Genomic DNA, 57,952 nt, shown 5'->3' on the forward strand with positions numbered 1-57,952 from the left:
CGGGGAGGGGCCCGACAGCCACAGATCACAGCCGGCCACCCTGCTCTCACTCACTGACCCTGCCTCAGGGTGTTCACCATGTCGACGGGTCCCAGGTTGTGGTGGTCCACCCTTGAGGGGGCTCACTCTGTGCGACGGAGAGCCCAGAACACTAGGGTGAGCACAATTTTACGTTAAGAGAATTTGTACGTTTAATGCATTTAATAAGTACAGTTTGTGCTAAATCCTCCCAAAAGTTTAGCACACAGCAACACACACCATCGCTGCGCTTCAGGAGTTTGCAAGTACTCTGCACACAGCTTGTGTGCAATAAATACCATGGAGTCACTGTATTGTACTCTCCCACATGCTTAGTTGAGTGTCCTGTAAATATAAAGTGCTCAGTAAATACTATTGACAACGTCACGGCGGCTCTGCACTGGATGGGCTCCCAGTGTCACACGGGCAGAACATTTTTGTGGCCTTGCCCTCGGGGCAGGAGGGACTCACAGTATCCGGCGGGTCCAACATTGCGGTGGCCCTTCCCTCGTGTCACCCAGGCACAACGTCAGAGTCACGGCGGCTCTGCTCTGAACGGGCTCACGGCTTCGGACCGCTCCACAGTTGTGACAGCCTCATCCTCGGTAACGGCGGGTGGGGAGGGGGCCGACGGCCACGGATCACGGCCGGACACCCTGCTCTCAGCAACCCTGCCCTCACCGTGTCTGACAGGTCCCGGGTTGGGGTGGTACACCCTTAAGGGGGGCTCACTGTGTCGACAGAGCCCAGAACACTAGACTGAGCACGATTTTACATTAGGAGCATTTAATAAGCGCAGTTGTGTGTTAAATCTTTGGGAGGATTCAGCACAAACACACACCGTCACACTGCGCTTCAGAAGTTTACAAGTACTCTGCACATAGCATGTGTGCAATAAATACCATGGATTCCTTGTATTGTACTCTCCCACATGCTTAGTTCAGTGTCCTGTGAATATAAAGTGCTCAGTAAATACTATTGACAACGTCACGGCGGCTCTGCTCTGGATAGGCTCCCAGTGTCACATGGGCAGAACATTTTTGTGGTCCTGCCCTCGTGGAGGGGGTGGGGGGGACAACACACGACTCACAGTATCCGGCGGGTCCAACGTTACAGTGGCCCTGTCCTCAGGCAGCTCCCGGACACGTCACGGCGGCTCTGCCCTGGACAGGCTCACGGCTTCAGACCGCTCCACAGTTGGGGCAGCCTTGCCCTTGGTAGCGGCGGCTGGGGAGGGGGCTGACAGCCACAGATCACGGCTTGCCACCCTGCCCTCAGGGGACTCGGTATGTCCGACGGGTCCCAGGTTGTGGTGGTCCACCCTTAAGGGGGCTCGCCGTGTGCGACGGAGAGCCCGGAGCAATAGAGGGAGCACAATTTTCCATAAAGGGCATCTAATAAGTGTATCTGTGGGCTAAACTTTTGGGAGGATTCAGCACAAACAACACACACCATCACTGAGCTTCAGGAGTTTACAAGTACTCTGCACACAGCATGTGTGCAATAAATACCATGGATTCATTGTATTGTATTCTTCCACATGCTTAGTTCACTGCACTGCAAAATATTAAAGTGCTCAATGAATACCAATGAATCATTTGAAGGGACACAAGTGTTATAAATTTTTTTGTACAGCATTTTTTAAGTGCTTACTATTTGCCAGCCACTGTATTAAGTGTTGGGATAGGTTGGATACAATCCCTGTCACACACGGGGCTCATGGCGTTAACCCCAGTTTTAGAGGTGACAGAACTGAGGCAGAGAGCGGCGGAGTGCTTACCAAGTGATGCGGTAAACACGTGGCAGATCTGGGATTAGAACACGGGTCCAGGTTCTATCCACTAGATTACACTACTTCTCTGTTGTCGGTAATGCCTTACGACTAGTTGGAAAAGAAAAAATTAAGAAAAATAGAGCCGGAAACAGACCCCACCCCATGCCCCGAGGAAGCAACCCGTCCTCTGCCCAAACACACGGGCTCCTCACCCACAACCCTGCAGGGGTGGGACCCCCAAGCCCGGCCTCACAGCCACGGCAGAGGCAGCCCCTGTGCGCCCTCAACCGATACATACTGGGCATCGGGCACCACTTCGAGCTCTTGGCTTTGTTTACGGTACCTGTTAATAATAATAATGATGGCATTTGTTAAGCACTATGTGCCAAGCACCGTTTTAATTGCTGGGAGGGATACAAGCTCATCGGGTTGTCCCAGATGGTGCTCACAGTCTTAATCCCCATTTTCCTGATGAGGTAACTGAGGCACAGAAAAGTTAAGTGACTTGCCCAAAGTCACACAGCCGACAAGCGGCCGAGCCAGGATTAGAACCCATGACCTCTGACTCCCAAGCCCGGGCTCTTCCCACTGAGCCCAGCTGCTTCTTGTGTTAAGTGTTTCCTGCTTTTTCAAGCACTGTAAGCCTAAGGATAGATGCAAGTTAATTGGACTGTGTCCGACCTGATTATCTTGTATCTACCCCAGGGTTTAGAACAGTGCTTGTCATAGACTATTATTATTAGATCACATCCCACCTGGGACTCCCCCATCTTAATCCCCATTTTACAGATGAGGTAGCTGAGGGCCAGAGCAGTGAAAGTGACTCACCTAAGGTCACAGAGCAAATGAGGGGCAGGCTTGGGATGGGAATGTAGGTCCTTCCAAATCCCAGGCCCGTGCTCTATCCAGTAGGCCACGCCGCTTCTCCCGGATGGAGAAGACAGCGTCCCAGCCCTCTTACTAGCAGGAGAGGGGCTGACGGACAACATCCAAACATACACAGGTGTAGACAGACAGACAGACGGTGAACATGCAGCACCCGACACTCAGCCCACAAGCCCCATGCGTCCGTCAGTAAAGCGTCTTCTGTCCCAGCCATTCGGTACCCTCGACCCCATGTTCGACAGTCACCCCAAAATCGGGCCTGGCTTTCCCCAAGACCCTCTGAACCCAAAGCCTCCCCCCGACCCCCACCGGTAGGCCCCTCCCTGCTCAGACCCTCCCCCAGCCCCAAACCCACCAGCCCCCCACCTCCCTTCCCCAGTTTCCCCACCCCGAGCGACGCGCAACATATTCACATCATCGGTCACGTCGTAACCCCTCAGGTCCCCCCGACATCCCTCCCTCGCCCCCAGCGTGTATACCCGAGGCATTTCTGAAACCCTGGAATTGATCCCTCCCCCACCCCCTTCTCTGTCCCCCCGGCCCAACCCTAACAACCCTCCCCCTCCCCCTTCATCATCATCATCAATACGATAGGCAATAGCAATTCCAGTCCCACACCCACCCTTAAAAAAAAGAGGGTATAGCTGCAACAGCCAGAGTCCCCTCCTTACCTGGACCCACGGCGGGCCACGCTCTGTCTCCTATCCTCTTGCAAACTGAGGCGGGCCTGGCTGGGGAGGCTTATTAAAGGTCAGGGAAGGCGCCTGCAACGCCTCACCTTGATTAGAAACACCTGGGTTGATTAGGGCTGGGGGCGGGGCCGCCCTGCAACACCGAGAATAGCTCCGCTCAGCTCTCTTCTTCAACTCTTGAGACGAGCAGAGGGCTCTGCTCCAGGCAGCTCTCTGTGGAGGGGGGTTTGATCCGTCAGTTAATCAATCAGTCATTCGAACCGATTTATCGAGCTCTCACTGCGTGCGGACTGCTGGACTAAGCGCTTGGGGAAGTAGGATGTAAGAGAGTTGGTAGACACCTTCCCTGTGCACGACAAGCTTAGAGGCTAAAGGTGGAGAGAGACAATATTCATTCAATCCTATTTATTGAGCGCTTATTGAGTGCAGAGCCCTGTACTTGGGAAAATGTGATACAGCGATAAAGACAGACAATCCTTGCCCATAATGAGCTCACAGTCTAATTAAGCCATCAGTGGTATTTATTTTTGTGCTTACTGGTTGCAGAGAGCTCTACTATACTAAGTGTTGGAAAGAGTTCAATACAACCACTTGAGAAGCAGCGTGAGAAGCAGCCTGGAAAAGTGGATAGAGCGTGGGCCCGGGAGTCAGAAGATCATGGATTCTAGTCCTTGGGGAAGTCACTTTACTTCTCTGTGCCTCAGTTACCTCATCTGTAAAATGGGGATTGAGACCGTGAGCCCCACAAGGGATAGGGACAGTGTTCAACCCTATTTGCTTCTACCCCCATGCTTAGTACAGTGCCTGGCACGTAGTGAGTGCTTCAAAAACACCATAATAATTAACAGAGTTGGTAGGCATGTCCCCTATCCATTATAAGCTCCCAGTAAAGAGGGGGAAACAGATTTTACTATAAATTGTGGGTATATGTATACATATAATATGTATAAAAGGACTGTGGGTTTGAAGGTGAAGGGAATTAAAGTTATGCTAATCCCAAAAACAAGGGTGAGGCAGAACAGGGTGGGAGAAGAGGAAATGAGGTTTGGGTCAGGGAAGGCCTCTTGGAGAAGGCTGTCAAGCACTCGATCATCTTGCTCCCTCCCAACTCACCTCGCTACTCTCCTACTACAACCAAGCCCGCACACCTCGCTCCCCTAATACTAACCATCTCAACTGTATCTCGACCTCGTCTATCTTGCTGCCGCCCATTGCCCCACTTCCTCCCTCTGGCCCGGAATGCCCTCCCTCCTCAAATCTGACAGACAATAACTCTATCCTCCTTCAAAGACTTATTGAAGGCACATCTCCTTCAAGAGGCCTTCCCTAAGCTCTTCTTTCCTCTTTTCCCACTCCTTTCTGCATCACCCTTACTCCCTTTACTCGTCCCCCCTCGCAACCCCACCACACTAATGTCCATATCTGTCATTTATTTCTACTGATGATTTTTTCATCTCAAGAGATTCACTTGAATGGTCACATCAAGTACACGGAGGAAACAAGCCCATGAGAAGCCTGGGCTGCAGGCTGTGTTGAGGGAAGGGAACTGACCACCATCGCTCCACCCTCCAGGAAGCACTCACGCAAACCACCGGAAATTTAAACTCTGAATCCAAGTGTGGGGTGATCTGCAGAGGGCCTCAGGTGATAAACTCTGCTCTGTTCACACAAAGGCCGCCTGCCCAACTGACCGGTGTCTTCCTCTAAAATATATCCTCCTGCATGACTGCTGACCATGATGGCGATGCCTGCCTCCTCCTAGAAGCAGTCCAGGTGGACAACAGAGCTCCTAGTCCGGGTGTTGGCACAGGTCACAATATGGAGACAGCAGAGGTAAAGGGTTATAGCCCAGACCTGCCACCTCCTCCGCCATGCAGCTATTTTCCAGGTTTGGGTGGACCCATCCTCCTCTTGAGACAGCCTAATAGTTCTTCGGTCAAAAGGTTTCACTCCCAGCGGCCCAGCCCCACCCACCCCAAGTGAGATGAGGGTGGGAGCCCCGGCCGGAGATGAAACTCACACCAGCCTACTGCAGGGGCCCAGTTCCATGGGAGAAGGCTGATGTGCAAACTACTGCGGCCTGTCCGGGGGTTGCTGCGGGTAAAAGCCAATGCCTCTTTAACAGGTGACACACGAGTCGGTTTCTTTTTCTCACACTTTTTATTAAAGTAAGGCTGGTAATGGAACATATTTTATTGAAAGCATAAACATAAAAGTCCCTTTATTTCATCAATCGTACATAGAGGTGGATCTGGTCAGTAAAGTCTAGACCGGGGCTCAATTCGTCCGTCAACTAGCCCGAGCCCCGTTCCGTCACATGGTGAAGTGTCTCGTGTAGTCGTATTCTATGGTCGGAATGACGGCTTGGACGAACTTCAAGAAAATGAGAAGGTACCTGGAGGCTCTGGGTTACGGAAGAACAACGAGGTTACCGCAGCCCCCTCCCAATACCGTCACTGAGCAGGAGTCCCTGAGAGCCTCGTTGCCCTGGGGGCAGTCAGCAACTCACTCCCACTCGGTGCCTTCGGCTTCCAATCTTCCCCATCAATGGGGTTCCTGTTCCTTTCCTTTCCCTTCCCTCCCCTAAACTCCTCTCTGCTCTCTGGACCCAAGCAAGCCTCAGCCATCAGAAATTCTGTGACTCCCCCAAGGGGGGCAGAGCAGAGCCACCCCTGAGCCAGCCACCCTAAGGCCCAGCGCCGTGTGGGAACGGCGAGTCGCAGTGCCGCTTGCCCACAACCACGGCCTCCAAATGGCTTGGGAGCAGGGTGCCGACGCCCATCCGCTTGCTCTCCGGTCCCATCTCACCCGGCGAATTGTGTTTTAGAGCAGTGGCACAGGGATCTGGCTCCACCCCCAGAGATGCAAGAGAGGAGGGGGGAAAATCTGCTCCACTGGGAGATCCCAGACAAGGTAATGCCTGGTGGAGAAAGCCCCATAGTCAAGTGGGTGATGGCCTCACCCTCGGAAGGGAGTGCTGGGCCCCACCAAGAGGGAGTGAGAAGACACTTTGTGGGAGAGGCTCTTGAACCCAACTCACAGGTGACACCGAGCTTCCCAACCCTCCCACCCGAAGGGACCCAAGGCGACAACCATCTTTGGGCTACATCCCCTCCGGCATCCCCAACACCGGCCAAACCCCGCTGGGCTCGGGGAGCCGAGAGCCCAGGTTGAGGTCCTAGAAGGGTGCCAGGCGGCAAGATGTCGTCCAAGCAGACCCAAGGGCAGCCCCCCAGATCGTCTGGAAAGGACCCTGTCCCGGAACCCAGGTCTTCACAGCACTCGCCGAGAAACTGCACCAGAGACATCATCAAGAGCCCAGGGCACGGCCATAAGGATACATGTGAACCCCCAGCTCTCCTCCACCCTCGGCGACGGTCTCGATGATTTTCTTCATTACCTCGGCATGTCTGCAGAGACCACCAGAGTGATCCTAATTAGCCCACACCCGTCACCCGAGACACAGCTCCCATGCTATCTCCAGCGACCCGACACTTGAGATAGTGGAAGCCCAAAGGAACGAAGAATGAAGTGGGTTCTTGGAATGTGCTCGGAGCAACTGCTTGTAGCTTGCGGCCTGATGCCAGTAAGTTCTCATCAGGCAAGCTGCCCGGGCTTGTGGCCGGGACTGAGAGGCAGGGACAACCGGAGAAACAGCTCTGTTGGAAGATCGGGAAGCCCCCCTGGGCCCGGGTATGAATTTGGTCTCACCAACGCCTGTGCCCCCACAGTCAGAACAGGCTAGACCTGAACCCACAGCATGCAGAGGATTCTCTGTCCAGGACTCAGCAGTAGCAGCAGGAGGATCTGGGTTGGGAGGAGGAAGTGGGGCCAGATGGTCAGGCACACTCTTGGGGCCGAACAGATTTGTTCCTCCGGACCCTGCCTCTGCCTCCCTTCCTCATTCTGGTCCCCACCCTCAAAATGAAGAGTTGTCGCCTATATTTGGGCATGTCTACGATTTCTTTTAAAAACCAGGCTCAGCCAGTAAAGGAAAGGCATTCTTTGCTGCTCAGTCCATGAATGACTTATGTGCCCCAAGAAAAGAGCATTGAGGTGGCAAGGAAGTCAGTCTTTCTGGGCCACTAGAAAGTCAGAGAAAAACACCATTCATTTAAAAAAAAAAACAAAAAGCAACAGAAACTCTTCCTCTCTCCCGCCTTCCCTCTTCCTCAACCTCCCTCACTCCCCCAACCCCTCCCCAGTCGTTCCACAGACCGTAAAGAATAAACCAAGAGCAATGAGACCGACCTGCAGGGGTGCACTGAGCACATAGGAGGTGGTGGAAGATGGGGGTGGTTTTCAATGGTCACGGTTTTCTTCACATGGTCTTGACTGATGTCTTCATACATGTGTTCTACAGTGAGTGGCTGCCGTTGCTGAAGCAGAAAGCAAGTTTTGGTCTCAACCTTTGGCCACACACACTGCAAGCCTGTTGCCTCTCCAAATCCTGGGCCCGGAAAGATCCCTCTCAGCTTTAAACCCAGGAGCTCGAGCTTCGAGCCTCTTCTAACCCCTAAACACTGGGGGAGTTTAAGGATGCTCACGGGCACACCTGCACAACGGATGGTGTCAGTCATCGCCTTCCGGTCACTAAGGGAAAAAACTAGGTTTTGAGAGATATTTTCCTCCTCCAGCATAAAAACTTCATCTCATGGTCAATGACCACACCCATCCCCCGCCCCCAGGCCCTCAAATAACCCCCTGGCTGAGAAACTAGGATGAGGTCTTGTGAGCCTCTCTTTAACCACCAGAAGCAAAGATACCACAGAGCTGCAACTTCCACTTGGGGCACAGCCCTGAGTCCCACTGCTGAACACCTGAGCCTTGGGGGCTGACAGGTCACCCTCTCTTTGCTCCCTCCCTCCCTCCTCCCCACCCACTCCCCAAAACTTCCAAGAGCTCTGTATGACGAGGAAGACGGCCAAAGGATGGAAGGAAAGGAAGGAGGGAGTGATGAGAGTTGGGTCATTTGGTAATCGCCTTAAACCTATGGGCTGTGCATTTGAAATCAGGGCTGCTTCCTCCTCCTCCTCCTCCTCCCCAGCCCAGCCCTTCTTCCGGCCAGATTTTGCTGTGGGCGACTCAGATTCATTCCCAATCATTCCAGCTCCTTGGAGCTTTACCTCATCGTAGCCAAAAAGCCAGAGTCGAGGCGTCTGGTAGTATTTGTCGTACGTGATGTATAGGTCATAGGTCCTGGTCTGCAAAATTGCATCTTCATTCCCAACATCAGTTTTCGTCTTGCTAGCATCTACCATTTTTCTCGTGTCCAGAGTAGCCTAAACGGAATGTCGGAAAACAGAAGTGAAAGACAGCAAAACCAAAGTTTAGAAGTCAGTCTTCCATCCTCACTGATTCATCATCCTCCGAGCCCCCAAGCATTAGGGTGGAAAGAGCGTGGGACTGGGAGACAGGAGACTCGGTTTTTAGTCCCAGCTCCACCACTTGTCCGTTGCGGGACTTTGGGCCAGTCACTGAACCTCTCTGTGCTTCAGTTCCATCATCTGTAAAATGGGGACAAAAATACCTGCTTTCCCTCCCTCAGACTGAGAGCCTCACATGGGACAGGGATTGTGCTAGATCTAACTATCTTGTATTAACCCCAGCCCTTAGAGTACCTTAGTAGGCACTTAATGCTATCATTAGTATAATATCTCTATGTCTCATAGAATAAGTCAAGAATGAAAATGTTTGTGGAAGATATTAAGTATAAACACACACACGGCATCCAAATGACCTAATGAAAAGTCAATTCACTAACCTCGTCGGTCTCCAACAGCCCACTCTCTTCATATTCTGTTATAAAAGGTGGGACATGATGTGACATGAGTGAATCAGATTTGAGACACGCCTAGTTCAGATCGTCATCCTAAAAATGCATTCATGCCTTCCTCCCAGTCCCCCCCCCCGGCCCCCGACCTCAATCCTGGACCCAGAATGGATGCAATTCAGGGTGGGAGGGTTGGGGGTGGAGGAGGCAACCGACTTCAGTTTGGTCACCAACATGCCCAACCTGGTCAGGTGGAAAGCCCATACGATCTCACCTTCCTTTCCTGGAGTGCTGGAGGCAGCCGGGAGGGGATGGACGGCAGGGGTGGAGAATGGTGTTTGGGGCGCGGAGAGAAATGCCCAGTTCAGTGGGTCTTGAAGCCCTGCCCCTGACCATAGCTCCCCACAGGATAAGCCCAAGCTGCCTGGGGCCTAGAGGAGTGATTAGACCCCCGCTTCCTCCAAAACTGTCTGAAGCCCCTTGACCGTCCCCCCGGTCACAGCTATTTCACCCCAGGTCCTCGGCCCCGCCTAGATGGGACTCGGCCCCTGGGACAGTGCCTCCAGGAGCCCTGGACCTGGCTAGTGAGGGGGTGTGGGGTGGGAGCCCCACAGCCCAGGGGCACCCCTCACCCCCAGGGGAGCCTCAAAAGAAGGCAGCGGGCTCGTTGGCGGTTGCCGGCTCTCCCGTATTCCGTACTGAACCCGCTGTGGAAAGCGCCCATGGCTGGACCCTGCTGGAAGTGGGGAGGTGGGGAGGGGAACCCTAAGGCTCCCTGAAAGACACTTCCAGGCTGCACCCCACAACAACCGACTGGGAGGCCGTGGCTTTCACCACCCGTGATGAGCACCAATACCCGCCCAGGGAGGATGGCAAATGAGCAGTGTCTCTTCCTGGTCCCCAGCCTGGATTCCCTCAACCTCTCCCACCGGCAGGCAATCTCTGCCTGGAGAGACAGGTGGTGGCGGTGGGCGGTGGAGGCAGCGGTGAGCTCTCCGCTCCGCGCTAGGAAGGCCAGTGCTCATCCTTGCCTTTGGAAGAAGGAGCTCTACTTTCTGGGCCTGTGTTATCCTCTGCACTCCTTGCCCTCCAGATTCAGCCTACCCATGAAGAAGAACAAAATTTATAGAACACCTTCCAGACCGTCAGTCTGTCTAACTGTAGGCACGGTCAGTGCTGCCGGAGCCCCCTACTCGCTTTCACCAGGTGAGGCAGATGGGCGGCCGTAACAGCAAGCGCATCCTTGGGCTGTTTAGGGCACCGCCCCACCCCGCCACCGCCCCCAATTTCCAGAAGCCCCAGGGGGACGGTCCAGCCATGCCAGGGTTAGTTTTCCCACATCCACCCACCTAGAGAGCATCCTAAGATGACGGCCACAACTGAAGGCCTCGGGAACGGGACTGGCAGAGAGCCCGAGGAGGCTCTGGAACTGGGGAAACTTTTGGAACTGGAACGAGAACTCCTATACCCGGAGGCCCAGGAGCATGAGTACCCATGGCACCCCGCCCCCAAAAACGATGCCACGTTTCAGGGTTGGGACAGCCCCGCTCTATTTGGCAGGAAACTAGGTGAGATAGGCGTGCCCCGGTCCCCTTTGTCAGCTTCAACCACAGCTAGCCAGGCAGGATCCACCCTGGGGCCTACAGCCCCGGCACTCACCTTCCATATCTGCCGCTTCTCCCTCCTCCTCCTCCTCCTCTTCCTCTTCTTCCTCGTCCTCATGTGATCCCGAGCGACCTTGCAGCCTTACACTGTCCTGTGAATCAGAAGCCAGGGAGAGAATGGTGCCGGGGGAAACGGATGCTGCCAGAGCCCAAGGAAGTCCCAAGACCTTGAGCAAATGAAGCCATCGCTGGGTCAAGAGCCATGGCCCGCCCAGCCCAGGACGGAGCCTTCCACTGGAGAAAAGGGGCATTCTAGGCCATCGCCCTGCACCTTTGGCCCTCTCTATGCCCACTCATACCACTAAAATCATTTACTCCCGCTCTTCTTCCTCCCTCCCTCCCTTGCATCTTCAGCCTCTCACTCTCCTAAAGAAGCTTCTCCTCTGCCTTCTCCCAGGTGCCCACCTCCCCCAGGCTACCAAAGCCCTTCCTCCGCCCCATGGGCCCCTCTGCCTCCAGCCCCATCTCGATGCTCCCATTCCTGTTCCGACTCCTAGATCAAGCCATCCACTGGACTGCCTTCACTTCCCTGCCACCATCTCTCTTCTCGACTCTCTACCACCTGGCTCTCGATCAATTTTTTCCCCAACTGAAGTGGTGCCTTCCAAGGTCCCCAGGGACTCCTCAGAGGCAAGTTCATGGGGCTCAATGCCATCCACCAATCCATCTCTTCATCCCCATCCTCCTTCCTGCTGCAGTGGACCCCGTGTCCTACACCCTCCTCTGTCTCCTCCAAACAGCCAGAAGTACTCAGTTTGGGCTACACAATACCAACCGGGTCTCCTCCTCCTTCTCTGACCAATCCTTCTCGGTTCTGTCCGCTGACTCTTCCTCTATCTCGCACCCTCTTACCTTGGGTGTCCCCCAAGGTGCTTTTCCAAGTGCCCCTACCCTTCTCGCTCACAGCTCATCTATTGGGGAGCTTATCGGCTCCAAAAACTTCAGCTCCCTTCTCTACGCAGAAGATATCTCCTTCCCTTTCTCCCTCACTTCCACCCCGGCCCACAGTCCCACATCCCTTGGCTTCAAGACAGCAAACTCAACATATCTAAAATAGGATCCTCACCTTTCCCCACAAATCCCACTCTTTCCCCTAACTTTCCTATCTCACCACCAGTCCCGGAAGCCCATAACCTCAAGGACACCTTCAACTCTGAGCTGTCATCAAGAAGCAGAGTGGCCTAGAAGAACCAATACGGGCCTAGGCGGCAGAGGACCTGGATTCTAATCCTGGGTCAACTGCTTGCTCTGTGATCTTGAGCAAGTCACTTCTCTGTGCCTCAATCTTCTCATCTGTAAAATGGGGATTCAATGCCCGTTCTCCCTTCTACCTAGACTGTGAGCCAAATGTGAGAGAGAGTCTACCCCAGTGCTTAGAAGAGTTACGGACACAGAGGAAGCCCTTAACGAGTTCCATTTTAAAAAATAACTCTCACTTCACCCAACTGTCAAATGCTTCCTGCACAATCTCCCAGACTTGTCCCTTCTTTTCTACCCAAACTGTGACCACCATGGTACAAACTCTGGTCTTGGCATGCCAGAATTAAAACCCAGGTCCTTCTGGCTCCCAGGCCCATGTTCTAACCAGTAGGCCATGCTGCTTCTCCTTCTGCTTCAATTCTCCAAGTCGGCCTTCTACCGAGACCTTGCTTTCCACTCTCCCGCCTCCATCCTCTCTTCACACTGTCCCCCCACAGCTTGGAACTCCGTCCTTCTTCATATAAGACAGTCCACAGCTCTTCCCACCTTCAGGACCCTCCCAAAATATTAATAATAATAATAATAATAATTGTGGTACTTGTTCGGCATTTTATATGTGCCTGGCACTGAATTAAGCGCTGGGGTGGATACAAGCAAATCGATTTGGACACAGTCCCTGTCCTCCCGCTTCCTCCAACAAGTCTCCCCTGATTAGTCTCCCAGCACCCTGAGCCATAGATTTCCAACTGTAGTACTCGTGAACTGATTTATACCCATCCCCAGCATTCACATATATATGTAAACTCAAAGTTTGATTCTGACCACTCTGGCTGTGACTATTTTTCTGTTGGTCTCCTTCATTAGAGTGGAAAGCTCCCTGCAGGCAGGGAACACGCCACTTAGTTACTGGGCATTTCCCAGGAGCCTGTCAGTGAAGCACACTGAAAGAGCAAGGAAACTGCACATGCAGCCCCCTAAACCATAAGACGCTTCCCCCAGAACAGTCCCGATTACAAGCGGAAGACCACGTCTTTCTTGAGCATTCCTTCAGAGAAATGGTCCGTTTCATTTACCTACAATTTTAGTAACTTTTCAAGCTTAGCTGATTAAGGAAGCAAACCACAAAAGTACGGTGACATGTCTCAGCAGACATCAGAAACTGATGGGGGACAAACTGACAGTTAAAACTGGTATCAAATGAGCTTTACCTACCTTGAAACTGTCCCCTTTTTCCAATTCAAACACATCTGGGTGTATTTTTGAGGTGACCCCCAGTCTCCACTGCTCCCTCCCACCACCCAATTGGCCATGCAACGCACCTTGCTGTCCAGTGTGATCTCTTTCACTGCTTCAGCCACTCCTGCCACACCTAGCCAATTCAGCAGAAAAGCCAAAATGATCCTGGGAAGACGGTATCCGGGGCCATGGGAGAGGGGGATGGGCGGGACCGGTGCCTGGTCCAGAGTGAACCCCGGCTCTGGGCCACCACCGCCTCCCACCCCCTGGTGGCCTCAGCCGGAGCCCCAATAGCTACAGCCTGGGCTCTTGCATTCTCATTGGCTGGGGGCGCTGCCCCAGAGCTGGACGGAGGGAGGGAAGGAAGGGAGGGTGAGGGGAGAGGAAAAGAAGGAAGAGAGGGAAGAGAGGGAAGAGAGGGAAGCAGGAGAGGCAGAAACTCAGGGCCTGAGGCACCCCAGGTGGGGTCCAAGAACAGCACGAACCGGATAGGGCTGGACCGGATTCCCAGGCCGGGCTCCAGAGCCGGCGAAGAGCTGGCAGACACCCCATCAGCAACCCTACCATCCGCTGGGCACTATCCCGGAAAGAGAAGGCATGGGGCAGATTTTACTGGCCCTAAATGGCTCCTGTTCCGAAATGGAAACTCCACGAGAACAAAGTCTGCTCAGAAAATAGTCCCGGCCCCTCAACATGTGCCCTGCTCAGATAAAATGGCTAATTCGCCTTGTCTCGCACACATTGCGACTACTGCCCGGATTGAGGGTGCCGGGTCATGGATTTAACCAGCATCATCGTCCCCCTACTCGGGGAAACGGAGAAGCCCAGTATTAAAAGGCTGGGATGAAGAGTCAGGAAAGCCGGGTTCTAGCCCCAGCTCTACCCCTGGCCCATACTGCGGCCTTGGGCGATTCACTTTATCTTTCGGGGTCTTTGTTTTCTCATCTGTAAAATGGGGAGAAGGTGGATCGTAAGGTCGTGGGGGCCAAGGACCGTGTCTGAATTCATAACCTTTCATCTACTCCAGCGCTGAGCACAGAGTAACACGTGGCTGAATAACCACCCTCATTTATTAGACCCGACGCTCCCCAGGGGCAGCCCGCAGGTCTTCTTTCCTTCTCTATTCCAACACTGACCGACAGCGTCAGTGACCTCGGAACCGATGGCGTTCCACGGCTCTTCTTCTCCCTCTGTCCCCGATGTGACCACTGCCCTACTTACCCGCGTTGTGATAGGTGTCCACCCACCCTCCGTCCCCGTCATCTTCCTCTATGATGGCTTCTAGTTCGTCCGAGTATTCCATCTGTTTGCACCGTTTGTAGCACGGCACTAGAGAAAATGGGGGGCAAGAGCTGTCACCATCAAGAGCGTATTCCACGCTGGGGCTTGAGAAGAGGCAGCGGGGCCCTGGATCTCTATTAACCTCTACTGAGTGTCCGAGGGCCCCGCCTCACCTGACATCCCAACCTCAAGGCGCTCTGGGAAGAAAGAGGCGACCATAGGGTAGAGAGTGACGTTCACCCAACAAAATCAAACTGTCGGTAGGCCGCTGCAGCCTCAACCGAGGCAAAGAGGCCAGGCAACCCTACCCTCCCCCACCCTGGAACAGGGCTACAGGGGAGCACAGAGGTTCACGGCTAGAGCAGACCTAGAAGATCTCTGCTCCTGATCTATCGATCGATGATCGGTGGCATTAATCGAGAGCTTACTGTGTGCAGAACTCTGTACTAAGTGTTTGGGAAAGGACAATACAACAGAATTGGTAGACGCGATCCCCTCCCAGAATGCCAGGAAGCAGGAGACTCCGGGGACCGGGCCCAGAATAGGGGTGGGTGTACATGTGTGTGAGCAAAGCAGGGACTGCCCTGCCAGCCCTTACCATCCCAACCCCTCACTCTGTAGAGGATGGATGGAAGTGAGGGGGAGCCGGCAGCCTGCTCGGATAAAGTGGCTAATTTGACTTGTCTCACACACATTGCTACTCCTGCCCAGATTGAGGGAGCCGGGTCACGGATTTAACCGGAAAGGTCACCTGGTTGAGACGGTCACCGCGAAGCACCCGCTTCCAGACTGCGCTGTAAAACTGTGTTCCTTGGCTACTCAGGCCTGAGCCCGAGCTACAGAGGGCAATCAAGTCCCCCAGGCCAGGCCCATGGCCCATATGGGAGCCCTGCAATTTCAACTCTTTCTGGTCTTTAAGGCCAGAGGGGGCAGGGAGAGTCCACCCGTGGTTCTGTGGCCAGGCCACCGGGACTGCTGCCTGTCCTGAGGAAGTGGCGGCTGTGGGCAATCACAAAGCAGTCTGCCACAGCCCAGCCACAGAGAACATGTAAATGACTGTCCTGCTTGCAGCTCTGCTGTGCAAAGCCCAGCGGTGGCTGGACAGATTCCCCAGAACCAACGGCGAGAGGCCCCTTTCCCCGACCCGCCTGCCTGACGCGCCTCGAGGCCATCGGGCCGTGAGCAGGCTGTCCTGTGGCTGCTTTATCTCCTTTTGCTGATTCGGAATTCAAATTCTTACCATTTTTCGTGACCAAAAACTGTTTTCCCGGAGGCAGGTAGGCCTTGATTTTCAGTTCTTCTCCCGAAGCCCTTAGGAACGACAAACGCACAGACACTTAAGCACACAAGGTTAGGCAGCAGGTTTAGGAATCGTACGATCAGACTCTTCCTCTTCTACCCGTCGGCTAGGATCCCCGGGGGGAGGGATGAATGCTGAGACGAAGAGGCCATGAACGGGCCCTCCCGGGACCTGCTTGTCCAAGGTCAAAGGATGTGGGTATGTGAGGCTTTTGCTGACAACAAGCCAGCATGAGGCATCCTGAACAACAGAGCAGAGAAACAGCAACAAAAGGCGGGCTGCTCCTCAGCGCCAAGAACAAGCCCTCAGGTCCCTTCTCCCTGGGCCACAATGTCGAAACGCTGCCTCCGGGAAACGGGCTACCGGGCGGCCGGTGCTCATTTGAGGCCCAAGGGTGGCACCTTGGGTGGCGTATATCGGGCTTGGCTGGTTCCAGAAGGAGGTTGGCACCATCCTGGCTCACCAGGCCCAGCAGGCCCAAGCGGGGCCCTGCTCTGCAAGCCCAAAGGAGGTTTTCCCGTGACAGAATGAGACCCAACAGCGGCGACTTCCTTTTCTCCCCACTTCCAACTCTCCTGGAGGGTGCCGAGTAACCCTCCCCCTCCCAAAATGCCACTCCGTGACCATCGCCCACACTCCAGCCCAGGGTCTGCCCACATCCCCTGCATGTCAAACCACACTTTCCCATTCCGCCCCAACCCCACTCCCGTCGCGCTCGGCAGGTAGCTCTCTCCATTGTTCCATGGGACTTACCATTGCCACGTTGGGCAGTGGTGGACCAGGTGGTCTCCGGCCGCCACAAACTAGCCCAGGTTTGGAGGAGAAGGTCAAAGAGAAACAGGGGAGAGAAAGCAAAGGTAAAAATAACTGGAAATGTATTTGGCGTCACAATCTGAGAAATGCCAGCAACCCATAATAAAATTTAAATGCCCCACATTTTCTAAACTCTCCCCTCATCTGTCTAAAACCAGATACTTCTACTTTCACTATTTTAACGCCTCCCCGGCCCAGTCTTTTTTATCAGCTTGGGAGTGAGAGAATCCACGAGCAGGAGACAATGCTTCAACAACTGTTGCGAGTGTAGGCTGTTCCTGCAGCCGCCACCAATCATCTCCCTGCCACGGTCAAAACATGTGAGAAGCAGCACGGCTTTGTGGAAAGAACACAGGCCTGGGAGTCAGAGGACCTGGGTTCTAATCCAGGCTCCACCATGTCTGCTGTGTGACCTTCGGCAAGTCAGTTAACTTCTCTGTGCCTCAGTCCCCTCATCTGCAAAATGGGGATTAAGACTGTAAGCCCCCTGCCCCCGGCCCACAAGACATGGACTGTGTCCAAGCTGGTTAGCTCATATCTACCCCAGTGCTTACGTACAGTGCTTGGCACAAAGTAAGCACTTCACAAATATCATTTAAAGGGAAAAAAAAAAGTGACTACAGGTCAACACCGATACCCTCTAGGACACCAAATGAAGATAATAATAATAATAATGTTGGTATTTGTTAAGCACTTATTATGTGCAAAGCACTGTTCTAAGTGCTGGGGTAGATACAGGGTAATCAGGTTGTCCCACGTGAGGCTCACAGTCTTCATCCCCATTTTCCAGATGAAGTCACTGAGGCCCAGAGAAGTGAAGTGACTTGCCCACAGTCACCCAGTTGACAAGTGGCAGAACCGGGATTTGAACCCATGACCTCTGACTCCCAAGCCCGGGCTCTTTCCACTGAGCCACGGGACGGCACTCTAAAGGGAAGCTCTGACTTGAGTCCCTTCCCCTTCCAAAAGGCATCTCAGCAGAAAATGACCATCGCTCCCCCCCATTCCGACCCCCACCTCCCCCCTAAAGGGACACCAAGGGACGTCCCCTGCGGCAGACGGACCATCAGACATACGAGCGACAGTGACCCCTGCTGAGAACAGACCATCCAAGAGCCAAAAACCCCGTTGACAAATGTTCCGAGTCACCTAGTCCCAACTGGTCTGAATTCCGAATGGGACCAAGGCTCCAGTGCAAATCAAAGCCTGTGCCACAAAGAGGCAACAGACATCACGTTGGGCTTTGATATTTTAGGGGTGTAATAATGTTGGTATTTGTTAAGCGCTTTCTATGTGCCGAGCACTGTTCTAAGCGCTGGGGTAGACACAGGGGAATCAGGTTGTCCCACGTGGGGCTCACAGTCTTCATCCCCATTTTACAGATGAGGTAACTGGGGCACCGAGAAGTGAAGTGACTTGCCCACAGACACACAGCTGGCAAGTGGCCGAGCCGGGATTCGAACCCATGACCTCTGACTCCAAAGCCCATGCTCTTTCCACTGAGCCACGCTGCTTCTCTAGCCATGCTGCTTCTGGGATGTGCCCAGAAGCACAGAGAGAGATGGTGTAAACTTGAGAAGGCCTGTTTAAAATCACAAAACAGAAGCACTGAATGCTGAGCTATGTTCAACTGAATTGCCACCTCCTGAAATCGCGCGGAGCTGAGCAGGGCACCCCTGGGAGCTCGGAAAAGATCCTGCCCAAGGAAGCCTCTAGGAGGCCCCAAGCCTCGCTGACTGTTCCCAACCTCACACCTTCACACGCTGGCCCGCATACGCTGACTTCAATTCAGCAGACGCTACGGTGCACTGCCGGGCCCCGGGGACTCCTTCACAATGAACGAAGAGCAAGTTCCTAAAAGTAGTAGCGGCAGGAGCGACAGCAGCAGCAGCAGCAACTGTAGTGGCTGCATTTACTGAAAACCCACCTGGTGCGATGCCCTGTACCAAGAGCTGGCAAAGTAGAAATTAACCAAGGGACCAGTCCCCCACCTACAGGGAGCCAACACTCTAAAGGGGCAGACGGTCGTAAGAAGATTTCCGAGCAGCGTGGTCAAAACTGACATCCCGAACAGATGTATAGGCGTGAGTTCTACGGTCTTTGAGGGTGGGGATCACGTCTACTTACTCCACAGAACTTCCTCAAATGCTCCGTGCAGCGCTCTACGCCCAGTAAATACCACCGATGGACCGAAAGGGTAAATTACACTTCTGGTGTCCGAGTTGGCTGAAGAGAAGCTATGGCTCAGGGGGCCGGGGAACTCATCGGGGAAGGCTAGATGGAGGACGCTGGGTTTTAGGTGGCTTCTGAACATGGGGGGAGAAGCGTGGTCTGCCCGACGCGGAGAGGGAAGGAGTTCCAAGGCGGGGGGAGCAGCAGGAGCCAAGGAAGCGAGGCAGCAGGTGAGTGGAGGGCGAGGCCCGGCTAGAAGATTCGGATGGGAAGAGTGAAGGCGGTGGGCTGGGGAAGAGCAGGTGAAGAGGTCAGATAGGTCGGGGGGGCGGTCAGATGGCGGAGAGTGACGTAGGTGACTGTCAGAAGTTTCTGTTCGACGAGAAGAGAGACCGAGAAACAGAGGACGACCCGGTGGAGAGGAGAGATGGGGGCCGAGCGAAGCTTCAGGAAGATGATCTGTGTGGAGGCAGCGCAGAGCCTAGATTGGAGGGGGGAGAGAGGCTGGACGCAGGGAGACCGGCCAGGAAGGTGACGCCAGAGTCTAGTCGAGGTCCGACCACAGCTGGTACCAGGGTGGCTGCGGTATAGTTGTGGGGGGGAAGGGTGGAGCCGGGAGATGCGGTGCTGGAAGAACCAGCAGGATTTAGCCACAGATTGAACGTGAGAGTTGAAAGCGTCAAGGACGGTCCCGAGGGTGTGGCCTTCTGGGATGGGGAGGACGGGCTGTTGACAGAGGGGAGAGAAAGGCGGGCACCCTACTCGAGACCAGCAGGGCTGGCAACACTGACACTCAATTCAGAGCGAGGCTCTGCAGCAGTGTGGCACACGGCAGACCGGGGAGGATTTGAGAGAAGGGAAAGAATGACCAGACCAAAAGGAAAACAAAAACAAAAGAAAAAAACAGAACTAGGTCAGCAGGATTACAGGACAGCTAAGAGGAAGGAAGGGCCTGAAAACTCAAAGACATGCAAGAGAGGAAACAAAAAGAGAAGCAGTGCAACTAAAATGAAGAAATGCACATTTTAAGCCACCAGGTCAAGTTTCCACCCAATAGGTTCCAAGAGGGTGACAAGGGAGCTTTGGGGCTTGAGATGAGGAAAAGTGAAAGGCAGGAAATAGTTATTTTTCCCCACTCCTTCCGACTTTTCCCTTTTAGGCAAAGAGAAACCCGCACTGCCTCGAACAGAAGCTGCTGTGGTCAAGGATCGCGCCTGCCAACTGTTAGATTGTACTCTCCCAACAGCTTAGTACAGTGCTCTGCAAACAGCATATGCTCAATACATACCACTGATGGATTGACTGATTAATTTTTAGAGGAACCAGGCCCAGATTCTGCCGACCAACCGGTCACCACGGCCCTGACCCTGCCGAACAACAAACCAACGAGGCCCTGACTCTGCTCAAAGCTGCCTGTGGGGTATTTTAAAGAGATTAAAAAGACCACAGGGCAAGCACATTAGGAAAAACTCACTTTGAAGTTATAAAAACCCAACCCAACTTTTTCGTTCAGAAAAAACTGAAAGACACTCACCTCTTCTGGGGTTATGACACCAGTTTCTTTAAACTTCGATTCCTAAAATGAAAAACAAAGAGGGTGATCTGAATTCTAGTAACCCAAAGTTTTGAACTTCTGTAATAAAAACCCTGAGAAACGGAATAACTGGAAATTCTCACTGGAGGCAGCGAGATAAAGAGAGAGAGCCAAAAGAAAGGAAGCATTTTCTCCCATTGGCTAGAGAATGAATTCCAGGAAAAGTTCACAGGTCAGGTTTTGTTTACGAACAAGCAATGGTTTTGTTTGCAAAGAGTTATTCAGGAGTTTTTAAGGGCTGAGGAACACTTCAGGAAGATGATCCAGGCAACGGCACAGAAGACAGATTGCTTTTACCCTATTTTTAAGTTGGGGTAAATATCTGGTTTTGAATTGAACTTTAAAACTTTTAACCTCAGGTTTTATTTTGGTGGTTTCTTCTTTTTTATTTTTTCTTAAAGAATTCCCTGGCACAGGACTGCTGGAAAAGGGAATCAGGGGAGAGGACGGATGGCTGAGAGAAGGCACCAAGGTTCCTACCTGAGGGGACATCTTCCTCCATCGTGAGCCACTTGAGGGCCGGGGCCAGGTCTAATTCTCACACATGCATTCTTTCGGAGCTCTTGGGATGCTGACTTGCACACAGTGAGTGCTTAATAAGAACTATTTCTATTAGTACTACTGGGGGGGAGGGGGGTTAGGGGCCCCTATCTGGTGGAACCCTGAATTCTGAACGAAGGTTAGGGGGTAGGCAAGAAAGCAGTCATAAGAACCTCCAAAATGTCCTACGTGGACAAAAACCCAGGAGGCATTTCCTTCCCCATAGAATGCCCGCTTCTCCCCACCCATCAAAGCTCAGCCACCACTCTCACTGGTACCCTCCCACCAGGAGAATCAACGTGCGTTTTGAAGGCTGTATCTGGAAGGCTTGGGAAATTTTAAATAGGTGTCTCAGAGTTTGTTTTTAGAGTGGGTGAGGGGGATGTCCTCCTGTTCCCCCACTCTGTGAGGAATTTGGAATTTCTGTGCCTAACTCTTCCTTGCTTACCTCTTAGTCCAATATAGCACCTTCTCTTCAAAGCCAATATTTGGATGTTCAATTTAGGGTTGATCCTTCAATCTGAAACTGCTTTAGACCAGGTTGTCAACCATCCACTCAATCACAATTATTGAGCGCTTAAGGTGTACAGAGCACCATTGTAAGCGCCCGGAAGAGTACAACACAATAGAGTTCGTAGACATGATTCCTGCCCTCGAGGAGCTTACACACGTAGGTAGCCTTGATGTCAAGTGTTCATTCTTTCAATAGTATTTATTGAGCGCTTACTATGTGCAGAGCACTGTACTAAGCGCTGGGAATGTACAAATCGGTAACAGATAGAGACAGTCCCTGCCCTTCGATGGGCTTACAGTCTAATCGGGGGAGACAGACAAGAACAATAGCAATAAATAGAATCAAGATGTGCATAGGCACTACAGATTTGGAGTGAGCGGATACCTAAGTTCTTTGAAGGGGCATACTCAAGGGGCTGTCTGAAGTGTCACGCAGCATGAGAACGTGAATCAAACAGTCAAGCAGTAGTTTTTAATAATGATGATGGTATTTAAGCGCTTACTATGTGCCAAGCATTGTTCTAAGCACTGGGAGACATACAAGGTTATCAGGATGTCCCATGTGGGACTCAAGTCTTAATCCCCGTTTTGCAGATGTGGCAACTGAGGCACGGAAAAGCTGGGTGACCTGCCCAGGGTCATACAGCTGACAAGTGGCAGAGTAGGGATTAGAACCCACAACCTCTGATTCCCAAGCCTGTGGTCTTTCCACTAAGCCACGCTGCTTCACTTTTTAGTGAGTGCTTACTATGTTGAGAGCACTTACTACGAGCTTGAGAGAGTACAATATGGCAGAAGTAGCAGGCACATCCCCTGTCTGTAAGAGGCTTACAGTCTAGAGGGGGAGACAGGCATTCATATAAGTAATTTGTGATGTTACATTTGTAATAATAATAATGTTAGTATTTAAGTGCTTACTATGTGCCGAGCACTGCTCTAAGCGCTGGGATGGATACAGGGTAATCAGGTTGTCCCACATGAGGCTCACAGTTACCTTCGTCACGAGGGGCCTCGGCAAACACTGGAAAAAAAGCAATGCTATTGAAGGAAATGTATCTGTTATCGTTGTATTGTACTCTCACAAGCGCTTAGCACAGTGCTCTGCACACAGTGAGCGCTCAATAAATATGACCGGATGAAGAAACATTTGCCCTGTAGGTAGTGGTGTAGAGAAAGATAAAGCAAATTATAATAATGGTATTTGTTTTTAATAATAGTAGTTATTATCATTACTATTATGGTATTTGTTAAGCGCTTATTATGTGCCAGGCATCGTTCTAAGTGCTGGTGTAGATACGAGTTAATCAGGTTGGACATAGTCCCTGTCCCACATGGGGCTCATAATCTTATTCCCATTTTCCCGGTGAAGTAAATGAGGCCCGGAGAAGTTAAATGACTTGCCCCAGGACACACAGCAGACATGTAGCGGAGCCGGAATTAGAGCCCCGGTCCTTTTGACTCCCAGGCCCGGGCTCTATCTACTTAGCCATGCTGGTTCTCCAAGTGCCTACTGTGTGCACTGTGCTAAGTGCTTTCTATGTGCCAAGCAATGTTTTAAGTGTTGGAGTAGATATAATATAATCAGGTGCCATATGGGACTCACATTCTAAGTAGAAGGAAGAACAGGTATTGACCCCCCATTTTGTGGATGAGGGAACTGAGGCACAGAAGCGAAGCGATTTGACCAAGGTCACACAGCAGGTAAGTGGCAGAGCTGGAATAAGAACCCAGATCCCCTCGCTCCTGGGCTCAGGTTCTTTCCCCCAGGCCCTGCTGAAAAGTTAAACCTGGGTCAAAATATAGACAAAATAATTTGGGGAGATGCCCATACTGATTGTATGTTTACTAAATCTTTATTAAATACGGTCTCTTCGGCTACCCTTAGAGTTGACGCGGAGGGTATTACTTATCCTAACACATCAAAAGTGGTAATGGCTTGGTCTGATACCTTCCAGCAGGCCAGAAATCTCAGAGTTTACAGAATGTTAGCCACTGAAGCTGCAGACAAGGCTGACCCTACCTTCTTTTGTTTCTTTGTTTTTGGTACGTATTAAGCACTTACTATGTACCAGTCACTCTCCTAAGCAAGATTATCAGGTTGGACACAATCTTAATCCAAAATTTACCAATGAGGTAACAGGCACAGAGAAATGAAGTGACTCGGCTAAGGTCGCACAGCTGGAAACCAGCAGGGACAGGATTAGAACCTAGGCCTTCCGACTCCCGGGCCTGGGCTCTTTCCACTAGACCAAGCTACTTCTGCAATTTGCTGTTTTAACAGGAGACGGTGACTATTCCGGTAGTGGGAACAAACTGAATAACTCTATGAACCTTGCACTGGAAGAAGACCTAAGACGGCACTCTCCTGTTAAAGAATTTCAGGGGCTATTTTACATATTTCTCAAAGCCACTCATCATCAAAGTGAGTGATCCAACGGTGGAAATCCCCATTACCCTTCTGGGGCAGACTAACACTGAAGATGCAACTGACAGGGCCCCATCCCCTACATCCCATTTAAGTTCCCTGGCCCAGAGGCCAGAAGGGTGCTCTACCTACACCTTTCCTAAGATCGCGCGTTTGAGAAATCAGCAAAAGAAATGCTCACAGCCATGGAAGCGGGGGCGAATGTACTGGTAACTTCAGTGTTTCCTGACAGCCCTCTTCAGAAAGAGGTTTTGAGCCAGGTTGAAGGCCTTTGCCAACCTCCCCAGAAGCATTAGCACTCATGGTTTGGCTTGAAAGGGTCAGTGAAGAAAATGGAGGAGTTACAGTATTTATGACGCACTTACTCTGCGCAGAGCACTTTACAAAGTGCTGGCTGAAGAAACGAGCTTAAAGGAGTAACAAGGGTTTGTGGGACAGGAACCCCGTTCGACCTGATTAACCTGTAGCTACCCCTGTGCTTAGAACAGCGCTCTATAATCATCATCATCCTAATGATGATACCCCACAGGTTAGGGGTGAGGCAGGGTTTGCAGCTCCCTACCTTATTGGGTAGTTAACCTTCTAAGTTATTCTTGTAAACACTAACCCTCAAATAACATCACCCCTCCCTCAGGAGAGATGCAAAAGAAGCAAAAAGAATAATAATTGTGATATGAGTCTAGTGCTTGCCATAAATGGTGGGGGGGGGCACAGTCTCTGTCCCATATAGGGCTCACAGTTTAAAGGGGGGACAGGACGGGACGGGAAAGAGAATGGGGACTTTACCCCATTTTTCACATGAGGAAACTGAGGCAGAGAAAGGTTTTTAAGTGACTTGCCCGAGGCCACCAACAGGCAAGCGGCAGCGCCGGGATTAGCAGCGGGGTCCCCGACTCCCCGAGAATGAAGGCGGCCCTGGGTTTTCCTTGAAAGGTGGGCACGTGACCGTCCTCCAGGGTGAGCGGGCCAGGGGCCATACGGCCTAGTGGCAAGAGCCCGGGCCGGGGAGTCGGAAGACGTGGGCTCCGATCCCGGCTCCGCCGCCAGCTGTGTGATCTTGGGCAAGTCACTTAAGTTCTCTGTGCCTCAGTGACCTCATCTGTAAAATGGGGAATAAGACCGTGAGCCCCACATGGGTCACCCCGATTACCTAATATCTACCCCGATGCCTGGAACGGTCCTTTAATAATAATGTCGGTGTTGGTTAAGTGCTGACTCTGCGCCAAGCACTGTTCTAATCGCTGGATAGTCACAAGGTAATCAGGTTGTCCCACCTGGGGCTCGCGGTCTTAATCCCCAATTTTCCAGATGAGGGAACTGAGGCCCAGGGAAGCGAGGTGACTCGCCCAAAGTCACACAGCTGACACAAGAGGCGGAGCGGGATTAGAACCCACGACCTCTGACCCCCCCCCCCCCCAGCCCGGGCTCTTGGCACTGAGCCCCGCTGCTTCTCTAAGTGCTCTGGCACACAGTGAGGGCTTAGCCAACGCCGTCGTTATGATGCTTATTATTATCATATGCAGTTTTGGGTGCCGGAGCTTTGCCGGGGGCCCAGGCGAGGAAGGTCGGGAAGGTTTGGGGGGGACAAGCAGGGGCCGCCCTCGGCCTGTCCTTGTCCCAGGACAACGGGCCCGGGGGAGGGGGTCGGGAGCCCGGTGGGGGGGGGGGGGGTGAGAGGGAGCCGGGTCCCGAGACCCCCGGGACCCCGGGACGCCCCCGACGGCGCCGGGCCGCCGCGCCCCACCTCAACCGCCCCGGGGGGCCAACGAGCGAGCCAGGACCGGACGGAGGGAGGGAGGGAGGGAGGGAGGGAAGGAGGGAGGGAGGGCCGGCCAAACAGAGGGCGGTCCGGTCCCGGCGGGCGCGCTAGTTCCGGGTCCGCTGGCTTACCTTGAGCACGGGGGTCAGGTACTCGGCCACCTCGAGGGCTTTCCCCTTCACTGTGTTGATGACGTTCTGCATCTTGGGGCCGCCGGACCGGGCCGGACCGGGCCGGGCCGGGCCGGACCGGGCCGGGCCGGGCCGGGCCGGGCCGAGCCGAGCGAGAGGGCCCCCCCACGCCCCGCCTCACCCCGGGCCCGCGGCCCCGCAGGCCGGGGCCGAGGATTCCTCAGCCGCCTCCTGCGGGGTAAGACAACGGCGGGAGGGAAGGAGGGAAGGAGGGAGGGAGGGCAGTGTCGGGTGCGGACGCTGCCGGTCCTTCCGGGCCGCCCGAGCGGCGTCCGCCCTTTGGCCGTAGGTCGGCGGGGCGGGGCGGGGCCCCGGGGCTCACATGAGGCCGCCTCTCCCCCACACGTCACCCAGGCGATGGGGGGGGCCGGAGGGGGGGCGGGAGGGGCGGGAGGGGCCGGCCGGAGCCACAGGCACCTCCCGAAGATTCCGCTCCGCTCCGCTCCGCTCCCCTCTGCGCCTGCGCTCTGCCTTCTCTCCTCACCGCCTCCCCCGTCCCCCCCCGCCCCCCCGTCAAGGCGTTCCCCCGACCCGCTCCTCCGGAATCGGCACCTTGGGGAGAGGGAGAGAGAGAGAGAGAGAGACCCTCCCTCAACCCCTCTTCGTTCCCTCTATCCCGCCCCTGTCGTGATTGTCGTCGTCGTCGTCGTCGCCGCCGCTCCCAGCCAGCGGCCCGGACGGCTGACCGTCCCCCTCGTAGGATGAGCGGCCGACCGGCCGACCCACCCACCGGCCACAACCTCTTGCAACCAGAGGTAAAGGGAATCAGGCCCTCGCCAAACTGCGCGTGCGCAAAGCGAGCGGGGGGCCCTCCCCCCGGGAAGGCCGGGGGGGACCACCGCGCATGCGCCGCCGCCGCCCCCCTGGGCCTTGGGACGGAGAACGGGGGAAGGCGGCCGGGCGGGCCGACGGACGGACGGACGGAGGACACGCACCTTCCCCCCCACCCCACCCCAATTAAAATCGATTGCCCGAATATAACGCCGGAACCCGACCCACCCCTGTGATCACTACACCCGTTCGCTCCAGTGTTTATGAAACAGTGGATCAGTCGACTCTTACTGAACGCTCGGCCAGTTAGTTGTATTGGTGAGACGTTCAGTCGGGATTCATCTCCACCGTATTTAACGATCGATGGTATTAGATGCTCAATCTAGTAGGAAACATGCAACGAATCGATCGGGAAATAATCTTAATCCGTCAACCGATAATATTTATGAAATCCTGTCCGTTCTACCTTGGCCACGCCACTAAAATCTGCTCTTTCCGCTGCATCCAGACTATCACTCCGTTGATCCGAGCACTTCCTCGTTAACCTCTCCGCCCCCAGTGTCTCTGCAGTCCGGTCCCTACTTCACTCTGTTGCCCAGATCATTTTTCTGGAAAACTGTTCAGTCCGCTCCTACCCACTCCTCGAGGATCTCCCGTGGTTTCCCGTCCACCTCCACATAGTGATAATAATAGTGATGGCATTTGTTAAGTGTTTACTATGTGCCAAACCCTGTTCTAAGTGGGGGGGAGATACAAGGTCATCAGGTGGTCCCACGTGGGGCTCCCAGTCTTTATCCCCATTTTACAGATGAGGTCACTGAGGCACAGAGAAGTGAAGTGACTTGCCCAAAGTCACACAGAGGACAAGTGGTGGAGCCGGACTTAGAACCCACGACCTCCGACTCCCAAGTCCGTGCTCTTTCCGCTGAGCCACGCTGCTTATCGCATCAAACCAAAACTCCTTCCCAATGGCTTTAAAGGACTCAATCAGCTCACCCCCTCCTATCTCATCTCTCTGATTTCCTGCCACAATCCGCCTTCACACTTTGCCCCTCTAACACCATCCTACTCACTGTATCTCGATCTCATCTATCTCACAACTAACCCCTGTCCCCATCCTCCCCCTGGCCTGGAAATACCCTCTCCCCCCACCTTTGTATACAATAGACCACCACTCTCCCACCTTCAAAGCCTTATTAAAATCACATCTCCCCATTAAGCCCTCATTTCCCCTACTCCTCCCTTCTTCAGTTCCTAAGCACTTGGATCTGTCCCCGTTAAGCACTTGATAGTCATCCCACCTTGGGCCCCACAGCACTTATGTACATATCTGTGATTTATGTTAATGTCCATCTCTCCGTCTAGATCCGGACAGGGAATTTGTCAACAATTCTGTTCTACTCTCCCAAGTGTTTAATACAGTGCTGAGTACACAGTAAGTGCTCACCGAATACCACTGATTGATTGATTGATTGAACGCTCAATCAGTGGTATCTATTGAACACTCACTGAAAAATTCAGTCAGCCGAAATGAAAGACTGGAGAGTTTTTATCTTCCTTGAGAAAAGTCAGCCTCAGATAAATGGAGCCTCCAGCCATATCCCCGAGAGTCGACTGATGGAGGTTCTCCTTTGTTCAGACTTCCTACAGCTGGGCGGCAGGATGCAGGGCACGGGCTGCAGTGCGTGCAGCCGGGTGTCCGGGTCCAGGATCTACACGTGGCTGCTAGGGACACTCTTCGTGGCTCTGGGCTCAAGTCGCATCCTCCTCACGAAGCTCTCAGCCAACGAAGGTAGGCTAAGCGCCGGACCGGAAACTGGGGGACTAAACCTATTCTCTGATGATGGAGGCACCGGCTCATTCTTGGCCTGGGAAATGAGCATGTTAATCCTTGCAGCTGAGTGGTGATGTCTTTGTGCGAGGTCTATGTCCACAGGGACTCTGGGGATCCATCCTTCCTCCTGCTCCCCGGAGTTGATATATAGACTGCGTAGTCCATTCTCTTAATACGGCTTGTCGGTCAGTCATTTGTATAGAATGCTTACTGTTTGCAGAAAAGTGTACTAAGCACTTGGGAGAGTACAATATGATTAACAGGCTTATGGAGCCTCTCTGTTTAGTGAGTTTCAGTATGGTCAGGGCTCAACGCTTCCCTCTCCTCCAGCACTCTCCTGCACAGGTGCCACCCACCCCTCACCGCCATGTGGGGAAAAAAGAGGAGGCAAAGCAACCAGAAGTAGGGGAGTGCCTGGCTGCTGTTCTGGCCCTGCGAGGACCGACAAATCATCTTCCTTCAATTATAGTGGACAGATTTAGTGCTGTGAACAGCTCCCACTGGGGAGAGGCTGTGGCCCTCCTGGAGACAATGCAGGGAAGCCCGGCGGGAACTGGCCCCAGAGGGGGACTCCTCCCCTCCCCTGGCTCCCTGCAGCTGGTTCCCCTTGGCCAGGGAGGTAGCCGCTTCTGCATGGAGAGACACGTGAATTCAACTGGGGTTCCAAGGTCGGACTCGGGCATCTTCCTCCACAGCTGCTCTGTAATAGCCTGCCCCCGGGTGCAGCGCCGTAATGGAAGGCCAGAGTTTACGAATGCAATTTCTTCTTTCATCCCCTCTCAAAAGCAAGTGAAATCATTGGGCTCACAGTTTCACAGAACGTCCTCAGAGCTGCAGAGGCCACCGGCTTCGCCTTCCACGAACAAAGTATCGGCTAATAGCTTATCAGCATTTTATTAATGGAATGCAATTTCTGTTCCCTTTTAGAGAACAAGTACGACTACCTTCCCACCACTGTGAACGTGTGCTCGGAGCTGGTGAAGCTGGTGCTGTGCACTCCGGTGGCGCTCTGGGTGGTCCGCAAGGGTACGTGTCCGAGCAGCCCCACGCCTTTTCACGTCTTTGGTTCCAAACTCCAGCCCGCCGCTGGTGTAGGTGAACTGGCTGTTGGGGAAATGAGGGCACTGGGAGGGATCAGATACTGAAGACATTTCCTGACTGTGGTGACCTGGTGCTCCAACACCACCACCCTCACTCACCCACCCACAGCACCTCCAGTAGTTTCGTCACCAGCTCTGGGTAGCTCAACCCCTGGTTGGCAGTCAGGCTGTGGGCCGCAGGCTCCCCGCACTCAGATCGGGGCCTGCAGAAAACGGCCATAGAGATCCATGCTGAACTTATTCACCCTGAAGGCCACCGGTCTGCTGGGAGAGGGGAAAAAAAAGGAAGGCCATAGGAGCCACTTGGCTCCCTTAGAGGGACAGCTCTGGTCCAGCTCTGCTGATGGCAGGGTCTGGGAAAGAGAAGGAGCATGGCCTAGTGGAAAGAGCACGGGCCAGGGAATCAGGACTTCTAGCCTGGCACCTCCTCTACTCAGCTGATCTGAAAGATCAGGCTGTCGGGGCGGTGGCTCTCCCCGAGGCTGTGTCTCCGTGGTAGAAGCGAGGGGCTCGGCAGGAACCGGGTCCTCCCCAGGCCCCCTTCCCCAGGGGAGCTGGCCAGTCAGTGCCCATCGGGAGCCTGGGGTAAGGTTGGAGCCGATCCAAGCTGAAGCATAAACCGAATTCTCTTCTTTGCAGAGGGCCGTCCGTGCCGAGCTTTGACATGCACTTCCTGGAAAGAACTTGGAAACTACCTCAAGTGGGCCATTCCTGCCTTCCTTTACTTTCTGGATAACCTCATTGTCTTCTATGTGCTGTCCTACCTCCAGCCAGTAAGTAGAGCCCTCCGTGGGAAGACCCATCGAGTCCCCAAAGTCCTCTCTCACAGCTGTGGCTGACTGCCTTTCTGGGGTTTCCCCCCGAGACCCCACTGCTTCCAGACTTTCCTTAGACACTCCAAGAGGAGTGTCGGCATCTGCCGAGCGCTCACTGAGGGCAGTGCACGGTGCTCACCGCTTGACCTTTGATTCCAAAATGCAACAGCTGCACCTAATATGGGGTATCTCTCCCAGTGGGTTGGGGGCCAGCGGTGGAGGGGGGTAGAGGGGGGCGCTCAGTAGATTCTGTTACTCCAACCCTGGGGAGAGGAACGGGGGACGGGGGGAAGGGAAGTCCGGCCAGACCCAGGAGACCAAGTCTGAGAATTTCTTTCCCTCTCGAGTATTAGATTCTCTGAAATCTTTTGAGAAATGTCTGGGTCTCTGTGGAACTATCGTTCTCCCTGGGTTTGTGTGTGCCACCCATTTCAGTTCTTCAGGAGCACATGGCCTGTGACCCATGGAACTTTTGCATCACCATAGTACTTTGGCACACTCTACATCCTGTGACCCTTCTGTACGTACTTCTTTATACACACTTCTGGTTGAGCCAGTCTCCCTCCCACTTAGAAGTTATTTTATGTCCATCTCCCCTGTCTAGATAGTAAGCCCCTTGAGGTTAGGAGCCTGTCTGCTAACCCTGTTGCTCTTTCCCAAGTGCTTAGCACAGTGCTTTGCACACAGTAGACAGCTCGATAAATGATAATTGAGTGATTGAAAACCTAAGTCTCTTCAAATGTCGAACATGTGCCCAGTTCGAGAGACCGGAAGTAAAAGCCCAGGAAGTCCATTTTGCCCAGACCCAAGTCACTGAACTGCTCTGTGCTTCAGTTACCTCACCTGAATATCTGTTCTCCCTCCTACTGAGAATGTGAGCCCTGTGTGGGACAGGGACTCTGTCCATCCTGATTATCTTGAATCTACCCCCGTGCTTAGAACAGTGCTTGACACACTGTAAGTGATTAACAAATACCATAAAAAATACCATAAACAAAAGTGTGTCAAGGAGGCCCCGGTCAGGTAAACACCTCAACTGCGACCCCAACACCTGCTCGGGTCTGTAACCCTGTGTCCCCTCTCTCTAGGTCATGGCCGTGCTGTTCTCAAACTTTAGCATCATCACCACTGCTCTTCTCTTCAGGATCGTGCTCAAGTAAGTAACTTGCTCTGAAAGGCATACCGCGTGACACTGAGCGGGTCCCAGTTTGGGATGTAAACTCACTGCTGGATGTTTCTGGGCAAGTCACTGAAAGTAGGGAGTCAAATTACAGCTCAGGTAGCGGCTTTTACTCGTTCATCTACCGCGACACAGATCGCCCGGTGTGTTGACTTCTCACGGGAAGGGCAAGATTACTTTTCAGCTAAGAGGCATAAAGATTTTTCTTCTCCCCAGGTCCCTTGCCAACATTGATTTTAGCATGTTCCAAAAGTCAACACCGGCTTCTTATTTGTGGGGAGGAGGGAGAAACACTATCTTAATGTAGTCAGGCCCTCCAGAGTGTGGGTTTTTAGAGCCCAGATGCTGGAGGGGAACTAGGACACTTTCACCGGGACCATGGCTGCCTTTTGAGGGTGGAGCACAACATGGCATGTGAGGAGCCAGCCGTGCAGGGGCAGACGACGTGGGTCGGGGCACGGGTACCCCAGCACGATCTCCCCTCGACGCTGGGTCTGTTGGGACGTGGCCCTCACAACCTAGGAGAAGTGACCGAACCCTTTGACCCAAATAAACCATTTCCACTGAGCCCCAACAATCCCAGGAGGACCGACTCTAGTTATAAAACAGGAGTGATGCTGATGATAATGGTGGTGATGACAATAAGGCACCTGCAGGCGCGCGCCAACACCCCCACCCCTACAAACACATTCCAAAACCCCGTCATGCGAATCTGTGGAAATCAGGTGCTGAAGCCAAAGCCAGGCTTTATGTAGTCTGGGGTCTCAGGATCATCAAGGCAACAATGTTATTCCCTCTCCTCTTCCCTGTCCCCTGAAATCTCCAAAAGGTCAAATTGGTGATTCTGAATGACCTGAGAGCTCTGGCCAAAAGTCCATTTTCCCTAATAGGGGCTCCAGGCCTGCTTTGGTGACCCTTTTAAACTCTATTAGCCCCAAAGGGGCCAAAACCCTGGGAGGGCTGGGACAGCAACTCCTGCTCCTCCCTGTTGGGCCGCCGGGGGGCCCTGGGCCGGCCCAGGCAGAGGGGGATGGAGGGAACACAGTCACAGTCCCCATTTGCGGGGCTAGGTGCTCAGCTTAACAAATATCGCCATTATCATCGACATTATTATTGTTATCGTTAACAAAAGGCGGTCTAAGCCTCCCTCCTCCAATCCCCCCTCCCCTGGCTCATCCTCTGAGTTTTCTCCTTCTCGAACTCTCAGTAAGTGCAGGAGGAACTGAACATGCAGGCTAATCCAGAGTGTCCAGGTAATGCGGGGGAAGCCGAGCCAACAGGCTAATTCAGAATGACCAGATACTGCAGGAGGAGCAGAACCAACAGCCTAATCCAGAGTGACCAAGCGGCCCAAGAGGACCTGAGCCAACAGACCAGGCTAGACTTACCTGGCAGTTGAGGAGAAGCTCAAAGCAGGACGGTCAAAAGTGACCGGGCAGTGCAGGAGAAACTCAAAAGCAGGACAGCTGGGAGGGCAGGGGGAGCTGAGCCAACAGGCCGGCCCAGAGGGATCCAGGCTTGCCGCTAGGCTGCCCTACAGCCCCGCCATCCCTGAGCCTCCTCCGGAGGGGAGGGGCAGGGGGAGGGACGTCAGCCGGTCCATCGAAGCAACTGAGGGGCAGATGCCACTGTGGTGGATTTGAGGAAACCCCGGTAAAGCAAAGGCTTCTCTCGCTTGGTCCCATGATGTCAGGGAGGTCACCTAGGTCAACCCTCACCCACGGACCAACAGCCCCCTCACACCCGTGTCCGGCCGCTGGGAGCCACAGAGACCCGCAGTCATCCCAGGGTTAGGGAAGTATCGCATCCACACAGGTAACTGAAAGCCTGAGAGCCCAGCAGTGGGTCCGGATTGCCCAGCCCTGTGGACCCTGGATGGAGAGGTCCTGTGCTCCCGCAGAGTGAGACCGGCCAAACAAATGGGTTCCAGAGTCAGTCTTCATGCTCAGAAGTGGTTTCGGGTCGACGGGGAGAGGTGGCCGGTCAAAGGGGATTAGGCATCAAAGCCTGAAGCAGGGTAGAAACAGTAGCCAGGATGGTATCTGCTGAGTGCCCTGTATCAAGTGTTTGGGGAAGTACATGAGAAGCACATGACCCATTCCCTGCCCACAAGGAGCTTACCCTCTCTCTAGTAGCGGGTGACAGCCATAAAGATCTTTACACCTAGTGGAACCAGGGTTCATCTTTGACTGCACAGCTGTGAAAACACAAAAGGGCTGAGGAGGCTGTTGGGTCGAGACGATGCGGGGAGTGGGGGGACGGGGAGGTTTTAGAAAAAAGCTTCCCGGAGAAGTTGGAATTTCAGCAACGTTGCCTCTCAGGTGCCCGGGCTGGCTCTTCACTCCAATGAGCGTGAGAGCCACTGAGACACCCCCATACACACACACCCCCACCGCCTCTCCCTCTGTCCCCCACTCACTCCCTCCCCGTCTTGGTGATGCTGCTGTTTTCCATCCCTGTTTTCCAGGCGGCATCTCTCTTGGGTGCAGTGGGCTTCCCTGATGGTCCTGTTTCTCTCTATCGTGGCCTTGACCGCGGGCCCCGGGGACAACTCACCCACACCCCACCCAGCGGGGCCCGGGATTCACCACGAAGCCCTAGCCCACCCGTCGGACTCCTGCCTCCTCCCAGCGGAGCCTGGGGGGCCGTGCCTCGGGAATGCCACCTGCCCCCCGGGAGGGTGGTCTCTCATCCCGGCCCAGTGGAACGTCACGGCCGGGGTTCTGCGCCACATGCGCGTCAGCCTGGGCCATGTGCTCATTGTGGCTCAGTGTTTCATCTCCTCCCTGGCCAACATCTACAACGAGAAGATATTAAAGGAGGGGGGCCAGCTCACCGAAAACATCTTCGTCCAGAACAGCAAGCTGTATGTCTTCGGCACCTTCTTCAACGGGCTGACGCTGGCCCTGCGAGCCGACAGCCGCGGCCGGATCGAGCGCTGCGGGCTGTTCCACGGCCATAATGCGTTCTCGGTGGCCCTCATCTTCATCACGGCCCTCCAGGGCCTCTCGGTGGCCTTCATCCTCAAGTTCCGGGACAACATGTTCCACATCCTGATGGCCCAGGTCACCACGGTGATCATCACCGCGGCTTCCATTCTGGTATTTGACTTCAGGCCCTCCCTGGCGTTCTTCCTGGAGGCCCCCACGGTGCTCCTCTCCATATTCATCTACAATGCCAGTCAGCCCGGCGAACCGCTGCCGGGCGGCCCCCGGCGAGAGCGGGTCCAAGAGGGAACTGGCCACCTCTGGGAGCGCTCCAGCGGGGTGAGTCTCTGGGGTCCGCACAAGAGCGGTGGGTTATGGGTTCTGGAATCATCCGGCGGGTCGCTTCTCACAAGTAGGGCAGTGCTATTTGCTGAGCACCCTCTGTGTGCCGGGCCACGTCCTGAGCGCTCGGGAAAGTGCACCAGAAACACAAGATGCCTTCCCTGCCTACATGGGCCTTACACCCCAATGGGCGAGGCAGCTATAAAAAGAGTGGACTCTGAATTCATAATTGCCTGTGAAGAAGTGAATCAACACATGTTCAGGGAGGCAAAGGTTGGGTGTCCACAAAGAGCTAGGGGAAGCTGCCGGGTGGGTGGGTGGCTGTGACTTGACTGGTCAGACAGAGATGGGTGGTCGGGTGGAGGAGCCCGAGGGTCGGGTTTGTCCCTAGGGAGTGGGGACAAACCCTTTAGCCCACTCAGTCGAGTGGCTTTCTTCTGGCTCTGTCGTCATAGCAGGTAGTGGCCAACAGAGGGCGCCCCGTGCATCCAGGCGCTGGCTTCCGGGGGGCTTTGGGGGACCCCGAGCCCTGCCTTTTCTCATACCCCGGGAATCTCCAGAGGGGAACTGACCCAAAAATCCCATCATTCGGCACGGTCGTTTGGGCACAGCCATTCAGTTTTATCCCAGTTTCCACCTATCGCCTCTAGGATGGAGAAGAGCTGGAGAGACTGACGAAACCAAGCAGCGACATCGACTCAGACGAAGACACCCTCTAACCTGCCCGGGAATTCCAGGGATCCAAGCCAAAAAATGCTGGTTGTTGAAGCTGCTGCTTCTTCGGGTTGGGCCCAGAAACCGGGGACTGGGAGGGCCCTCTTCCTTCATTGCTGCGGAAACTCCGTCTTGTGTCTAGAACCAAAGTTTCTTGAATTCCAGACAATATGGGGAGGCCACCAGGAGTCTGGAGTGATGAAATGGACTCCTCTGAGCCAAGTGACCTCTCATGCGCTCACTCACACAAGGGTTCCCCCCACACACTACCATCCTCCCCCCCTTCACATCTCCCCTCCGTCCCCCAAGTCCTCCTCCTTTTGACTCCACTCCCGGTCCTGCTGCCCCTTATGCCCTGGCCCGCTCGGCATTTCTCTACTTCTTGATGGCATTCGATCACCACTCCAAAGGGGACAACGGGTCCTGGGCTGTCTCTGACCCGTGACCATCTAATGGCTATCGGGCAAAGGTTACATCTGTTTCACATTTGTTGTTGGTTGTGTTGGTTTCACAGAGGTTGTGTGGTTCCCAGAATCCCCCCACAGAAGCGACCCAGGGGGCGAGGGGTGACCTACCACTCAGCTGGAATGGGACCCTGGTGTAAACTGCTGTTGATTTACACTGATCCTCGCACATTAATCTGCCACAGTGATGGAATTAATGGAGCATTTTTCGATTGTCATCTGCCCGTTCTTTGAGTTGCCTCTGGGTTGGAAAGAGGCAGAAAGTTATGATTTCAGTTCTGATCAAACCTAAAGTGAAAGCATGCTGCAGGTGTGTTGGGCCATGAAGACTCTCCAGGTGGAAGCTCTGGTCGAGGCGGGTGGCGAAGCCATTTCCACTCTCATTCACCCGGAAACTGCAGTGTCCCATCTGGGTCACCTACATCTCCCAGTACGTCTTGGCAGCCAGAATGGCAAGCAGCCTCCGAGATGTGTTCACACCCGAGTCCTGGGGTGGTGGCAAGGCCACCCTTTGGCCTTGGTCTCCCGCTCCCCTCTGGGGGCCGAGGGCTAGGCTCACCCCGCAGTTTGGGCTCCCGCTTCTCCGTGAGCCAGGATCTACCACCACAATGGTGAATAGAGGCTCAGATCTTCGTGCATCAGCTATCTTCAGTCTGGATCCCTCCCTGGGGAAATCGCCGGTACCTGCTGCCACTGATGATCCTGTACCCTCTGTTGGCCGTCCACCCTGCCACAGCCACCACTCCCCACCAGCCCACCCACCCATCCCCCTCCCCTCTGCCAGCAGCCAGAGGGACGGGGGTCTCTACAATCCCCCAGGTTCTATGCGCGCCCCCTCCCCCAACGTCCCCCGGACTATCATCTGCGATCTCTCACTCCTTAATGGGTGCTTTCTTTTTGCTTTAAACATGCTCCTCTCTCCTATACTAAAATGTCTCTTCTGGATCCTTCTGTGTCCCCCAGCTCTTACCCCATCTCCCTGCTCCCATTCCTGCCCAGAAAACTCAGATGGGCTGTTCACACCCATTGCTTGCACTTCCTCTCCTCCAAGTCCTCCTTGACCCTCTACAATCCTGTTTCTGCCCACTGAGCCCACTCCTAAGGACACTTATGACCTCTTTTTTGCCACCGCTGATGGAGTATTTTAGCCTAATCCTACTCAAACTCTTGACTACCTGGGTTTTACCAACAGAGTTCTCTCCTAATTCTTCTCTTACCTTTCTGGCTGCTTCCTAGACTCTTTTTCTGGCCCTTCTTCTGCCTCTCACTCCTTAACTATGGGTGCCTCTCACGTCTCCATTCTGGTCCTCTTCTCTTGCTTTACACTCAACCCTTGATGGGAAGGGTGAGGAAGGACGCATTTACTGGCTCCCAAGGCTTTAGTAACATCCTCTGTGTGATCTCACATCTACCTCACAGCCCTGTCTTCCCACCTCTGCTCCCATCTCCCATTTCCACTTAGCCCAGGAAGTCACACGATGTTCTTGCCAGCAGCTTAAATCCAGTATGTATGTCTAAAACTGAAGTCTTCAACTTCTTGCCTTTTCCAACATCACCATCCTCCCCACCTCCAAAACCCACAATCTAGGCATCAACCCTAATGCCTCACTGTTCTTTCAGTCTGTCATTTCCTCCAAATTCCCCATCCCTGTCCCTTCCTCCTCCATTCAAGTGTCCAGCACCCCAGTCCAGGTGTTTATCGTATCCCGACTAGGTCGCATCTCCCTGCCTCCCGTCTCTTCACTGTCCAGGCCATACTTCATTCTGCTGCTCAGATCATTATTCTGAAATGTCACTCTGCACACATCTCTCCACTTGAATTTTTCGTTCCTCTCAAATTACCCTAGGCTTCATCCTCCACTCTCCTGCCTCCAACCCCTTATTCTCACACTTTCTCCTGCCTGGAACTCTCTCTCCCTTCAAGTCCCCCAGACTTCAGCCCTCCACAACGTAAAACCCTCCTGAAATTCCACTTTTCCAGGAGGCCTTCCCAAATTAATTCTACTCCCCAACCAAAGTCTCAGGACATTTGTGCCATCTCCTTCTTGGGCCCAGACAAACACCAGCAGCACTTTGGTACATATCAACTTGCAGACTCTACCATTTCAACAGTTTCTTACCCCCATATCCATCTTACCATTTTCTTCTTTCATAAATCATTTCGTAGCAGTCTTCCACCATTAGATTGCCAGCTCCTCCAGAGCAGGGTTCATGGCTTCTATCTCATTCGACTCCCCCAGGGGTTCTACACAAAGTAGATGCTCAATAAATACCACTGGGTGTTTATTGACTAGAAAATCACAAGAAAGAGGGGAGAAACCACGAATGCAATAATAGCAGCAGGATCCAGGGTGAGAAGAAAATACAGAATCGATCCTGCTGCCTGCCGGCCTGCCCTCCCAACCCTCCACCTTCCTGTCCACACACCATCCACCTGCCTGCCTACCTCCTGTCCACCCACCCACCCGCCTGCCTCCCACCCGCCTGCCTGCCTCCTTTCCGCCCACTGCCCATCTGCCCGCTGTTGAGAGATGTTCATATAAATGCTACTTAGACAAAGAGAGGTCACAGACCCACCCTGAAAGAGCCTCTGTAAATCAGGTAAACCACTGGGCAGACAGAAAGCAAACTGCCCGCTGTGAACACAAGCCCCAAAACCACTTCCCTGAGACGACAACAACTTTGAAAAGCCAAATGGAGTTTCGAAGTCAGTCGGGAACAAGTTCTTCCATTGCTCTGCCCTTCCCATCCTGCCAACTCCAATAACGATCTCAGACGATCTATTTCAGGCGGGCAGAGTCAACCCGTCCAGCATCGACGGAAGCTCCGAAAGCACATGGACACACAATACTTCCTCCTCCAGATGGCAGAGAAAGCAAAGCCCTGAAATCAGAGGCTTCAAACGCTGGCTCTGACAGTGATGGCTCCTGTATTTTGAGGGGAACCATTAAGCCTCTTGGCTAGCATGTTGAAAAATAAAAATCAGCTGCTAGAACCTACACCCTTGAACCCACCCCACAGAACCCTGGTTTTCCACTGAAGCTCAGACTTGACGTGTTGCCATTTCGGTGTGTTTCCATTAGAGTTGCCAACTGCTGAGAATGATTTTTCGAGCAGACTGAATAAAAATGACTGACTTTCGCATTTTTTTACTGACAGATCAACATAAGGGGGTTGGGGGAAGCAGCTGTTCCCATGGGAGCAGCCAGATGGACTCACGAGAAACTCTGTAAAAATCACTCCCAGCACTTGGCAGCCCTGGCCCGGAGCCCAGACAGGGAGAAGCGGGGGTCCAGGCCGAGGTCCGCTGGTCAGGAAGGGTGGAAAGCCCTGGCCAGAGATTTGTCCACTGCTACGGCGAGCCCCGGGGGGAGTGTGAGGGATAGGGGGTGAGCTAAGGGTCCAGCCCACCCTGGGACTCCCTTCCTCTGACCAGGCTGTTCCGGCCTCCGCTTTTGAGCCTTCCCTTGTGCTCCGCAGCCATCTCCGCCCCGTGACCACCCAGCCAGCAGAGCTCCCCCTTTGGGGAGTTCCGAGCCACCCGGCCTCTCCTTCTTTCCCCCCTCCCCCCCACCCCACACACCACCCAACTCCCTCAGCACCACCACAGGACACCCGGGCCCAGCCAAAGTGTCACCAGCCACAGCTCCCCCCAACCCTGGAGACTGGACGGGTGGGAGGAGACCCCAGGAATCACCACAAACCCATCACACGCTCCTGTCTGGAGCAATGAGATCCCAGATAGGAGAGAGGAGTCTCAGGGATTTCCCTTTACCAGTACTTTACTCAAGTGTCCATCTTCCCATCTAGTCTCTAAGGTCCTCGTTGGCAGAGATCGGGTCTACTGATTCTATTATATTGTACTCTCCCAGGCATTTAATGCAGTGCTCTGCAAACAGTAAGTGCTCAATAAATACCATTAATTGATTGGTGAAGCTGGTAGGCTGCGAAGTCAGAAATAACCAGGCCCCAGAATGGAAACGCACAGCAGAGTTTCAGGGAAAGTTCCCTACCAGAAACTCCAATTCTGAGGACACACAGCTCGTTCACCGGATAAGGTGGAGCTGTGACCGGGGGATTAGCTGACAGACCGTTGACTGACTGTCCACTGAGCTGTAACCTCTGCTGAGGGGCAGATCTCCCAGTGAGCAGGACAGTCACAGTGATGATGGAGTGAACGGGGCTTCCCGCCACACGGTTAAATGTCCACATCCTCTAGGAGCCGAACAGCTACAATGGCGTGCCCTGGCTGGTTTTGGTGATGCCCTAACCCCACCAAGTTCCCCCCAAACCAGGCCATCACCTTCCCCACCGCACCACGCCCATCTCACTGCTCCCCGTGCTTGGTCCTCACTTGCAGAACAACGGGCAGGTTTCGTGCTGGGCATCAGGAAGAGCTGCACCTCCTGGCACCCTGAGTTTAGGACCGACCATTGTCCATCTGGTGTGGTGGCCGCCTCTCGGAACTGGCAGCGAGCGACCAGGAGGAAGTACCCGGAGGGCAGCCCGGTTCCTTAGGGGAGGGGGTATGGAGCAGCTCCCCGGCCACTGCAGCCTACCTAGATTTAGGCAGAGGAAGATCCCGAGAGAGCACAGTTGAAGCTTCAGGATCACAAAGCACCGGAATGATCCATCTCTTGTACAGAACCTGCCCTGATCAAACCACCCCCCGTCTCTCTCGGTCGTGCTCCCATGGCAACATCTTCAGAACTTGCACCCTCTGAATCTTCCGGTGTCACCAGGGCCAAAGACGCCCAGGGCTGAGGCCAGTGCCGGTCCTGAGGTCTGGGGGTGTGGAGCACTGTTGGAGTCGGGGCCAGGGACAGTGCTGGGGCTGGGGCTGGGGCTGAGGCTGGGCCTGGGGCTGGGCCTAGTGTTGGGGCTGGGGCAGGGTCAGGGGCAGGGCTGGGGAAGGTGCTGGGGCCAGGTCGGTGCAGGGCTGGGGCTGCGGCTGGGCCCGGTGCTGGGGCCAGTGCATAGGCCATCACATGACGCTTTGGGAAAGGAAGTTGAAGCAACTGCAAGTGTCCCCTCTTGCACACCGCCTTACTATCTGGGCCCGGGCCCCTGGGAGTATGCAATAGAGATGGAAGACCGGCTTGGGAATCAGAGGACCTGGGTTCAAATTCTGACTCTGCCACTCATCTGCTGTGACCTTGGGCAAGTCATTTCACTTCTCTGTGCCTCAATTACCTCATCTGTAAAATGGGAATTAAGACAGTGAGTGGAGGATGGGCGAATCCGGCCCGTCTCCGCCGTGCGGCCTCCTGGCCGTCCCCTGGCGACGGGAGGCTGACGGGCTGCGATGGGCTCCTTGCCTGGCATCGCACTCCCCTCATGGAGATGGGATCTCACCTTCCCCCATTCCCCCCGCCCCGGTCATCCCACATCCCTTACCATGAGCAAGGAAGAAGCCCCACATCCACAGTTCCCATCCTCACACACAGGCAATCAAAATGCCATCTCCCTGCAAGCCCTGCAGTTTCCTGGCTACACCAATCGCCGGAGACATGATCCTTCACGGGACAGTGCCTTAGGAGAGCTCCCTGGGTATCCACCTTGTCGCCCTGCAGGGCATGTGCCCTTACTCTGACTGGGCTCAGCGGTGGTAACGAGGGAGGTGGCAGGCCCCAGGGCAGGCACGCCCCAGAGACGTTTACACCTGTTCAAAGCCAGCCTTGTACACTTCGTAAAACTTTGGCCCGGAGAGAAAGGAAACCACGGATCATGGCTGGCAAGACCATTTAGCCCACACCCCAGCCGGGGACCTCTGTCAGGGGCAGGGTTGGGGAGCAGTGGCAGAGTGGAGGGGGCAAGTTCAGTGGCAGGGGAGGGGGCTGGAGCTGCCAACTTTCAGGCAGCGGCGACAGCAGCAGCAGCAGCAGCAACAATATTAGCAGTAGCGATGCTGGCAGCAGCTACGACAACGGTGATAGTGGCAGCAACGGCAGCGGGGGCGGTGGCAGTGGCAGAGGCAGACATAGGGGGAAGATAAAGAGACAGCTCAGTGGCAGGACCCAGGGGCCCATGCACACTTGACAGACAAACACATACAGACACACACGCCTGTCTCCAACTCCCCGATTTGAAAATCAGCCCCTGGGAGGGACAACTGGAAGCAGAGCCACAGCGGCTGAAACACGGGACAGAACCAAGGGCAGGACCGGCCCCTGGATGCAATCACCCTCTGTCTTTGCCTGGAATCCCATGACCATTCTGGCCACAACCCCTCGGACGGGGTATGACGGATCAGAAGAGGGACGGAGAGAGACGGCCAAGATGATCTGGGCAGGGAGTGGATAAACTGCTCCAGGAGGGCAGGCTGGAGGATTAGGATTCTTGGGTCTGGAAAAACACAGGCCGATGGGACAGGGTTGTCATCTACAGATCGAAAAAGGACTCATTCACCAAATTCCACAGTAAGGGGGCAAGAGGTACCCACTGAAACTTGAGGGTGGTACATTCAAAACAAGCAAAAGGAATGTCTTTTCCACCCAACGGGTGGGGAGCAGATGGAATCTGTCACTACAGGAAATTGGGCAGACAGAAAACATCAGCAGGTTCATAGGTGGTCTGGATAAATCCATGAGGGGTTAGCAGAAGGAACATCAGAGAGGTGGAGGGGAAACTGAGGGATGGTAGGGTGGCCCCTCTCGAGACAGAAGGGTGTGGGTCAACACAGAGGACCATATCACTTTGTTCTTCCAAACATCCTGTTGCCCTGTCAGAGGCAGAGGGCTCAGGAGCTGGGGGACCAGCGGTCTGCCCCATTGGCGGTCCCCGCCTATACACTTGGCGCCAATCAGACAGACAGACGCAAAACCTTTGAACATTTGAGGGATTCAGCCCGAGTGTCCATGCTCCCCCCAGCCTAGAAATTGGGCTGCCACTGGGACCCCAGGGTTGGAAAGGGTTGAGGGGGTCCCACAGGGGGTGAGCATTGGGGGAGGCTGGCAGAAGCTTGCTGCTTCAAAACACGTTAACAGATCTGGTACCAGAGGTGAAGCGAGGCAGCGGGCCCTGGGCCTGCTCTGACTGGAGGAGTGGGCGCCCTTCCACACAGATGGGGCTAGGGAAGAAGGGTCACAAGCTGGAAACGGAGTGGAGGGGACAGTCCTGAATGACCAAGCCCCACGAAGAGTGGTTGCGGGTGGGTACCCCCTCCGGTCTCATCTCCCCGGTGAACTCGAAGGATGCATAAGCCATCGACCTGGACCACGGCAATGGAGCACAGTCACCAGACAGACCCTCCCTCCCCATTCTGAGGGCTGGTGAGCACCGAGGAGCCCGGAGGAGTATTGAGGAGCCCTGGAGAGCACTGGGGAGCAGTGAGGAGCCCCAGAGAGTGCTGGGGAGCCCTGAAAAGCACTGGGGAGTTCTGAAAAGCACCGGGCAGCCCAGGGGAGAAGCATGTGTTCCACCTCAGAGGACAAAGGAGAAATCATCATGGAGGCATAGACGGTTGTCCTGTGACCTCAATGGAAACTTATTTATTATTATTATTATTATGGTATTTTTCAAGTACTTACCTTGTGCCAGGGCTGTGCTAAGCCCTGGGGTGGATACAACAAATTGGCTTGGACACAGCCCCTGTCCCACTCACAGTCTCAATCACCCTTTTAGAGGAGGCAGGTAACTGAGGCACAGTGAAGTGAAACGGACTTGCTCAAGGTCACACAGCTTAGACGTGGTAGAGCCAGGATTAGAACCCAGGTCCTGTTGACTCCCAGGCCGTGCTCTATCCACCAGGCCATGCTGCTTTTGCTCATCTCCCTGAACAATGATACCTAGCCCTCATTTCCCACATGGAAGAAAAGGGAGACACACTGCAGCTCTGCTTTATGAAACTGAACCGGAATCAGAGTCTCTTCCCCACAGGACAACAGGGCTCCAGGGGTCATTCGTCCTTGTTCCAGAGGTCTGTAGGCCGAGGGGGAACAACCGCAGAACACCTTTGATCACTGCCCTGGGATCGGCGGGATCCAACCCCCTCCTCCTGGAGGCCCACTTCCTGCCCCTGCAGGGGTCCAGCCCCCTCTCCTCAGTGTTTGTGCACACCTCATAACCTGGAGCTGACATCATGACCAAGAAAACATGTGAAACCACCTTACATCACACTTCACCTCTCTGTTCTCCTACTATGACCCAGCCCTCACAGTCCACTCCTCTAATGCCAACCTACTCACTGTTTCGTGACCTCGTCTATCTCATCGCCATCCTCTAGCCTAAGTCTTCCCTCCGGCCGCAAACTCCCTCTCCTTTTATATATGTCAGACCGCCACTCTCCCCATCTTCAAAGACTTCTGAAAAGCTTATCTCCTCTAAGAGCTGGGTCCTTTGAAAGCAGTGCCCAGTAGCTAGGCAGAAGGAAATCTATCTACCACCTCCTAAGCAGGATCAGTCTGATGAGTGGTGGGGAGGGAGAGTGAGTGGGATCTCAGGAGCAGGTTGATAACATAGAGATTTGGGGCCGAGGAACTAAGCCAGGAGGCTCTTCGTCCATGAAACAGTGCTCCAGCTCTGCTTACCTCTAACACCTCTAATGACGAAAGGGGCTTGGGTGCCCCAGCTCTGCTGACCTCTGACACCTCTGGTGTGGAAAGGGGCTTGGGTACCCCAGCTCTGCTGACCTTTGACATCTCTGGTGAGGGGAGGGGCTTGGAAAGGTCGGCAGGTCGCCAAGCTGTGAATATGTTTCAGTCAGAGGATGCGGCACATCCCCGGCACAGATATCCACTCTAGCCACCCTCGGCCTAGCCCGAGTGCCCACAGTCCATCCCGGGCATTCACAGTCCTAAAGTGGAGGCAGTTTTGTCTGCCTCCCAGCCAGCGGGGAACCTTCCACATCTGGAGGAGAGGGTGAAGTCAGCATCAATCAGTCAATCAATCAGTCAATTTACTGAGAGCCTACTGCCTGTGGAGTACAGCTCCAGGTGCTTGGGAAAGTGCAATAGATGTAGGAGACCTGATCCCTGCCCACAAGATGCTTACACTCTAAAGCGGAAGACACTCAGAAAAATGTAGAGATGGAAAGAATAAGTGCTTATACAGTGGAGTGTGTAAATCAAAATGTTTGGAAATGCAAGCTGAGGATGCCAAAGCACCAAGATAATAGTTGGAAGGATGTGACATGGGGAAAAGACTGACTAATCAGGAAAGGCTTTCTGGAGGAGGTGGGACTTTGGAAGGACTCTGAAGAAGGGCAGAGTTGAGGTCTGGCAGACTTCAAAGGGGAAAGAGTTCCAGGCAGGGGGAAGGTGAGCAAGGGGTTGCAGAGAGGCGAGCCGAGAATGAGGCACGGGGAATAAGTTTGAGAGGGGTGCAGAATGTGAGTTGGGGTGCGGAAGAAGAGAGCAGATAGGTAAAGGGGGAGAAAACTGATGAACCGCCTTAAATCCAGTAGCCAGGAGTTTCTCCTTAATACAAAGGAATGGGCACCTATTGGAGATTTTGGAGGAATGGGGAGACGTGCGCAGACCAATGTTTTAGAACAACGCTCCAAGCAGTAGAACGAGACATTGTCTGGAGAGACAAGGAGAGTCGGGAGGCCATCTATCTGGCGTTTGAGTCTCTTGGTAGGACGAGAGTCTCGACCCAAGTTGCGAGCGTTGGGATGGGGAGGAAGGGTGGATCCTGGAAACGCTAAGGAGAAAGAACTGACAGGATTTAGCTGAAGGCTGATAAGGGGAATGAAAGGCAGCGAGGAATGGAGGTTAACGTTGAGACCCCGTGCGCAGGGAGGGGTCTCGGGGGGAGCAGGTCGCCGAGGAGGGGCCGACGAGGAGAGGTGAGAAATGGCCAGTGAGGGAGCTAAAAATCACAAGAGCCAAAACCCACTGAACTCAGTGGGCGGAAGGGCCAAGTAACAGCCCAGTGCAAGGATTTGAGGCCAACAGAACGGCCAAAGGTCAGATGGATGGACCCTGCAAGTCAATCCTGTCACCGCCCACCTTGGTATGATCACCCCAACCCCAAGCCAGGGAGGACAGTGGTCCTGGGGCCAGGGGCCTGCTGGGGATTGGGGAGTCCCTGGGGGCAGAGTGGAGGGAGGCCGCAGACTTTATTGCTGACTCCCCACACTGCACATTCAGTCCCAGGCCTGTAAAGTCAGCTTTCACCAGCACTAAAGCTGCACGCACACCCTCACTCCCACACAGACACGCACACACGTATACAACACTATGCCAGCACTTACAACAGCTGAAAGCCAGTAAATCACTCCGGATCGTAGCACGACAGGAATGAGATCAAGCAGCCAATATTCCCAGCTCCCTTTGTGGGCTTGGCTGTTTTACCAATTCACCAACGGCCTTCCACCTGTAAAAAGCACCCCGCAGGTTTCCTGACAAAATCTGAAGTCATCTCCTCCCCAGAACCCTAGCCCCGGTCTGGACCCCAGACGCTCCAAATTAACTTCTCAGCCAAGCAAGCCCCAGTAACGTCTCTTCTCCTCCCCCAACTGGCCCGCAAATGTCCGAGGCCCCCGAATGGCCGAGGCACACACAGTCTGCAGGACCCGGGCAGCCTCTGAGTGATCCTTTATCCCAAGTGGACATACCACTCCTGGCGGGGTTCTTCCTTGGCTCCCAGGATGGGGGGATAAGGGGAGGGAGGAGAAGGGTGCAAAGGAGGGGAGAAAGGGGGCCAAGGAAGCAAAGGGGAGGGAAGGGGGAGAAGAAAGGGAGTCAAGGGAGTCAAGGGGATGAAGTTGGAAGGGGAGAAGGAAACAGGGAGCAGAGAGCAGGGAGGGGGAGAAGCACGCCCTGGCAGGGGAAGCAGCACTCCCTTGATGGAGAGACTGAGCAACATACCTCCTGCAGCCTCCTGTCAGTCTCCTCTCTTAGTGCCACTTTACTGATTAGGCAGAAGGGGATACTGGCCCAGGGTGGCCCCACTCCCAGGGCCCTCATGGCTCATCGCAGCCACCAAGGATCTCCTGGATGCCAAGGATCAACTGCAGCCAGTCCAGCAGACCCTCCCCCTCACCTCTTCAGTGGCACCGGTCTGGGCTATAGCAACCTGTGAGGTAGAGTTTGTCCCAGACGGGGCTGCTGTGATTCTTCAGCTCTGCCCTGCAGGTCAGCTGCTGCCGTATCGGTGGTGTATAATCGAGTGTAAGAAGTCAGTGTGAGGCACTGTACTGAGCATAAGCAGTGAATGTCAGGCACTGTGCTGAGTGCAAGGAGTCAGTGCAAGGCACTGTATTGAGCATTAGTAGTGAGTTCAAAGCACAGTACTAAGGGTACGTAGCGAATGTGAGGCAGTGTTTTAAGCATGAGTAGCGAGGGCGAGGCCTTATAGTGAGGGTGAGTAGTGAGTGCGAAGCGCTGAACTGAGCGCAAGTAGCGAGTGTGAGGCACCGTACTGAGAGCCTGGGAGAGAGAGCAGTGGGTGAGGCACTAATTGTTAACCAACAGGCACGCACTAGCTTGACTAGCTCCTGGATGATCCCATCCAGGGCAAACCATCTGCTGACCCCAAACTCTTCCTGCCGGCGACTTTCACCCATCCCCCCGTCGACCCCCCAAACTCCGGGTCTGCTGCCCTCGTTTGTGCTCAGCTTCCAGCCTCCAGGCTGCCCCGTGCCGGTCAGGCTGCATGGCTCAGGGCCATGGTCTCACTGCCATGCCCGTGCCCACCACAGAGACTTAATAATAATAATAATGTTGGTATTTGTTAAGCGCTTACTATGTGCCGAGCACTGTTCTAAGCGCTGGGGTAGACATAGGGGAATCAGGTTGTCCCACGTGGGGCTCACAGTCTTAATCCCCATTTTACAGATGAGGGAACTGAGGCACAGAGAAGTTAAGTGACTTGCCCACAGTCACACAGCCGACAAGTGGCAGAGCTGGGATTCGAACTCATGAGCCCTGACTCCAAAGCCCGTGCTCTTTCCACTGCGCCACGCTGAGACTTCCTGCCACCCCGACCACATCCACCGCTCCTTCACCCGCCTGGGGCCCCAACCGGCTTGCCCAATCCCCACTGGCCTCAGGCCCTGCAGATTGCTGTGGAGGGCTCAGAATGGCCCTTCAGGATGAATTGGGAGGGGCGGGAGAGAGTCGGGTGGGCGAGGGCATAGGCAGGGGCCCAGGGGTGTGCATGGGGATCAGGGAGCAAGAAACCCGGAAAACCTGTGTTGCGGAGGTTGCACCTATCCCCAGAGAACGACTGCGTGAGCACAGTCTCAGCTCTGCTCGCCAGCCCCCGCATGGGTGGGGAAAGGCCAGGCCAGTGTTGCACCACGAGTGTTCCTGGCCTCGGATCAGCCGCTGCTCTCTCTCTGTTGGCTTTGCAGCCTGGATTCTGGCTGCCTCCCTGGCTGGAGGGAAGACCCCCACAGAGATTGGCCCCCATGGAAGCTGAACCCCACGGAGGCTGGACCCCCCCCCCCAGAGACTGGGCTTCATAACGGCTGGACCCCACAAAGGCTGGACCCCACGGAGACTGAACCTTACTCAGGGCTGTCTGGGCTGCTCTCAAGGACCAAGCTCCTCGGCCTCAATGACTAACGGTCACCCTTCACGGCCTTCTTCCTCCCACCTCCTCCTCCTCCTCCACCACCACCACCACCTCCTCCTGGAAGGAGGCAGGGTCAGCAGGAACTAGAACTCGGTAACGTGACACCCTATCAGCGGAAGAAAAACAACTGCAGTCATGTTTTCCGTGAACCTCTCCAGCCTCCAAGTAACGGCAGAGGGCAGAGAATAGGAGATATAAATAAATCTGCACACACACACACACACGCATGCATGCATACACACAAGCTTGCACGCCCTCACGTTTCTGGACCACGGACATGACCGTGTCTGCAGTGTCTCCTTGTCTGGGTATCTGAAACTTGGGTTGGATTAGGTAACCGAGGAGTTTCCTCTTGTGGATCAGGGTGGGAGAGAGGCAGGACTCGTCCTGGGAGAGACCTCTGTGTCCAAAGGGTTAACAACCTCCATTATCCTTTTCTGAAGTGAGGTATCATGATCCAGTGTTACAGGGTTCAGTGTTACCGAGCTTCCCCACCAGCACCCTTTTCCAAGTTTTGTCACCTCTCCCAGCCCACCCTCCCTCCTTCCCTCCCTCCCTCCTTCCCTCCTCCAGGAAGCGGGAGGGAAAGAGGGAGGAAAGGAAGGAGAGAGGGAGGTGATGTGGTGTTTTGCTGACCTGTTAAATTCTTCGTGAAGTTCCCTGATTTCCAGGGGCTGTTGGAATCTGAGTTTGGTTTGGAGCAGAGTTGAAGTGGCCCTGACATTTCTGGGACTGAATCCAGCCAAAAGGAAGAAAGACAAAAAAAAGAGGTGGGGAGGAGAGAGGGAGGAGAGGCGAGCAGGAAAAGGGAAAAAAAAAAAACCCAACTTTTCCCACATCACATTCCTGGGTTTTCCTTCGGCCTGGGAAACAGATCACTCCCCGGGCGGGCGGCTCTCTGGAAACAAAGAGGGCCGAGGGGCGAGGGAAGACAGGGCCGAGGGGCAAGGGCGGAGAGGGTCGAGGGGAGAGAGGCCCGAGGGGTCAGGGGGCAGAGAGAGGCCCGAGGGCTGAGGGGAGAGGGGGCCGAGACCAGCGGGGGGAGAGCGGGGCTGGGGGCAGAGAGGAGAGAGCCGAGGGGAGAGGGGAGAGGGGAGAGAGGGGAGAGGGGAGAGGAAGCGGGGGGGGGGGGGGGTGGACGCGGGGGCCGAGCAGGGGAGCGGTAAGTGGCGAGAGAAGCGAGGCCCGGCCGGCCGGGGCTGGGTCGTCGCAGGATGCCGCGTGTGCGCGGGGGTGGGGGTGGGGGTGGGGATGGGGGTGGGGGTGGGGGTGCGGGCGGGCGGGCGGGCGGGGCGGGGGCGGCCCCAGACCTTAGCAGGGCGGCAGGTAAATGAGCTGCACAGTTCGAAAAGGCCGCTCTCCTCCCGATGCTGACCGAGAAGGCGGTAAAGGGAGAGGAAGGATCCGCCGCCCGCCTCGACCCCCGCAGTCCACGGCTCCCGGCCTCCGAAGCGGCCGCGGGAGGGAAGGAGACAGAGACAGAGACAGAGACGACAGAGACAGAGACAGAGACGGTCGCTGCGGGGGCTCCCGGCCCGGGCCGGGGAGGGACCAGCCGGCCTCCGGCGACCCGGCGCCCGGCCCCGCCCGGCCTCGCAGCCCTATGAGCCACGACGTAAGTCTGCAGTCGGCCCTTCCCGCGCTCGCTCCCTCCCTGGCGGCCGCCCGAGAGGGGACTCGCTTGGCTGTCGGCCTTGCCCTCGGGGGGTCCCGACAGCGAGGGCAAGATCCGTCGGGCCGTTGAGGGGTGGGGAGTGCGCGGGCCGAGGGCGGGGAGCGGCGGGAAGGGCTGGGATCGGGGTCCGGGGGAGACGCGGGGGCGGGAGGCGGAGGGAGGTCCCCGAAGGGGCCGTTCCCTCCGGGGCGCGGCGGGGGCGCGGCGGGGGCGCGGCGGGGGCGGGGGCGGGGGCGGGGGCGGGGCCCGCCCTTCGGGCTCAGCGCTCGCTCTCCGGCCTTGTCTGTCCCCCGTCCCTCGTGTCCCCCGTGTCTCCCGCGTCCCCACCGGGCCCGGCCCCGCCCGCAGCGGAGGCCGCAATGAGCTGGATGAGCGGCCCCGGGTTGGCCACGCTGCTGGCCGTGTGGATCGTCTGCGGCTCCCCGGAGGCTCCGGCCGCCGCCACCGGGGGGCGCCCTCCCGGCCCGCCCCGCGCCCTGCCGCAGGCCCCGGCGCGGGCCCACATCCCCGACGGGGCGGCCGCCGCCCGGCCTCGACAGGGCCCCCCGGCGGGGGCGGGGGCGGGGGCGGGGGCGGCTAGGGTGAGGGAGCCCCGGGCTCGGCAGCCCTCCGAGGCGGCGACGGCGGCGGCGACGGCGGCGGCGGCGGCGGCGGCGATGGCGGCGGCGGCGGCGGCGCCTCCCCGGCCCGGGGCTCCGGGGCGGCCGTCGGGGCGGTGGGGCCGGGCCACGGGCCGGGCGCGGGGCGCGCGGTTCCCGTCGGGCTCCGGCTCGCCCAACGTCCTGGCCGGCTTCGCCGGCAAGAGCCGGGTGTGGGTGATCTCGGCGCCCGACGCCTCGGAGGGCTACTACCGCCTGATGATGAGCCTGCTGAAGGACGACGTCTACTGCGAGCTGGCCGAGCGGCACGTCCAGCAGATCGTGCTGCTGCACGCGGCCGGCCGCCAGGCGGCGCTGGTCCGCAGGATCAGCAGCGAGGGCCGCGTGCTGGAGCGGCCGCTGGACCCGGGCCTGGTGCCCGCCCTCATGGGCTTCCTGCGGCTGGAGCCGGGCAAGTTCGGCATGGTGCTGCTGAAGAAGACGCTGCAGGTGGACGAGCGCTACCCCTACCCCGTCCGGCTGGAGGCCCTCTACGAGCTCATCGACCGGGGCCCCGTGCGCAAGATCGAGAAGATCCGGCAGAAGGGCTTCGTCCAGAAGTGCAAGGCGGCCGGCGTCGAGGGCCAGGTGGTGGCCGACGGCGGCCCGGGGGCGGCGGCCGGGACCGGCCTCGGGACCGGGACGGGGACCGGGACCGGCGACGGGATCGGGACCGGGACGGGGACCGGCGACGGGACCGGGACGGGGACCGGGACCCGGGCGGGCCCCGGCAGCGAGCACAGGAGGAAAGAGGTGCCGAGGAGGGGGCCCGCCCCGCCCGCCGGAGGCGGCCGAGCCCGAGGCCCGGGGCCGGCCTCCACCACCACCACCACGGGGCCGCCCCGCCCCGTGCCCCCCACCCAGAGAGCCACGACCCTCCCCCCAGCCCCGCCCCAGGCGGCCACCACCTCGGCATCGAAGCCCCCCTCCTCAGGCACGGCCCCCGCCCCGGCGCCGACCACGCAGAGGGCCTGGACCGCTCGGCCGGCCGCCGCCTGGCCCGCCGAGCTCTACCCTCCGGCCCGGAAGCGGCCGCCTGGGGGGCCCCGGCGGCCCAGCAGGGTCACTGACGTGGAGAGCTCCGCGTCGCCGCCCCTGGCCCGCTCCCCGGCCCGCCCCCCGGACGGCCAGCCATACCGGAGGGAGCCGAGCCCGCCCCCGCCGGCCCGGGCCGAGCCTCCCGGGAGGCCGGGGGCGGAGAAGGGGCTGCCCAAGGAGCCGCAGGGCCGGCCGACGGGCTCGGAGCACGGGGCGGGGGTCGAGGGCGGGGGGCGGCCGCCAAAGAAGCAGGCCCGGCCGGATAAGGCGGCATCGGCGGCCGAGAAGAAGAAGAAGAAGAAGAAGCTGAAGGGCGACAGGCCTGACAAGCTGCCCAAGGGTGACAGGCCTGACAAGAAAGTGGATAAGAAGGGCAAGCAGGAGAAGGAACGTGGCAAGAAGGAGAACCAGGCTGAACGTGGTGGGGGCCCCCAGCCCGCCTCCAAGCGCCACCCGCCCAAGACGGCCACCGACCTGCTGGGCTTCTTCGAAGGCAAAAGGAGACTCATTGTGAGTAACCTCCTCAGGGCCCAAGGTCCTGCTGGGACCGGGGTCCAGGAGCCGGGGATGGGTCCAGGAGCAGGAGCCGATGTCCCGGGGCCGGCCGGTGGGAGGTTCAGAAAGCGCAGTGGGAACTCTGAAGGTGCTGTTTAGGCTTCAGGGGAAGGGAAGGAGGGGGAGGGCGAAGGGAATAAGGACAGGGTGGGGGGAAGAGCGGAGGGAGAGGGAAGATGGAAGCGAGGGAGGGCCGGAGGGAATAGAGGGGGAGAATGGGATGGGAAAAGGAGCAGGGAGGAAAAAGTGAGGGAGGAAGGAGACGGATGGGAAGATGGAACGGTCCTGCTGGGAAGGGAAGGGGCTTGAGAGAGAGAAACAGAGACAGAGATTGAGACGGACGGAACATGAACTAAGTGACAAAATGTGATGTGTCTGTGTGAGGGGGTATGAGTGCGTGAGACTGAGTGTGATATGTAGGACTGCATGCCAGCATATGCGAATGTGGTTTGTGTGTGACAGTGTGGAGTGTGAGTGCAGGTGTCAGTTTGGGTGTGACTACAGTGTGAGTGCATGTCAGCGTGACTGAGTATAGTGTGTGTGTGTGTGTGTGTGAGTGTGTGTGCATAAGAGAGTGTGAGGATGTGTTGGGGCGCGTAACCTTTCCCCTTACCGGCTCAGTAGGGCCAGTGTGGTGTAAGGAGGGAATTGCCGAGCAGGCATCAACACCAGGGAACGGGAAGTCACGGCTGTCGGCAAGGCTCCTGGGCCGCTCGGGTGCCGTTTCTCCCCAGGAGCCCTTCCCCTCACTCTGACCTGAGCTGTTGCCTCCAGGATGGCAGACCCAACTCAAGGTTAGCCGGAGAAATGGGGCCAAGGGGACGCCCCAGGGACAACCATTTCCCCTCAGCTCGTTTCCAGGGATAACGAGCCCGAAGGAAGCTAGCTGGAGAAAAGTTCGAGCTGTTCTCCTGCTTCCCACTCCTTCCCTTCCTCCTCTCTCTTCTCCCTTCTTCCCTCCTCTCCTCTCCCCATCCCTCCCTGCCCTTCCCTCCTTTTCCTCCTTTTCTCCATCCCATGGGGACCCAAAACCCAGCTGCGTCTCTCGGACAGCTTTGGCCAGCAGCAGCCCCAGCCAAAGGTCTCTGCAGTTGGAATGGAAGGCTTTGCTGATGACTCGTTGGCAGGGTCTCCGGCACCCTGCCGGGTCAGCATTAGCAGAAAGAGGAGAGTGACTTGACATGTAAAGTAGGATGGGATCTGGTCCCACTCTCTGTCCCCTGTCCCCGTCGCCTGCCTCAGGCCCAGCCATCTGGGTTGCTTTGGTCTAGCAGACCTGCGGGTCAAGGGAATGAGATGAGAACACCAGCCAGGAAAGTCTCAGATCCCCTGGGAAGCAGCAGAGACGGCAGCGTCACAAGGACTTGGAACCTACTGGTCTCCCCGAGTCCCGGGCGTATCGACTTGGCACAAAGGGAAATGGGGATTGAGCATTTTTCCCATTTATCTGATCCCAAGACAGAGTCATTCCAGGCCGTTCAGGCCAGAAAAATCGACTCTCCACACCAACAGGGCCACGGCCCTGCACCCGCCGGACTGATCGACCCGGGCCCCACTCCAAGAGTCCTGACCCCTCAGGCAAAGCAAAGACAATGGCAAAAGTCAAGCTTTCGTGCCTGAATAATCCAGATCACTCCTCGACCCCTCTGCTCTGCTCAGGGGAGAAAGCGCTAATTGGGGGGGGGGGGGGGAATATAGAGGGGGGGGGGGAAGCCATGGGCCAGCCTGGCCCGCCTCCCACTCTTTAGGGAAGCAACTGTGGGACAACTCCCAGAGGGGTGGTAGCAGATGTCTTGCTGCTGGCGCACTCTCCCAAACCCTCACTATGGGACTCCCTCCCCCAGATTTACTGACTGATGGGTATGACAGCATCTGGAGGAAGAGCCAAAGGACCATGCCAGAACACAACAAGCGTCTGCCTGGGGTCCAGTGGGGCTGGCTGCAGTGGGGCTCGCTTGAGCCTTGGAGGGCCCAGGACGTGGCCTCCTGGGTGAAACAAAGTAGCTAGCGCCCACACACCCAGAACCATCCGACCTTCTGGCCAAGCGTCTAGGGCACAGACTGATACTGGGTGGACAGCCCCTGGGCCTGGGCCTACAAAAGGCAAGGGGAAGTGTGAGACAAATGAGAGGGTCCAGATCTTGGCATTGGCCCACCGGCGGTGAGGGGGCTGCCCTTGGCTACTGCTCTATAAAGCCAATGAGCCAAGCTCACACTGGCCAGGGCCGACCGAGGCGCATCTGCTGACCGATGATGGTTCTTCCCCTTGGCGCTGCCAAGTAGGCCAGTTGACCCTGTGGATAGGCACCAGACCAGAAAACACTCTCAAAACACTCGCCACTGACTTTTGGTCTGGAGATCCAAGCCAGCGACCCTTCCGAATGAGGGGGGCAGCGATGGGGACAACTGGCCCGGGGCCCAGTCCGGAGAGTGCTCCCCTGCCTCTGCTCCCTGCTCTCATCCTCTCTGCCCCTTCTGAGCCAGGCTCGAGTGGGGCCGGAACAGGCAAGGCGTGACCGAAGCGACCCCTGAGGAAGATGTCAGGGCAGATAAGACAAGGGAGATCTGCCTGCCCCTCTGGAAGGAAGGGCCATTGAGGCGATTTAGAGCCCCACCCACTCCTTCCTAGCCCCGGGACTGCTGATTCTAGTGTTGGCTGATCAGTACCCTAGGGCAAAGAGTCAAATGCCCTCTGCCCTCACCCCCTCCAGGCAAGGGAGTGAGGGAGAAAATTTCCAAGGACCCAGTACCTGGGCACTCTCCCCCCTGCCCCCATTCCATCTCTGCCCACCGCTGACTTCCACCATGACTCATGAGCAGACTCCTAACATACAGCACAACTGTAAGCTCCTCTTTCTCCCACCAAATTTATGCCTGAGTTCTGGGACGTCCACAGCCCAGTACCAGAAACTGCCCCACTGGACCCTGGATAGAAGCTTGTAGGTTCCAACATGGTCCTTTGACTCTTCCTCCAGAAACTGTCATGCCCTTCGGTCAGGAAGCACTGGTTGCTGGGAGAGTTCACACTGAGTCAAACCACTGGTTGCCAAGAAAGTTAGTGGACCCTAACAGTTGACAATAAGAATTTAGTGATCACAATCTTACCCTCAAGGAGCTTGCCATCAAGTGGTGATATCACAACAACAACAACAAAATTACAGGTAGAAGGAAGCAAACATAAAAACGTATGTACAGAAATGCAACTCTGTACGTGTGTGTGTGTGTTTGTTTTTGTGTCTGTGTGTGCACATGCATGTATGCTTGTATGCAAGGTGTCAGCTGCTGTGAAGCAGCAGCTTCCCAAGCACTGGGAACCAGTTGGTTGTGCACTGATGGATCTGCTGAATTTGGGTTTCCCCCTTTCCCCCTCTCCCCCGAGTGCCGACAGCCCGAGAGCAAGGGTGGCTGTCTGCCGCCAGAATGATGTGACTGTGGCCGAGTGTCCCGGCAGTCCCATCTGCCCACTCCACCTCGCCATGTTGTCCTCCGGTAACCTGCCTTTTGTTGTTTGACAATTGCCAGCTGATCACAGCGCCCTCGGCTGAGAACCACATGTACGTGCAGCAGCGTGATGAGTATCTGGAGAGCTTCTGCAAGATGGCCACAAGGAGAATCTCTGTCATCACCGTGTTCGGCCCCATGAACAACGGCACCATGAAAATCGACCACTTCCAGCTTGGTGGGTTCTTTTCTTTAGCTTCTCTCCAAGTCTCGGAGAGAGGACCCACACTGTAGGGGTAGGGGACGGTCTGCTTGTTCCAGAGAGCTCCTCTTGAGCAAAACAAGGGATTCTGACTATCTTTAGGATAATTAAAATATGGCACTTACCAGCAAGGGGCTCGGTCCCCTCATCTGCGCTGCCGGGCATTCTTTTTCAGGAGCCACCAGAGGGAAGGTGGCCGAGGGAGTTTGGTGGCTCTGCCGGGGCCCCGGATGCCTCATTGATGAGCCTGGGTCCCCCTCAGCCAGTGGTCATCCTCAGCCCCTCAGCCAGCCACAGCCTGGCCCACTCTTTCCTAGGGCTGGGGTCATTAGCAGGAGGTTTCGCTGATGGGAAGTGAGGCAGGAGTTTCCTGGTGGGGACAATGAGCTGAGGTTCTCCCGAGAAGAGAAGTGAGGTGTAGAAAGACGCAGAAGGCACAGGACTTCTTTTGGCTACCTTGGATGCTGTGGACCCCTCTCTTCTCTGGGTGGCTCTCTGATTTGATCTGTTTTCTGACACACTCCTCTCCTGGTTCTCCTCCTTCCTCTGTAGCCAATCCTTCTCAGGCTTTGTCACTGACTCCTTCTCTGCCTCCCACTGCCTAACTGTGGGGGTTCCTCAAGGCTCTGTTCAGGGTCCCTTTCTCTTCTCCATGTATACTCTCTCCCTTGGGGAGGTCATTGTCTCCCACAGCTTCAACTACCACCTCTATATAGATGACTCCAAATCCGGCTCGCAGGCCTCCATCTTTCCTCTTCTCCACAATCTTGCATTTCCTCCTGCCTCTAGGAAATCTCTGAGTGGATTTCCCACCAGTACCTCAAGTTCACTCTGTCCAAACCTCAACTCCTCATCCTCCCTTCCCTACCTTCTCCAGCTAACTTTCTCATCACAGTTGTCAACCCACCATCCTTCCTGTTTCTCAAGCCCTTCACCTTGGCTTCGTGCTTGATTCTGCTCTCTCTTTAAGTCCCCATATTCAGTCTGTCACCAGATCCTGTCAATTCTTCCTCCACAGCATTTCTAAGATCAGCTCCTTCCTTTTCATCTAAACAACCATTACACCGGTCTAGGCCCAAATCAGAGCCCAGCTTGAGTAGTGCATCAACCCCCTTGTTGGTCTCCCTCATCTCCATTCCCTACCTCACCCTGCTGCTCAGGCAGCTTTTCTAAAATGTCATTCTGTGTGGGCTACTCAACTGTTCAAAAACTCCAATCGTTGTCCATTCCCCTCTACATCCAGCAGATACTCCTGACCATTGGCTTTAAGACACCCCATCAGCTAACTGGGGAAGATTTGTTGGAGAAAGTGGGATTTTTAAAGGGTTGGGACATAGGGAGAGCTGGGGTCTGATGGATTAGCTGGGGTGAGGGAATTCAAGGCCAGGAGAGTAGCATGAGTGAGGGGAAGGAGGGGTATGAGTTGAAAGGCACGGAGGTGAGCTTGGCAGGAATGAAGAGAGCAGACTGGGGAGTAGTAGATGAAGAGAACGTACAGTTACAGTGAGAAAAGTTGTTGGAGAAATTTGAAATCGACCATGAGAAGCCATTGCCCCGGTCGGAGGGAAATGGGAAGCTGATGGAGCTGCCAGGGCAGCAGAGAGAGGTGAGAAGGGTGATGCCTCAGGAAAGCGATCCTAGATCCATGCTGCTGCAACAGTGAAGGGTAAAGATTGGCAGGGACAGAGGCCGGAGGCTGGGAGGCCAGTGAGGAGGCAGAGACCGTAGTCTGACCACAATGTAGCAAGAGCTTAGACTAGGGTGGAAGCAGTTCATGGGAAGAGGAAGGAGAGGATCCAGGAGTCGTTGAGCAGGAAGAAACCAGAGGATTTAGCTACTTTGCC

General features: G+C 55.5%; 3 protein-coding genes across 3 annotated transcripts in view; 2 read left to right on the top strand and 1 right to left on the bottom strand.

The window, feature by feature from the left end:
* Positions 1–5,510: 5,510 nt before the first annotated feature.
* Positions 5,511–25,885, bottom strand: ATG3 (autophagy related 3). The gene is made up of 12 exons (XM_029074786.1): positions 25,771–25,885; positions 20,343–20,384; positions 16,577–16,626; positions 15,764–15,834; positions 14,464–14,571; positions 13,326–13,375; positions 10,802–10,898; positions 9,134–9,168; positions 8,496–8,651; positions 7,621–7,748; positions 6,711–6,779; positions 5,511–5,764 (listed from the first exon to the last, which is right to left on the bottom strand). Exons 1-12 carry the CDS (start codon positions 25,840–25,842, stop codon positions 5,683–5,685), a joined length of 960 nt encoding a protein of 319 aa, XP_028930619.1. The 5' UTR covers positions 25,843–25,885; the 3' UTR covers positions 5,511–5,682.
* A 449-nt stretch (positions 25,886–26,334) lies between these two features.
* Positions 26,335–39,119, top strand: SLC35A5 (solute carrier family 35 member A5). Its single transcript, XM_029074785.2, has 7 exons — positions 26,335–26,585; positions 28,241–28,393; positions 29,363–29,461; positions 30,175–30,308; positions 31,439–31,506; positions 33,998–34,796; positions 35,450–39,119. Exons 2-7 carry the CDS (start codon positions 28,264–28,266, stop codon positions 35,516–35,518), a joined length of 1,299 nt encoding a protein of 432 aa, XP_028930618.1. The 5' UTR covers positions 26,335–26,585; positions 28,241–28,263; the 3' UTR covers positions 35,519–39,119.
* Positions 39,120–50,887: 11,768 nt separating this feature from the next.
* The window catches only part of CCDC80 (coiled-coil domain containing 80), a gene marked incomplete at its 5' end in the record, with an annotated part of 13,309 nt that continues 6,244 nt past the window's right edge, over positions 50,888–57,952 (top strand). The window contains 2 exons of the mRNA XM_029074630.2: positions 50,888–52,360; positions 55,928–56,084. Coding sequence (XP_028930463.2) covers positions 50,888–52,360; positions 55,928–56,084 — 1,630 coding nt within the window. The remainder of the gene's footprint in view (positions 52,361–55,927; positions 56,085–57,952) is intronic.

This window comes from Ornithorhynchus anatinus, chromosome 11 (genome assembly GCF_004115215.2).
Source record: "Ornithorhynchus anatinus isolate Pmale09 chromosome 11, mOrnAna1.pri.v4, whole genome shotgun sequence".
Classification (NCBI taxonomy): Eukaryota; Metazoa; Chordata; class Mammalia; order Monotremata; family Ornithorhynchidae; genus Ornithorhynchus; species Ornithorhynchus anatinus.

Bases quoted from the DNA above. Each gene is read 5' to 3' on its own strand.
- ATG3 (XM_029074786.1), bottom strand. From the start codon at position 25,842: ATGCAGAACGTCATCAACACAGTGAAGGGGAAAGCCCTCGAGGTGGCC. The intron at 20,385-25,770 runs GTAAGCCAGCGG...TTTTCATTTTAG, and splicing joins ACCTGACCCCCGTGCTCAAG to GAATCGAAGTTTAAAGAAAC. The intron at 15,835-16,576 runs GTAAGTCCCATG...GTCGTTCCTAAG, and splicing joins CACTGCCCAACGTGGCAATG to GGCTTCGGGAGAAGAACTGA.
- SLC35A5 (XM_029074785.2), top strand. From the start codon at position 28,264: ATGCAGGGCACGGGCTGCAGTGCGTGCAGCCGGGTGTCCGGGTCCAGG. The intron at 28,394-29,362 runs GTAGGCTAAGCG...GTTCCCTTTTAG, and splicing joins GAAGCTCTCAGCCAACGAAG to AGAACAAGTACGACTACCTT. The intron at 29,462-30,174 runs GTACGTGTCCGA...TCTTCTTTGCAG, and splicing joins GCTCTGGGTGGTCCGCAAGG to AGGGCCGTCCGTGCCGAGCT.